Source organism: Apium graveolens, chromosome 11 (assembly GCF_009905375.1).
Source record: "Apium graveolens cultivar Ventura chromosome 11, ASM990537v1, whole genome shotgun sequence".
Classification (NCBI taxonomy): domain Eukaryota; kingdom Viridiplantae; phylum Streptophyta; class Magnoliopsida; order Apiales; family Apiaceae; genus Apium; species Apium graveolens.
Genome location: NC_133657.1, coordinates 1,859,794 through 1,930,163, shown reverse-complemented (window position 1 = coordinate 1,930,163; position 70,370 = coordinate 1,859,794). Strand labels below are relative to the sequence as shown.

General features: G+C 33.5%; 4 protein-coding genes and 1 non-coding gene across 7 annotated transcripts; 4 read left to right on the top strand and 1 right to left on the bottom strand.

The window, feature by feature from the left end:
* The first annotated feature begins 27,476 nt into the window (after window positions 1-27,476).
* LOC141697746 (putative LRR receptor-like serine/threonine-protein kinase At2g16250) lies at window positions 27,477-31,578 on the top strand. The gene is made up of 4 exons (XM_074502270.1): window positions 27,477-29,557; window positions 29,939-30,064; window positions 30,342-30,364; window positions 30,822-31,578. The coding sequence occupies exons 1-4, from the start codon at window positions 27,600-27,602 to the stop codon at window positions 31,406-31,408; spliced, it is 2,694 nt and encodes an 897-aa protein (XP_074358371.1). The 5' UTR covers window positions 27,477-27,599; the 3' UTR covers window positions 31,409-31,578.
* Window positions 31,579-31,880: 302 nt separating this feature from the next.
* TRNAA-UGC (transfer RNA alanine (anticodon UGC)) lies at window positions 31,881-31,953 on the top strand. The gene has a single exon. It is a non-coding gene; the product is annotated as a tRNA-Ala (tRNA).
* A 20-nt stretch (window positions 31,954-31,973) lies between these two features.
* LOC141697369 (S-adenosyl-L-methionine-dependent tRNA 4-demethylwyosine synthase) lies at window positions 31,974-39,779 on the top strand. 2 transcript variants are annotated; one of them, XM_074501697.1, is made up of 9 exons: window positions 31,974-33,060; window positions 34,969-35,084; window positions 36,088-36,263; window positions 36,624-36,814; window positions 36,921-37,007; window positions 37,553-37,710; window positions 38,814-39,024; window positions 39,111-39,265; window positions 39,437-39,779. In XM_074501697.1, the coding sequence occupies exons 1-8, from the start codon at window positions 32,200-32,202 to the stop codon at window positions 39,246-39,248; spliced, it is 1,938 nt and encodes a 645-aa protein (XP_074357798.1). In that variant the 5' UTR covers window positions 31,974-32,199; the 3' UTR covers window positions 39,249-39,265; window positions 39,437-39,779. The 2 variants fall into 2 exon arrangements, with proteins under 2 accessions (XP_074357798.1, XP_074357797.1); XM_074501696.1 differs by having other exon boundaries at window positions 31,975-33,060; window positions 39,111-39,779.
* Window positions 39,780-46,494: 6,715 nt separating this feature from the next.
* Window positions 46,495-57,264, bottom strand: LOC141696858 (glucose-6-phosphate isomerase, cytosolic 1-like). 2 transcript variants are annotated; one of them, XR_012564511.1, is made up of 24 exons: window positions 56,937-57,264; window positions 56,767-56,843; window positions 56,614-56,695; window positions 56,480-56,527; window positions 55,759-55,914; window positions 55,585-55,681; window positions 55,420-55,462; window positions 54,574-54,641; window positions 54,331-54,415; window positions 54,056-54,104; window positions 52,240-52,312; window positions 52,094-52,154; window positions 51,158-51,224; window positions 50,675-50,731; window positions 50,369-50,422; window positions 50,154-50,282; window positions 49,625-49,688; window positions 49,433-49,506; window positions 48,594-48,647; window positions 48,450-48,518; window positions 47,572-47,661; window positions 47,326-47,430; window positions 46,854-47,033; window positions 46,495-46,718 (listed from the first exon to the last, which is right to left on the bottom strand). XR_012564511.1 is itself a non-coding variant. In XM_074500990.1 (23 exons), the coding sequence occupies exons 1-23, from the start codon at window positions 56,985-56,987 to the stop codon at window positions 46,983-46,985; spliced, it is 1,704 nt and encodes a 567-aa protein (XP_074357091.1). In that variant the 5' UTR covers window positions 56,988-57,264; the 3' UTR covers window positions 46,495-46,982. The 2 variants fall into 2 exon arrangements, 1 of the variants encoding a protein (XP_074357091.1); XM_074500990.1 differs by having other exon boundaries at window positions 46,495-47,033.
* On the top strand, window positions 57,182-62,044 carry LOC141697570 (protein FAR1-RELATED SEQUENCE 5-like). Its single transcript, XM_074502005.1, has 7 exons — window positions 57,182-57,235; window positions 59,100-59,364; window positions 59,510-59,769; window positions 59,839-59,924; window positions 60,049-60,325; window positions 60,864-61,424; window positions 61,718-62,044. Exons 1-7 carry the CDS (start codon window positions 57,182-57,184, stop codon window positions 62,042-62,044), a joined length of 1,830 nt encoding a protein of 609 aa, XP_074358106.1.
* The last annotated feature ends 8,326 nt before the right edge of the window (window positions 62,045-70,370 follow it).

Here is a 70,370-nt window from a genome sequence, read left to right as displayed (position 1 = left end):
TGTTTATCATGTCAACATCCAAAGAGTGTGTGGGAGAATTTGGTATTTCAGGTGCTTCTATTATTAGAGATTTTGGTTGTGACTCCACATTTATTGGAGCCACATCAACCTGACTTTGAGAAGGTGCAGTGACTATGTCTTTAGCATCAGTTTGCACAGTGTGTGAACCCTGTGCATCCCTAAGGGTCTTTAATTTCTTCTTTCTAGTGTAAGTTTAGGGTGAGCTTGTGTCCCTTACCATTTTGGCCTGTGCTCTTGGCTGAGAGCTTGTTTTAATGGTAACATCCTTTTGGGATGATGAAACCAGTAATGAGCTAATGTCCTTATTAAGCACTGCAGTTTGTTGGGAAACTGCAGTGTGGCTAGGCTGGGAAACATTTACCTCTCCAACCTTATCCTTAGGGTTCCTTTGATGTTCACCCTGTCCCTCACCTTTCTTACCCACCTTCACACTCCCCTCTTTAGGTTTGGTGGATTTTACAACTGGTATCTTTTGAGAGACACCAGAGGGGGCTTTCTTTGTCTTTGTTTTTGAAATTTTGGATTTCGTAGCTTGGGTAGGTAACTGTTGGGTCAATGACACAGTTGCCATAGCTACACTGGAATGCAAATAAGTTTGTGAGGTTGGAAGAGTAGAGATAGTGAAAATTACCTCACTTACCTGAGGTGCTTCCATTACTGGGAAGTAGAAGAGTGGCACCTCTTTGTGATGGTTTTCCCTATTCAAATCTGCAATGATTCTACTTTCTTGAACCCAACAATCTAATTTGTTGGTTGGGTTCTCAAGCACAATATTCTCAGAGAGGTGGTTAGCAAGCATCATTAAAAATCTAGGATAGTAAATATTGTTACCCCTCTTATTTAGCTCCCCTAACTTAAACCCCAACTCAAATATGACAAGATCACTAAAGTTGAAGAAATTATCAGTTACTAGCATGTAAAGCATGTTGAGCATAGAGATATTAATTGAATCAAAATTGCTAATTTACCAGAAAATACCTTAGTAACTACATCACACAGATAACTCCATTACTTCCTAAGACCCAACCTCCTAATTTCACTTAATTTAGAAGTAGAGAGTGTATAGCCCATGGAATTAAGCATATTAACAATATCGGTGTCTGTGTGTGGTGAAGTTACAGTATTATCAGGAATTTTGAAACATGCTTTAACAATATCACTATTAACATTGAATTCCTTACCTTTAATAGTAAAAGTGATAGTCTTATCAGTTGAGTTGTATGTTACAGTCGTCCACATTTCTTCAACAACCTCACAGTAAATGGTGGGTGATTCCAGCATGGCATAGTTGAGTTTGCAGTTCTTCACAAAATCCATCATTTTGTGGTAGTCACTAGACTGTTGAATCCCCTTATTCACTAAAGCCGTGAAGTTGTTCTTCTCATAGATAAATCCAGTTTGAGACATGATCTTGACGAATGGTGCCATTGTTAGAGAGTAAAAACTTGCAGAGATAGAGAGTAAGTGCTTTTGAGAAAGAAAGAAGTTAGAGCAGATGATTTGAGAATGATAAAAGAAAAGCAATGAAAATGAATTATGCTCTTATACTATCTCAAAAATAACTGTAAAAAATAATAAAGTAAAATAAAGTAACCAATAAGAATTGCCCAAAATAGCGGTTTAAAAATAAATTGTAAAAATTCCATCAATTATATATCGTGTTATGCTTACAAACTGTAACCATACTCGATGGATAATGTTCAGAGAATCAACGGCTAAGAATAAGACAATTTGACGGATGAGGATAAATCAATTATCCGTCGAGACATAAAATATTCCAGAAAAATAATTGATTTTATTAACAAATTGTATACCGACGGATGATCAAACTCGATGGATAATGATCATCCGTCGAGATGTAAATTTTGACTTAGCCAAAATTTCATCCAAGACTGAAAAATCAATTAAATTTCTGGCTGCATTACAACTTGTAAATTATCTGTAAAGATTCAAGAGTAATTAAGCATGCCTGACTCACTTACCAACCTTGAAAAGGTGGATTCATCCAGTGGCTTGGTAAATATATCTGCAAGCTGCTTTTCACTTGGAACAAAATGTAGTTCCACAATATCATTCATTAGATGTTCCCTTATGAAGTAGTACTTGATGTCTATGTGCTTTGTTCTTGAATGTTGTACTCGATTTTCAGTGATGAAATTGCACTTGTGTTATCACATAAAATATGAATTCTTTCCACTTGTAGACCATAGTCTAGCAATTGGTTTTTCATCCACAAAATCTGTGCACAACAACTGCCAGCAGCAATATATTCAGCTTCAGCTGTAGAAGTAGAAACTGAATTTTACTTTTTACTGAACCAGGACACAAGATTGTTTCCTAGAAATTGACAGGTTTTGTTGTACTTTTTCTATCAATTCTGCAACCTGCATAATCTGCATCTGAATAACCAGTTAGATCAAAACCAAAATCTCTAGGGTACCAAATGCCAAGTTTTGGTGTTCCCTTGAGATATCTGAAAATTCTCTTAATAGCTACTAAGTGAGATTCTCTAGGATCAGCCTGAAATCTAGCACAAAGACATGTAGTAAACATTATATCTGGCCTACTAGCTGCTAAGTACAGAAGTGAGCTAACCATGCCCCTATAACTTGGAATATCCACACACTTTTCAGTAGTGTTTAAATCAAGCTTAGTTGCAGTGGTCATGGGAGTTTTTGCAGATGTGCAATCCATTAGATCAAACTTCTTTAAAAGATCATAAATGTATTTAGTTTGACTAATGAATATTCTATCACTAACTTTCTTAACTTGCAAACCAAGAAAGTAAGTTAGTTCTCCCATCATACTCATTTCATACTTACTTTGCATCAATTTGGCAAACTTTTTGCAAACTTTTTCACCTGTAGAGCCAAAAATAATGTCATCTACATAAATTTGAACAAGTATGCTAGAGCCATTAACATTTCTAAAGAATAAAGTTTTGTCTACAGTACATCTAGTGAAGTGATTCTCTAAAAGAAACTTTGACAAAGTGTCATACCATGCTCTAGGTGCTTACTTCAGTCCATAAAGTGCTTTCAAAAGATAGTAGACATATTCTGGAAAATTTAGATCTTCAAAACCAGGAGGCTGACTGATAGAGACTTCCTCCTCCAAATCTCCATTCAGAAAGGCACTTTTGACATCCATTTGATAGACCTTGAAATTGGCATGGGCTGCATACGCTAAGAAGATTCTGATGGCTTCAAGTCTTGCAACTGGAGCAAATGTTTCATCAAAATCTATTCCTTCTTGTTGACAATAGCCCATAGCAACCAATCTAGCTTTGTTCCTGACTACTATGCCATTTTCATCCATCTTGTTTCTGAATACCCATTTGGTGTCTATTGGATTCTTTCCCTTAGGCTTGGATACCAGCTTCCATACTTTGTTCTTTTCAAACTGGTTTAGTTCCTCCTGCATAGCTAAAATCCAATCAGGATCCAACAAAGCTTTTTCTACCTTCTTTGGTTCTTCCTTAGAGAGGAAGCTTCTATATAGACATTCTTCTTGAGTTGCTCTCCTTGTTTGAACTCTAGAAGATACATCACCAATGATGAGCTCAAAGGGGTGATCCTTTGCCCATTTTCTCTGTTGAGGTAGATTAGCTCTGGATGAAGAGGCCTCATTGTTGTCTTGATGTGTGATTGAGTTTTGATTATTAGAAACTCCCCCTGAGTTTATGGATCTTTGATTAGAGAAAGGGGAACTTTCTGTAAGTGATCTATTCAGACTTTCAGCTTCTTTTGATGACCCGACGGATGGTGAATTTTGAGTACCGACGGATGAAGTTGGTTGTCTCCCGACGGATAACGCAGATTGTCTCCCGACGGATGAAACATTTTGTAACTCGACAAATGTTGAATTTTTTGCTTCATTGATAGTAGATTTTTCTACATTATCATTTTATATTGTTTCTTGATCACTTTTATCATCACTAACCATCTCCACATTGTCAAATTTGAGGCTCTCATGGTGATCTCCATCTTGTAGTCCTCCAATCTTTTTATCATCAAACACAACATGTATTGATTCCACAACAATGTTGGTTCTTAGATTGTAGACTCTGTATATTTTACCAACAGCATATCCAACAAAAATTTCTTCATCTGCTTTAGCATCAAACTTCCCATTCTGATCAGTTTGATTTCTCAAGATATAACATTTGCAGCCAAAGACATGAAGAAAATTTAGAGTTGGCTTCTTGTTCTTGAACAATTGGTAGGGAGTCATGCATTTTGCTTGATTAACCAAAGAAATATTCTGAGTATAGTATGCAGTATTTACAGCTTCAGCCCAGAAATATATTGGTAACTTTGATTCTTCGAGCATTGTCCTTGCAGCTTCAATAAGTGATCTGTTCTTTCTTTCTACTACTCCATTTTGTTGTGGAGTTCTTGCTGCTGAAAACTCATGCAAAATCCCATTTTCTTCACAAAATGCTCTTATGACAGAATTCTTGAACTCGGTTCCATTGTCACTCCTGATTTTTCTAACTTTGAAATCAGGATGATTGTTGACTTGCCTTATGTGATTGATGATGATTTCACTAGCCTCATCTTTAGACTTAAGGAAATATGTCCAAGAGAACTTTGAGAAATCATCTACAATTACTAGGCAAAATCTTTTCCTTGAGATGGACAACACGTTGTCTGGTCCAAACAAATCCATGTGTAGTAGTTGCAAATGTTCTTCAATTGTTGAATCAAGCTTCTTTCTGAATGATGCTTTAATTTGCTTTCCCTTTTGGCAAGCATGAAACAGTCCATCCTTAGAAAACTCCACTTGAGGAATGCTTTTAACCAGTTCTTTCTTTACAAGTTCATTCATGGTCTTGAAGTTTAGATGGGATAGCTTCTTGTTCCATAGCCAACTTTCATCTTGACTTGCTCTACTGAGAAGACAAGTAACAGATTCTGCATTTGATGAGTTGAAGTCAGCTTGGTACACATTTCCTTTTCTCACTCCAGTGAGAACCACTTTGTTGGTCCTCTTGTTTGTCACAACACAGGCTTCTGAGTTGAAGGTTACTGAATTGCCTTTATCACAAAGCTGGTTGATACTCAACAAATTGTGTTTGAGACCATCCACTAAGGAAACCTCCTCAATGATGATATTATCTTTTGAATTCAAGTCATATCCCACAGTATAACCCTTGTTATCATCTCCAAAAGTAATACTTGGGCCAGCTCTCTCCTTGAACTCTGTGAGCATGGTAGAATCTCCAGTCATGTGTCATGAACAACCACTACCCAAGTACCATAGATTCTTTCTATTTCCCTGCTCACATTAAAATCAAATAAAGTTGATTTTGGTATCCAAGTTTCCTTGGGTCCTGCCTTGTTAGCTTTCTTCTTCTGTTTCTTAGGTTTGATCTCATTTGACTTGGGGATATCAGATTTATCCTTAGTCATCTGAGTTGGACCTTTGAAACCATTCATTAAAACAGAATTATCATGCACATTTTGATTAACAGGAAATGGCATGCTATTATCAAACATGTTATTCCAGTAGGGCATGCTAAATGGCATTTGAGGCATACTAAATGCATCATAATAAGGATTAGGTGCAAATGGCATATTAGCAAATTGTGCATTCATATTCTATGTAGACATAGCATTCATAGGCATAGAAGGCATGTCATTCATGTTGGGAAAAGGGGAGGGTACAGACATAGGAGTAAGCATGGTAAGTTTGCAATTAACAGATAAATGATTAGCACTACCACACTTAACATAGATTTTTCTAGGAGCATATATATCAGGTGTGTAGTTGTTGTTTTTGTTAATCCCTACTTTCTCATTTCTATTGTTTTTCCTTTTAGCCTCTGTTTTAACCTCAATCTTTTCTAGTCTGTCACTCAATTGCTTGATAGACAGATGACCAACATTCACTTTCTTCTCCTTCTTCACTTGACTAGATTCTCCTGAAATGAAGTTTTTGGAAATTGATCCATATTTTTCATTTAACTTGGCAAGTTTGGCTTTACTTACAGGTTTTCTCACAGCCGACGAATGAGGATTTATGTCACTCGGAGGATAATCCTTTTGGTTATCCGACGGATGACTCTCATCATCCGTCGAGTCTACATCTGTTAGCAATCCTTCAACCACATTGGATTTCAGCTTCTCCTTATTCTTCTTCCAGGTTGCATCATAAAAGGACTCAATTCCTTGAACTTTGGTGATTTGAGCATGAACATCTCTAGATGTTTTCCATGCCTTAATCACCTCTTGTTCTCGTTCAAGCTGCTTCTTCAAATCTCTTCTTTCTTCAAGGACTCAGTTAATTCATCCTTAACAATTTTACACTCAATTTTTCAAATTCAATAAACTGAGACTCTAGCACATTATTCCTCTCACTTAAAAACAAATTGTTTTCTTTGATTTTAGCATTTTCCTTAGTGAGAGAACTAATGTTACACGCAAATGATATAATTTTGTAGACATGTCATTTATTGCATCATTACACTCAGCTTTAGATAAATGTGCAAGGTTAGTGGTGATTACCTGATTACTTGAAGAACTTGTCTTTGTTTCATCAGACTTGGCCATTAGAGCTAGATTGACATAGCTGACATCCTCATCCTCATCCATACCATCTGCTGCCCAATCATTTTCTTGTGTAATGAAAGCCCTTTCCTTTTGTTTGAGCAACTCAAAATATTTTTGTTTATAATCCACAGGCTCAAACTTCTTCTTGATGGAATCTGACTTTCTATACTCACTGGCAAAGTGCCCTGCCAAGCCACATTTGAAACATTTGAATTTTGATTTATCCACCACGTTTCTATTTGGATTAGCTGCTCCAAAGTTCTTCTTGAACTTGAGCTTAGAAATTCTTCTGGAAAGAAATGCTAGATGTTCATCAATGTCATCCATATCATCTTGGCTCAAAGAATCTTCATTTTCTTCCACCAGCCCTTTGCCCTTGTTTTCACAGACCTTTGAAGTAGACTCAACAGCTTCTATCTTCATTTCCTTCTCTTTATCTAACTCAGCAACCAGTGCAATGGAACCTCCTTTCTTCTTTCCTCTCTCCGTCTTCTCATCTTGCTCTATTTCAAGCTCATAAGTTTTCAGGATGCCATACAGTCTCTCCAAGGTAAACTGCTTATAATCTTGAGAGTTTCTCAATGAGACTGTCATTGGTTTCCATTCCTTTGGAAGAGATCTAAGGAACTTAAGATTGGAGTCCTTTGTCTGATATACTCTTCCATGCAACTTCAGAGCATTTAGTAATTTTTGAAATCTACTAAAAATGTCAGTGAGAGATTCACTATCTTCACAATGAAAGTGCTCATATTGCTGAATTAGCAGCTACATCTTGTTTTCTCTAACTTGTTCAGTGCCATCACAAATTATTTGAATGGTGTCTCAAACCTCCTTCGCTGTCTTACAATTAATGATGTTGTCAAACATGTCACCATCAACTCCATTGAACAGAATATTCATGGCCTTCTTGTCTTTCCTGACTTGTTCAATATCATGACCATTCATGCCTTGGCTTGGGAACTGATGGCTCATTTCCAGTTGCAGCTCTCATTGGTACATAAGGACCTCTCTCTATGCAATCCACATAGGTCTCATCTTGAGAAAGTAAATGGAGATGCATCTTTACCTTCCAGTGATGGTAATTATCTTTGTCTAGAAAAGGAATCTTGACTCCAACATCCTTCTTGTTCATCTTGCTATTTATTTCTTTAAACTCTTTGTTCTTCAAGAGCTTGCTCTGATACCAATTGTTAGTCCCTAACAATGCAACAAGAATTATAGAAGGGGGTTGAATGGAATTCTTGTAACTTTTTCTGAATTATAAAATGTTCTAACTCAAAATATATATGTGAGTGTTTTGATTAGCAAAGTGCAGAATGATAAGTTAAGATGAATCAAAACACAAAGTAATGAAGAAACAAGTCTTTAAAACTTTCTAGTGGATTTGAATGTATCCACTATATATATATATATATATATATATATATATATATATATATATATATATATATATATATCGAGAGAACCCTGTGAAGCTTGAATAGCTCACAGCTGCTTACAAATAAGAACCACTAAACTTACAGAGAAATGCTAAAGGATACAGCTTATAATTATTTCACTGAGAAATGTATGCTTAGTCTTCTTGTTATTCTACTTGCTACTCTTGGTTTATATATTACCAAGATTACACAGTAATAAGACAAGATAATAAAACAAAACCTATCAAGTCTAATACTATGCTACTTCATTACTATATTCCAGCATCTTTGAATACCTTCATAATAGCATGGAAATGGCAATGCTTATTTGTTCTCAAAAACCCAGTTGAATAGGCTGTCACATTTCTTTTGCAAACACTCGACGCATGTGACTGTGTTTTCACTGTCAACAGATGTTTGAATTGATCATCCGTCGGGTACATGATTATCATCTGTCGGGTTGCCTTATTGATCATCCGTCGGGTAGCTTTGCTGATCATCCGTCGGGTAGCTATTTGGCACTTGACTTCATTTCATTTATGCAGAATTACAAGACATCATCTATGTACAATTAATCAACCTATTCTGCATATCTAATTAAAGTCAACATTACTTATATGCTACTACAGAATCTATACAAAGTTGTTTGCAGAAATGTGCTACATGACTTATTGTTACATAAGCTACTCACTCGATGGATGTCAAATCATCATCTGTCGGGACTATATTGAGTCATCCGTTGGGACTATATTTGATCATCCGTCGAGTGCTACATTTTTTACTAAATTAAATCTACTAAGGTGTTTTGTTAATGAAATCATCAAGTTCACAACATATTCCCAACAATCAATGGAACACGAGAAGAGCAGTTTGCAGAACTGTGGAAGTATGCTCAACAATTGAAGAAGGTTCTTCCTGAGACCACTATGAAGATATTAACTGAAAATACTGAACATGATCAAATAAGTGGCAGATTCATAAGGTTCTTCTTGTGTTTAGGACCATTAAAAAGGGCATTCAAACAATATTACAGGAATATTGTTGGACTTGATGAATGCCACATGAAAGGGCCCTCTGGTGTCATTCCTCTCTCAGCTGTTGGTGTTGATCCAAATGATGGTATGTATTCAGTGGCATGGGCAATTATGGAGAGTGAAACATCTAATTTATGGACTTGGTTTCTACAGTTTCTATGTCAAGACCTGCAAATTCTAGTTGACAAAGAATGGACTTTTATCTTTGATAGACAAAAGGTAATATTTCCTATATTTAATAGTCATTATTATTTCCCTGTTTTATTACTAGTAAATGTGTTTTATATGCATTTGTTGTAGGGTTTAATAAATGCACTAGAAGCTATTGTGCCTCAAGCAGAGCACAGATTTTGTGTGATGCACTTGTTCCAGAACATGCATAAGGAGTAAAATGTCTGGCTTTGAGTCATTTACAGTGGAAAGCTGCTAGAGCCACCACCATTTGGGAGTCAATTTGCACATGGAGGAAATAAAAGAGGTAGCCATCTATTATATGCAGTAATGTTAGGCATCTATTATATGTGTGCTTAAAATATTATATGTGCAGGTGTCACCAAATTGCTATGATTGGCTAATGCAAAAACCTAGGGAACAGTGGTCTAGGTCTGTATTTAGGACCACCTCCCATAGTGATATATTCGTTAACAATCACTGTAAGGTATTCAACATTAGTTTAAGCAAAATGAGGGACCTACCTATCATTACTCTATTCATAGAATTGCATAAATTTATAATGAAGAGGATCCAGATCAGGAGAGACAAAATGGCAAATGTAAATATTATCATTTGCCTTAGTGTTTCAGAAAAAATTGACAAAGTAAGTTCCAAAACTTGCCCTACTGTCATTTGTCAGAATGTTATTATTCTTTTTAACTTGCCCTATTTGTCATCAATCTTTATAGGTCTATCCATTATGCTGGAAATTATGTGGTCACTTGGTCTGGAGGTTCTTCCTGTAGTGTTACTTACAGTGATGGATGCCATGAGTTGGTGGTGGAATTGCTCAGGAGAATTTGTTCCTGCATAAAGTGGGATCTCACATGCCTTCCTTGCTATCATGCATGTGCATGTATAACACCAAGGAATGAGCCTTGGAAAATTTACATCCATGACTGTTACAAGAAAGAGACCTATCTGCATCTATATGGAAACACTTTGGAACCCGTTATTGGTCCATATTTATGGGAAGATAACCTAGAACCAAAGTCATTGCCATCATCTGTGAAGATACCTACAGGAAGACCCAAAAAGAAAAGGAACAAAAAGAATGATTTTCCTACATACCCTACAAAGCTGAAGAGGACTAATACAAAAGTTCATTGCACATACTGTAAAGCTCCTGGTCATAATCAAAGAAGTTGTACATCAAATGTATGATCTCAACCTATAAATTTAAACCTTATTTGTTACTTTGTCATGTATTGATGATATATGGTATACTTGTAGAAATCTGATGTGGCAACAAAGGCTGCAGCGGGAGGGAGAAAAATTCCAGTTGAAAATCCAAAGTCAAGTGTAAGAATGACAGCAAAGAAGGCCATAATTCAAGGATGTGTAAAGTGAAAAAAACTCCACCAAACCGGTCCAGGCCAGAAATAGATGCAAGTGGAGGTAATACTGCTCCACATGAAGACGCAAATGAAGGTCAAGTTGCTGAACAGGTTCCAACAAATGGGGATGTTGATCATGTCAGTCTTAAAAGCCTCCAACTTACACAAAGGGCAAAGGGGAAGATATTGTCTCAGAACACAGATGGCGGTGCAAATAAGGCATCATAATGACTATTACTTGATGTTATGTCAGTATAAGAACTATTAGTTTGTGTTAAGACCTGCAATTTGGTTTGGGATAACCATCAAGTACTTCATGTAGTGAATGGTTCTTTTATTACTTCTATGCTTGTATTTTGCAGTTCTTTTGGGATAAATCAATTGTATTTTGCTACTTATTGCAGTCTAAGAATGTTTGTTTGGCGCATTTTTGTTCTTTCATTGTCCATTTGTGTCATTTATTTAGGTTTTGTTCACTTATGAGATATAGATGATTGCAAAGCACAAAACATAGCTAAGAATTGTATTTCATTGAAACAAAAAAAAAAACTACAATACATCATCAAAAATAACATACTACCAACATTGTAGACCACATTAAACATTCTAAGTGCTACACATTAACCACATTGTAGATAACATTTACATCACCCAACAACCAAATAATTATCTTTATTTAGCATCCTTGCCAACTGAGCTAAACCATGTATGGAAAACATACAACAACAACGAAATACACAAACACTTCCACTTCCAAATTTCATTTTTCGCATTCTTTAATTTCTCAGTGTACACATTTCAGGCAGCCACGAACTCCAGGATATGATCATCTTATTTCCTTCCTATGCGCCTCTTCAACCCGTTAATCACATCTATGCTCCGCACATCAAACTCCAGTTCAGCCCAACGAAAGAAGTTGTAGCCACCAGTAGCACAGGTGAGGAACTTACGGCCCAGATTATAATCAGTCCACGAGGTCTTCTCCACTGCCCAATTGTTACAAAGACATTGATGATTCATGTTCTTGGATCAATTGAAAAAGATAATTTTTTAGTAATTGAAAGAGAGACAATATGTTTTAGATCATTGAAAAAGGGTATGTGGTTGATATTAGGACTGTCAATGGGTCGGGTTTGGATCGGATCGGCCTAAATTCATATCCATATCCATTTATTTTTTTGGATTCGGATTCAGATCGGATCGGCTCCGGATTTTTTATAGGCCGATCCATATCCGGATCCGTTCGGATCACGAATTTCGGGTCGAATATCCGCTCCATTTATGTATATTTATTTTTTAACTTAACTTATTATAAAATTTATTTATAATTTACAATTTTGAAAAATATTAAAATACAAGTAGAATACAACGAAATTCAAAGATAAATTACAAACTAAAATTCGCTTTTTGAAATAAACATACCGAGTTGTACAATATTTTATTCCAACTATGAAAAAATTGATGTTGCGAAATGGAAGTGTTATATGAATTGAGATTTTGGGTTATGCGCTCTAAAAAGTAAAAGAACTGGGGTCATAGAAATGAGGTTATAGAAATGGGTTGTACGCTTGAGACCGAACCGAACGAAATACAGATAATGGAACTTGACTCGAGGATAATACGTTTAAAATTAGAATTATTAAAAAATATTTTTATTATATATATATATTACCGGATCGGGTTATTAACAGATCGGATCAACCTAAATTCATATCCGCTTCATTTATAATCGGATATTTTTTATCAGATCGGATCCCGGATCGGATTTTTAATAGGTCGATCCATATCCGCTAAAATGACCTCGGATCTGATCTGGTCGGATCGAATTTTTGCTCCATTGGCAGGCCTAGTTGATATAAATATAGGGAAATATAGACATTAGAATATTTAAAGAACAAAAATACCCTAATGGTTGCTAACCCCGTTTGCCTCCTTTAGCCCAGAGTCCTTTAATTGCTTTAAAAAAGTATTTTCAGCCATACATTTGGCAACTTTTTTGTTTGATCCACCAAAGTGCAAAAACATTAAATTTTGGGTATGAATAATGCAATTTTGTCTAGATTTTATTAGTTTAAATAATGGATTTCCCTATTGTGAGACGACATTAGGTAGTAATGCTAGATACGTTAAATATTTTTCCCAAATCTTGACGACATTAACGAGTAATGTCAGGTACATTAAATATTTTTCTCAAATCTTTTCCCAAATGATGTTGTGTCATTGATTAGTTAGTAATTTTATTAATAATAATAATATGAGACACGCATATCTATCTATCTATATATGTATGTATGCATGTCTAGTGTCCCATCATTTACGAAAAATTTAGGAAAAATATTTGGTATCTGTTCGGAGATAAAGTCACTTGACTTTGAAAATGTAGATAATGAAATATATGTTTTTTTTATTATTTTTGCTAATTTGAAATATATAGGTTGATTGTTCCATGGTCTGAAGGTTGCTTTGGAGATAAGCATTATGAATTTGATCGCCGAGAGTGATTCAGAATTGGTTGTAAGCCAAGTGAACGGGAGATTCCAAGCTCGAGGACCCCAAACAGAATTGTACTTGAGGTTTGCGCAACGGTTACTTGGAAAATTCAAGGAGGTAAGGTTGGAATGTGTACCACGAGAGAAGAACAACAACACAGATGCTTTGGTAAAAATGGGATCTCGACAGGAAGTTGTACTGCTAGGCATAATACCCTTGGAAATTCAAGAAGTTCCCAGCATTTTAGAGGTGGAAGTGATGCAAGTAGATGATATTCCTGACGAAACATGGATGATACCTATTCTAGCTTATATTAGTAAGGGAACACTCCCTGAAGAGAAGTTTAAGTCTAGACGACTTCAATACCGAGCTGCAAGTTGTGTGGTGTATGATGGATTATTATACAAAAATGGTTTCAATCAGCCGTTGCTTAGATGTGTTGACGAGAAAGAAGAAAATTACATCTTGAGAGAAGTACATGAAGAAATCTGTGGCAATCACTCGGGGGTAGTTCCTTGGCAATGAAGATATTACGCCAACGTTACTATTGGCCTACCATGAAAGAGGATGTTGCAAACTTTGCTAGAATATGTGATCGATGTCAACGTTTTGTGAATTACTCATCTATGCCCGCAACACTCTTGACATCTATGATGAGCCTGTGGCCGTTCGCTATGTGGGGGATTGATCTCATTGGAGAACTCCTAAAAGCCAAAGGGGATGTCAAGTATGCAGTGGTTACAGTTGACTACTTTACTGAGTGGGCCGAGGTCATGCCATTAGCAACTATCACTGCTAAGAAAATCAAAGACTTTGTCTTTGATTTCATTGTGTGCAGATTCGGGATTCCATACAAGCTTGTTTCTGACAATGGGAAACAGTTTGATAGCAAAGAGTTGTGAAAGGTTTGTGAGGATTTGAAAATCAAGAAGGAGTTCATAGTGGTATATCATTCGCAAAGTAATGGACAAACCGAAGCTGTCAACAAGATCATAAAACATACTCTCAAGACCAAGTTGGAGGAACGCAAAGGAAATTGGCATGAAAAACTCCTGAGGGTCTTATGGTCTTACAATACGACTCCAAGATCCACTATGGGAGAATTTCCCTTTATGCTTACTTATGGATATGAGGCTATGGTTCCCGTGAAAGTTGGTTCGGGATCGCTTCGCAGGGATTATTATGCAGAAGAAGATGCAAAGGTTAATCAGAGGCTTCACTTGGATCTCTCGGAGGAAGCAAGGGAAAACTCTCAGCTGAAGCTTGCGGCGTATTAACAACGTGCAGCAAGGTATTACAACAAGAAGGTAAAAGGGCAACAGTTGAAAGTTGGGGATTTAGTGCTCAGGAAAGTGATGCCAAATACAAAGAATCCTCATCATGGAGTGTTTGGAGCCAATTGGAAAGGAATATACAAGATTAAATCAATGATGTGGAAATGAACTTATCATCTTGAAGACTTGGAAGGAAAGCTTGTTCTACGAGCATGGAATGCGGAACACCTTCAAAAGTATTATCAGTAAGGTGTGTCTACGGCCCATTACCTATTATTATTTATATTTACAGTTGATTTAAATAGGGCTATGTCTGAATAGTAGACTAGAAGCAATAAAATTCCCCTAGCCTAGGGGTGGTAATGCATGTATTGCTCTTCCAGAACTAGTTGAAGGATCATATTTCCAAATAATTTCCCTACAGAACATAGTAGCCATGGGACCGGGGTAATTTCAACACTGGAGCACATTATTTATAATGACTTTAAAAAAATTCACACTTGTTGTTGATTTTTACTTGTTCACATATGTGCATGTGTATATAATTAAGGATTTTAATCAACACGAGAACAGATGTGTCCCGCAAAGGGTTTACATAGTCAAGTGCAGAAGAGTGGAAAAAATATCCAAGTAACTTGTTAAATTTCATATAGGTTTATGACGTGTCCTAAATGGAAGAAGCGCCCTTGTCCTCACAATGAAACAAAGTGAGATTAATTTTAACAAATACTTTGGATTACTTTTTAGTGGTCTATCTTTTGCAAGGATGAAGACGCACGTTAGCTACAGGGTGTGCCCTCATGACATACTACTTGACTTGAGTATTGAAATAATCATGTTGAACATGGAGAAAATATTTAAAAATTGTCACATAAGGGGATAAGGATATTTCCTAGACGCGTCCTACTATGATATAAAATCAGTAATACATGGGAAATAACATAAGTCAATTCAAGTTGATATTTCTATCATAATAGAAGGGCCCGCTAGTGTGAAGGCACACCCAACTCTTTGATATGCACTTATGCAAGAATACAATAAAAATAGCTAAAGATATGGAAAATGAAACCATCATACACAAAATAATCTAAGGCACAAGGCCTTAAAGAAGTTATCATCCAAAACATTCATAATAGTTTACAACTTTGCAAGGCTTGAAGGGACATGCACCCATAATTGTTCATAATATAAAAGCTAGAGATGAAGACGCGTCCTAAGATGGGGGCGCATCCTGATCTTTTCCTTGGATGCCATCCTTATTGCTATCTTTGGGTGGATACTGAGGGGGTTGAGTTTGAAGTGGTGAAGGAGGTGGAGACGCATCATCTTCCTCCAAACCTAGAGCAATCCTCTTGTCTTTAATGAAGTCTGCAGCTCTCACCCTAACGTCACCCACCCATTTCGGGTCTCTTCATCAAACTTTAGGAATGTATACTCTAGATCATTGGCAATGAAACCAGACCACCATTCCTCAAACCCAGCTGTAAATCCATCTTGATGAACCAAATTCTTCGATGCCTTTCATCAAGGGTTTCGAGCACATAAACGCAACGGAAACGGTAATTAAAAACATGAAAAATCAGAATTTTCGAAACCCACCGCAGGAGCCATGCGAAAAATAGATATTTAATTCGTAGATCGGATTGTTTACCTTAAGAAGCTTTACAAATTGGTTGACTAATGGAGATCCAAAGCTTGTTCAATCACCACGCATCCCGCTCTCGCGATCTACGCTCTATCGGTATCCACGTGAATGCTTGAACGCAAGGATTGGATGTGTACTAGCACAAACTCGTTTCTTCTTGCTCTCTCCATCTTCTCCCTTGGTGGCTAGGGTTTTAGTAAAAGTCTTTTGCACACCAAAAATCAGCCACACAAAAGATATTATATAGAGAGTAGAAAAACGAATTATAACTCTTAACTAATTAGGAGTTATTATAAATTCGAAATTCCTATTTGTATTATAATTAAGTGTCACTTAATTATTTAACAAATAAATTTCATAATTAATATTAGTAAATTCGAATATCATTATTTGTCTAATTAATTAAGTCAAACATAATTAATATTATAAATAATTCAAATTACTTTAATTTAATTTAAATACAATTTAAATTAAATAATCCTTCAAGCATTCTTTGTGTGTGACCCTATAGGTTATTATTACATTGGCAACGAATTTTAAATCTAATTTAAAATCGTAAACAATGAGCGGCATCTAGTAATACATCATTGCCACCCAAGTAATAATAATTAAATCGGTGATCGATTAAACCTTTCGTGAATAATGTACAATGTAATATAATCCCTTTAACCAAATATTATAGATTAAACTAGAGGCATTTAATGTGTCATCCTCGTCATAGTTTAATCCAGGTCTCCTTGATCAATTAGTAGACTATTATATCAAATCAACATTTGAGCGTGACCACGCATTTCATAGTCTAGCTCACACAAGAGGCCAATAAAATCACTCCTAAAATAGGAGGGTTAAATCACATCTAGATCATTCATATTTCTCATACGATTCATAATATACACAATGTCCACTTTTATCATTACCCGGTCAAGGATAACTTTTAATGGAATCAATGTATATTAATTCTCGTATAAAAATATAATGACTTCGGGTCTAAGGATCATTACATCATTATCACTGTGAAAATTACTTATGACACAACAGACATGTAGAATCTCACATCGGGTCTGTCCAGCATCATGTACATATACATATGCCCGTGTCTTTGACTTTAGTATCACTATACCTATGATCAATGAGATGTGGTCATCAGTCAACAAACACACTAGTCTTAATGCATTATTATTGTCCCTTAATAATAATACTCGACTAGGAACCTTTAGGAATATGATAATATTCTCATAATCTCATTAAGTCACGTACTTAGAGATATAGAATTGCATATCATATTCCAAGGACATTGATTAATCTAACATTTATATCGCAGTAAATTGAGAATTAATAAATTATTACAGGGAATAATCTATAGAACATAAACATTAATAATCCAAATGTCTTAAACTAAAACATCATAGTGTTGTCTCTAGGGCACAAACACTAACATTTCAGCCATGCACTGTATCATCATTAAGGACATCCAAATCCATCTACATGGTGGAGTTCAAGGAAATAACTTGATCCACGGACTTTTCCATGGTAGCCACTTGGCCCTCTAGACGCGCCTTCTTAGAGTTCAAGCTGAGGATCTCGGTATCTTTCTCCTTAGTGAGGAGTGTGATATGTTTCTCCAAAGACTTGATCTTCTCTTCAGCATTACTCTTGTCATTCTCAGTAATGGCAAGACGCACCCTCATCCTGGCAGCCATGTTTGCATTCTGATTTGTATGGAAGTGGTGCTCAGCTGCAACCCTCATCATGGCTTTCTCTGTTTTCTCTTCAGTCTTAAACTTCCACTCGTTCACCTCCTCTTCAGTGAAGAAACCAGATGAAAACGCGCCCAAATACCTGTAAACAAGAGAATGTTCATCATGTATGGTCTTTTGGCGCTTTGTGGTCGCGCCCTCATCATCGGGGATATCCAATATATTTATGTCGATGATGACTATAGGAGGAGGAATTGGAGTTTCTGTAGCCATAGCTTCTTTGATTTGAGCATCCTTTTTGGTAAGTGCAAAATTGCTTCTTCCAGCCTTCTGCTTTCTAGCAGCACCAATGGCAAATCCCTTTGGAAGAGAAGTCATTTTTAAAAAAGAAACATTAGGAAAGTTAGAATTAGACACGTCTTGCATGAAAGACGCATTCACCATACAGAAAGAAAATTCATGTTGAAAAGAACAAACATAAGTAAAATGATAATTTATGACGCACCATCAACATATGACGCATCCAAAATATACATAGCAGAATATTAACATGTGAAGTACAAATTAAACAATAAAATAACAGGTGCAGATATTGATACAAGACGCGCTCTAAAAGGAAGACGCGTCCAACAATATATGACTAACACAGAAATGGGGACAATATTTACCAAGAAAGATAACAACTAGTATATCTGTAACTAAAAGACAATGTTGGACGCGCCCGAATCGAAGACGCGTCTAATAGTTATCATAGTTACCTTGTTCAAGATCAACCTTTCTGTTGATATCAATTTGCACTAACTCTTCAATATTGAATCCCTTAGCATTTTCAGAAGCGGTTGGTACAGGTTTCCTACTTATAAGTTCCCCGTATTGACAAAGGGAGCCTACTCTTTTGGAAAGAGCACCAACTCTCTTCAAGTTGGCCTCTGTAATCATCTCTTTGAGATTGAAGTTTTTCTCGGCAAACTTTAGTTTTTTTTCAGCTCTTTTCTTCTTCTTGCCTGTCAATTCCTTCTGAGTTCTTTTGTCTAAGAGAGAAGGTAAAAAAGTCAGCAAAAAGGGAAAAAAAGAGGTTTAAAGAACTAATAAGGCAAGGAGGGCGCATCCACAATGTAAGATGCGTCATAGCTTACTTAGATCCAAGTTAAAGCGAACGTGAGTCCTCTCCAGGTCATAAAGATAAGAGAATGGTTCTTTTCACTCTCGTCCATGACTGATCTTGCCTTCATTGAAACCTTTGTTATTGAGCCATTTGTTAACCACGAGGAAGTGGTATCCCATAATGGACTTCCTAATTAAAAAAGAAACTAAATTCTTTAATGGAGGGTGCGCCCAACTCACAATCATGGTACATGATGTAAAAAGACCATGCTAGCTTGTAGGAGTTTGGAGAGAGTTGGACTGGAGCTACATCATACCACCTTAAAATCCTTTTGATGTATGGATGCAAGAGCGCACCCATGCCATGAGAAAAATTTTTTGGAGTAAGAATTATCCTAAGGACCCTTAGGTTCTCCATGTTGAATATGTGTATCCTCATCTTACAAAGAGGGCAAGCCCAGATGCCCTTCATATCTTAACACTTCATGTTCCACCCAATCTCCAAATCCGTAACTGTAGAGTTGAGGCCAACACAAGCAAGTTTGTTTTCTTTGTTTCTCCACACATTCTTCTCCATCTCAGGAATATTCTCAAGATCTTTCCAATCAAAATCTAGCTCCACATCTTCTGGCTCTCAATACTCAAGTGGAGAATCGGATTTCTGGGGAGAAATGAGATATTTCCTAGGTTCAAGAGCCTTCTTTTCAAATTCACTCTCACTATGAGGAGAAGAAGCGTCCTGGGCGGCTGTACGCGTCCTCATGTATTATCGCGTCTTCATTATCTTGAACTGGAAAACTAGATGGTTCTGGGTCAGATTCAACAACTCGAGGTTGTGATTTCTGAGAAGTAGAAGGGATGACCTCCTCATCTGTCTAATCTTCTATGGATGATACTCTTATGTCTTGGATGGATCTTTTACGTTTAAGCTTATTTCTCTCCATCCTTGAAGTCAGAGGTACATCATAAATGGAATCATGACTGGAAGCAGACATGTTAAAACCTTGTGATTTAATTTCCTCAAAAACTCGAGCCTCGACCTCAATAAAAGAATCGGTTATATGGAATTATGGTAAATTGGGGATGAATTATATTGAATACAGGGAATCAAAACCCAATCTCCTATTAATAACTTCAAATAGATGGAATGGAGAAGATGAAGACGCGCCCTCGTCTTCTAGCTGAAAATAAGAAAATAAAATGCTAAAGGCACACATAAGATTTAAAGAAAAAAATAGGGTTTAAAGAGAGAGAGGACGCGTCCACAAGAAAAGACACGCCCTGACTTATAAATAAAAGATGTAAAATATTCAAAAGAATACGCGTCTTACTTATCTACTATAAGTGATCCAAAGTTAAAGTGAAGCATGATTAAAAGCTCTATACAGATAGCAGAAAAATCAATTAAAAAGTAAAGCAAGCACATGATAGGACGGGTCCTTGGTGGTAGACGTAGGGCTGAGCAAAACCGAATTGAAACCGAAAAACCGGACTGGACTAAAAAATTCGGTTAGGTTCGATTTGAGTTTTTTATTACTTTCGGTTATTTTGGTTTTTCTATTTGAACTGAAATAAAAATGATTCGGTTTGATTTTTAAAATATTGGTTTGGTTTTAACCGAATTATACACACACACACACACACACACACATATATATATATATTGAGGGGGCTACTCCAATAAAAACCAATTTAGAATAGAAACTAGAAACCAGATAATTTTTTTTAAAATTACTTCAAAATATAACAGATATGGCATGCAAATCGATCGTTGAGAGATGTAGAAAAATACAGTAAAATCGGATTTTAAAAAAAACTTATGGTTTGACGGGAAAGATCAAATTAAAAACGGAGGGGAAAACTGAAATTGGTTGTGGGAGGGTGTAAAGTAGTTGGGGGTGGGGTGATTTAAGGGGGGGGGGGACCATTAGATTAGGTTGATCTAAATGCTTAGATTAGTTCATAGTTTCTATTTTAATTTTAGCTTGTATTTGATCATTCCCCTTATTTTTGAATTACATATAATATAATTTAGTAGTGTATGTGTTATACAAAAGACCAGTAGGCTAGAATAGCTTTTTATCATATAGATAAGTATCTAAAATTATGTATATAATGATGTCCTGAACTTAAGCGATGAGATATCAAGCAATTGCAAATTACATACATGTAATATGCCCATCTTTTCTCAGTTAAATCATCATAAATCGATGTTCGTCAATGCTTACAAGTTTTTATGATGGTTATCAATTTCTTTGCTGTTTTGATGGTATTTTCTCCTTCTCATCTCTGAGTACATTTCATCTATCATTGGTTTTCATAGTCAAAGTCAAGCGTTTATAAACCAATCGGACACCTGGCTGATTAGATGATCTAAATCGAGTCATAAACACAGACCTGTGGTATCCGATTCAATTTCTAACACCATTCTTCATTTATGGTTCATAAAAGTATAATGTTCAAATATTTTGATTTTCTTAAACCGAACCGAATTAACCGAAATAAATCGGTTCAGTTTTTTATTCGATTTATAAGTAAGTTCGGTTCGGTTACAAAAATATCAGCAATTCAGTTTTCTATTAATTCAGTTTGGTTCGGTTTTTGATCGAACCGACCGAATGCTCAGCCCTATGATAGACATAGACGCGTCCATGTTGTCTTCATTGTTACAAGGGAATGTTGACCGACTACCATCAGTTTTAGGGGAAATATTCTAAACCCTAAGAACATATAATCAAGAATCACAACAAGCAAAATACGATAGTTTACCACATATATGCGCATATACTTACAGAAATAATGAAGAACAATCATGGACAAAAGAAACAACTGAATAGTTTTATGCACACTACAGGCGATTCAAAGCAGGAAACTAAGAAATGAAGTGAAAAAATATGTACCTTTTAAGTTGAAGAATCGATTGAATGTAAGAAATCAGGAAATGAACGGTGAAATCACCGGATTTTTGAACTTCAAGCTTTTTACAACGGCGGTTTAGTTGAGAGAGAAAGGGTGAAAGTTAGGGTTTTAACTTATGAGAAGTATTTCTAGGTAAAAATAAAAAGGGGGAAAGGATGACGTGTGCAACAGATGTCAATCACGTTTAAAATTTCGACAGACATTTTCATAGATGGACGTACCATCATGACAGTAAAGGAGAGATACAATTTTTTTTCTAAGAATCAAGGATTAAATTCCAACTTTGTTTTCAACTTCATATGTAATTTTGGGGGTAGTTGTTATAGCCAAAATTTGGTATTAGGTAATTTCGGGTCAATAACGGGTTAATTGGAGCCAAATTGGGGAAAAAGATGAAGGAGTAGGTTTCAGGTCGCAAGGCATGAGGGGTGGACGCGCCCTAGATGGAAGTTGCACCCTCATTGGATGAAATACATGACACGAGCCATTGGAAGTAAGATTGCTATGAAAGAGGAAGTGAGTGCACCCCTTAGTGAGAGGACACGTTCTGGGGTAGGACACGCTCTCATAAGATGAAATATATGATATGAATGATTTACATGTTTGGGTCACGATGCAAGGGAGAATTTGTGCATCCCTTAAAGTGAGGATGCATCATGATCTTGGAAGATGCATGGTTTTGAATTTATTTAGATAATTGGGTTTGTCCTCATTTAAGACAAGACAAACATGAACAAATTCAACATAAGACAAGCATGGAAGGAGCAATGGAGGGCTATTTTCAATAACATATTTGTTGTAGGTACTCTACGAAAAATTCCCTCCTTGAGTCGGTTAAGGAGTGGGATGTCCGTGAAAAGCTTGAAGGCCTCCAGGGGTATGCCTGATGATTGAATGCCTCATTCTGTATTCAACGAGTGTCCTTGTTGGGGATGCGAGGTTGATATTGGTGTGTGTTTTGGGAGCTTTGTTCTTGTATTCAACGGGTATCCTCATTGGAGAACTTTGGATTTATCATGTACTGTGGCTATACCTGCGTTCGTAAATCAAGGGAGATAGTTGTAGCAGAGTGTTATCCTTGCGAAGGGATACGCACTATCCGTGAAATTCTACGATTACGAACGAGCCCTGGGTCTTCGCGGTTGGGCCTCATAATTGAATATTCCTAAAACTGGTGGAAGATGGATTCTGGAAGTACTTCTACCGAGCCTTGGAATAAGAAGTTTAAACCCATTAGATTTCTTATTCCCCAAGAACTACATCATGCTTGATCCCTATACAAAGTGTACATAAGTACGTTGAAAGAGGTTCGAAGTTGAGAGTTGAATAGGGCCAACAGTAACCCTAATCAATCTCAGCCACTAATTAACACAAAAACACCACACGCCGCTTGATTTTTCGGTGAGGAACCATCATCGTATATCTTGTTTTAGACATGAAACCTCAAATTTTATTATTATCAGATTCCTCCGTTAACACGTACTAAACGATGTTATAGCATCTCCAACCATCACCACCTGGTTAGCTAAAATGTTTAGCTGGCACAGTTATATACATATTAGCTAAAAAATATACTACTCCAACAATGATACATATTAGCAAAAAATTTAGATATCCTTTATCTCATCTTCTATATCTGTTGATCCTGTAGTCAATAGCTAAAACACCCACGTCAGATTACTGTCAACTTTCTGCTATATTTTAACCTAAGTTTGCATATCAATACACACTTATATTCATATTATATTTATATTATATATATATATGTGTTAAAAAATTTATTTTATATTTCATATTTTAATTTTATGTTATATTAAGTGTCAAAATATAAATTTTTTATTAACCAACAATTTTATTAATTATCTTAATAAACATTACATATTTATAAAAATACTAATACATCTAATCTAATATAATAAAATATAATATAAATATAAATATAAAATTTTATCGTACATATAAGTATATGTTTTTAACATATTTAGGTATCTTATTATAATTATAAAATTATATATTCAATATTTTTTCATTAAATAAATATTTTGTTTTCACTTGTATTTAATTAAATATTTAAATTTATTTTAACATGTGAAATTATATATATATATAATAATTTGAAAATACATAAAGCATACTATTTTTGAATATAGCTAATCAATATATTTAATACCACGGAAGGAAATTAGCATACAGATTTAATAAAATTTTAGATAATGATAATTTAGCTAACCATTTTAACTATTATGATTGGAGATGTTCTTAGAATAATATGTGATACCAAAGTTTATGTGGAATATGCTCGCTGCCTGCTACGCGTAACATGAGAAACACATAAACAGTTTTTCATTCTCACATGGAAAACGATTCTATGGACTACGAAGTAAGGACTTTTTGCATCGTAGATGAATTTGTTTTCAGAATAATTGTGCCCAAACCATTTAAGTTCATTTATGTGTCTCCTAATCTAATTCGGAGGGGAAAGTGACGAAAGAGCTCAAGTTATTAAGTACTTATCTTTTCTTGTATAAAGTTTTTAATTCGATTTTCGCTTACCCTAAAATTTGTTATAATATATACTCGAAGACATATAATCCTAAATAGTCAAAATAAATATAATTCATAGCGGTATAGACAACTTAATTATATTCTTATATCATAATTTTTGGTACAATTTAGATTTCTACAATTATCCAGATTATAAATTTTGTTTTTTTAACGGGTAAATTCGAGAAATAAAGCTTGCAAGTTACATGCAATTCGGAGCGGAACACAATAAGATATCTCAACTTATTAAGTGCCTATTTCTCGTGCAAGGTTCTGATTTCGATTTTCGCTCCTCCAAAATTTGTTAGAATAAATATTCAGTTGAAAGACATGTAAAACTAATTAGTGAAAATAAATATTATTCAGAGCGGTACAGTCATATAGACAACTTAATTATATTTGTATACCATAATTATCGGTACAACTTAGAATTCTACTATCATCCGGATTATAATTTATTTTTTTTGACGGGTTAGCCTTTTAAAAGTAAATCTTGCAAGGGTACACACGAAAAAAATGTCATTTGCAAAAATCGTATTCTTTTTTTTTTTGGATATTTAGTCGAACTCATAATCTCCCGCAGAGGGGACACGAGCTCAACCCCTCCACCAAAAATCTGATTCCTAGACCTTAATGTTGAACTGCTTATTATGCATATCACATCCATAACTAAAATTTAAGATCATTTGTATAGAAAATTTCTTATGTAATATAAATTTTAAACTTGTTAAATCTAAAATTCAAAGAACAGCTACATGCATGATTGTCAATTGACATGACTTCATGTTTTTCTTTGTTCCTACCCCTCCCTTGTTCTCTGGTCACTCTATTCTTCCCCCCATACAAAACACATTAAAACAACTAAAATTGTCTAACCAATGACAACACAAATGATCCACATTCCTTTGAATTAACACGACAATCCCAAACGTGAACAACACTAACCATGATCAATTTATTAGTTTACTTGTTACATTTCTGACTTATGTACAGATACCATGACATAACACTCCTCAGTCCTCACAAATTCTTGGTTATGACGGATTTAAACTAAACCTGGATCTTATATTTGGTAACTGGAACAACATCAACCATACTTAAATCGAACATCGTAAAATTTTTAAAGATATTTAAAGATGGATAGAAAGATACATCATATAATAGAAAAACACCGACAAAATATATATTAAAACACCATCTGTTTGACGTAAAAAATCTCAAAATATGCCAAGACTTCATCTATTCAATGTAAAATTTATCAAAAAATACATTGATAAAGCATTCAAAAATATATCATGTCTTCATTTGTTCAACGTAAAATGTACAACATTAGGAGTTTACACGTGCACACCCTAAATTTATTGGCGCAGACTCTTTGTTGATATTAAGACTATAAGCATTCAGAAAATATATCAAGTCTCCATTTGTTCAACGTAAAATGTACAACATTAGAGCATCTCCAACCATGACCTCCTGTTAACTAAAAATCCTAGGTGACACTCAAATATATATATTAGGTAAAAAAAACAGCACTCCAACCACATCACCTGTTAGCAAAAAATTTAGATATCATTCATCTGATCTTCTATATTTGTTGAATCTGTAGACGTTAGCTATATCTTCCACGTCATATTTAGTTCATGTTGAAACCTAAATCTACACATTAATACATACACATACACATTAATACATACATATATTTATATAATATTTAATACATAAATATTAAAATTATTATTTTATATATAATATTTTTAATTTATAAAATATAAAGCGTGAAAATATTGTTATCTTATTAACAAAATTTATTAATTATTTTTAACAAACAATATATATATATATATATAATACAATATATATATTAGTAACTTTTTATTAAATATATATTTGTTATATTTATATGTTATTATATTTTCAGTTGTAATAATTATTAAATTACAATTATATATTTTTTCATGTATTGAATTAAGTATTAACTAAATTTATTTTATTATTTAAAGTCTATATATATACATATATATAAATGAAAAATAGGAATAAAATAATATTTTTGAATATAGCTAATGATTATAGCTAATACCACTGGAGTGCATAGCTTTACAAGTTCAATAAAATTTTAGATAATCATGATTTGGCTAACCATTTTAGCTATCATGGTTCAACTTAAAATGTACAACATTAGGAGTTTTCACGTGCACACCCTAAATTTAGTGGCGCAAACTCTTTGTTGATATTAAGGCTATAAGCATTCAGAAATATATCAAGTCTCCATTTGTTCAACGTAAAATGTACAACATTAGGAGATTACAGGTACACACCCTAAATTGATTGGTGCAAAAATATATCATGTCTCCATTTTAAGGTGCCGACTTTTTGTTGATATTAAGACTATCAGCATTCAGAAATATATCAAAAAATATATCAAATCTCCATTTGTTCAATATAAAACGTACTGCATTAGAAGATTACACATGCGCACACCCCAAATTTATTAATGCACCATAATACTCTTATATATATTTTTAACTCAAGCCTACTTCCATATTAAACGAGAATAAATTGATGCTAATTTTATTAAATGAGCGTGTACACCAGTACGTTAGGGTGTGCACGTATCAGATTCCAATATCTATGAACATATGACGTGATGGGGGGTAAATGCAGGAGATGCCCATACATGGCAGGTAGGAACTATGAATGGTCCATGTAAACATCACACTCTCACTCTGCTTAAATCCACATTTATGCAAAACTCAGAGGAGGGGGCTATCAACTCGAGCATTTACTGAGTCGACCCAGCGAGCCTCAGTGGCAGTTGAAGTTTCAGTTCAACTCATTAATTCTTTTCCAAAACTCGACAGCATTCATAACATTGTATAAAAACACACACAACACAGCCTCTTCATTTCATAGTCAATGCTCGTGACACTTGTAATGACCTCTAAACCATACATTTATACACACATCATTTATTATTCATGGCAGTAACAAATCAACTTTACAATTTACTCCTCCATCTATTACGATTTTTTTCAATACTCGACGCGTATTTTAAGGCGATGAATGTAAAATATATTTTCATAATTTATTTATATATTGTTTTATATTAAAATTTAAATATCAAATTTATATTCAGAAAAAAAATTAAAATTATTTACGAAATTATACTTTATATTTTAAAAAAACATTAAAATATATACCGAGTCCCGGTCCGAACGTAAACAATCGACGGGACAGGGAGTTCTACTTTACATATTATACTTGTTGCATGAAAGTGATTTTGCAGTAATGGAATGCACGAGCATCATCTTAATATTTCACCAAATTAAAAAAATATCATCATTTTAACATGAAGAAAGAAAGCACAGCTCCGTTTCACTCTCTTTTAGTTATGGAACTGAGTGTAGTTGTTTTGTTTTTCTTCTTTAACTCGGTGATGACTCAGTCACTGAGTTCACACTCAGAACACTCTGCATTGTTCCAGCTCAGGTCATCGTTAGGTATTAAAGCTAAATTTTGGCCTAGAAAAACTGACCCATGTTCCAGTTGGGTTGGAATTCACTGCCAAAATGGCCGAGTCACTGGAATCAACTTGTCCGAGTTGGAGCGAACTCGGGCGAGTCAACTCAGTCCTCAATTTGCTGTTGATTCTTTGTCAAGTTTTAGCTTTCTGAAGTCTTTTAATTCTACTGGGTTTAAGTTACCTGGGTCAATACCTGAATGGTTTGGGTTTAATCTTAGTGCACTTGAAGTGCTTGATCTTAGGTCTAGCTCAATAGTTGGTAGTATTCCACTGTCATTTGGTAGTTTATATAGGCTTAGTTATCTTTATTTATCGGGAAATTGTTTAACGGGAATTATACCTGCTTCGTTAGGCCAATTATCCGCATTGTCAGTGATCGATTTTTCGGATAATTTGTTGACAGGAACAATTCCTTTTGGTTTACCTTCTTTTGATAAGATTAGTAAAATGGACCTTTCTTTGAATTTCTTATCCGGGCCTATTCCGCCTGGTTTGGGTTCTTTGTTCGGTCTCGAGATCTTGAATTTGGGTAATAATAGTCTTACTGGCTCTATTCCTGCCCAGTTGGGTAATTTGTCGAAGTTGGTTGAACTTGACCTTGGGTTTAATTTTTTGTCTGGATCGTTACCGGGGAGTTTTGGAGGGTTAGTAAGTTTGCGGAAATTGGTTATTGGGAATAATGAACTAGATGGTTGGTTGCCTGGTAATTTGTTTGTCAATCTTACTCAGTTGCAGTATGTGGTTCTGAGTGAGAACCATTTTGATGGTGTTCTTCCCAGATTTTCCATGTCAAGTCGCCAATTGCGACATTTTGATGTGTCTGGCAATAATTTCACCGGTCATTTGATGAACCTCACATCAATCTTCGATGTCCCTGATGTTTTGTTCAACTTCTCTAGCAATCATTTATATGGAAATCTTACTTCTTCATTTGGGAAGTTTGGATTACTAGACCTTTCCAATAACTATCTTCAAGGTGCAGCTCCAAATGACTCTGGAAGCAACATTATGATTTCCGGGAATTGCTTCCTAAGTTTGCCAGGCCAGAGAAGTTCAGAGGATTGTAAAATGTTTTATTCACACAGGGGTCTGTATTTTAATAATTATATTGGCTTGCATCCAGTTGGATCCTCATTGCGCAGAACTCCAAAGAGGAAACACCGGTTGACATATGTACTGGTAGGAGTTTTTGGCGGACTTGGTTTCATCATGCTTTTGGTGTTGGTGCTGGTTGTGCTCTTAAAAAAATGCGGCAAAAGAGATATTGAACAGAGAGGGACTGCTAATGTAAGTCCAGCTCCTGAAGGTGGCACCATTGAACCTCCTAAGGTTTCATTTACTTTTTGTCCAGGGGAATTATTTACATACAAACAGATACTCCAAGCCACAAATGACTTCAATGATACAAATTTTATTAAGCATGGCCACTCAGGAGACCTCTTCCGAGGAACATTAGAAGGTGGTTTTCCTGTAGTAATAAAGAGAATTGATGTGCGTTCCTTTCCTAAAGACTCTTATACATTGGAATTGGAGTTTTTTAACAAATTCGCTCACACAAGATTGATCCCTCTCTTAGGCTACTGCCTGGAGCAAGAGGATGAAAAGTTCTTTGTTTACAAATATATGCCTAATGGAGATTTGTCCAAGTGCCTGCATAGACCAATTGGTTTGAAAGATGCAAGTATCCAGTCTTTAGATTGGATCACAAGATTGAAAATTGCGATAGGTGCTGCTGAGGGTTTATCTTACCTACATCACGAGTGTAACCCTCCTCTAGTCCACAGGTACTTAACATTCATATTTTAGTTATTCAGATGGTGACATTACTGCTTTGCTGATCATCATAAGTAATTTTTAGGCTACATTCCTATTATGCATATGATCTATGCACCGATCACTGCAGCTCGAGTAACATTTTTGGGCTTATTAGAAGCAAAAGAATATTTAAAGCCATGAATGATAATCTAGAACATAATCAAATCATCAAAAGAAACATGTCATTCATGCACATTCAAGGCGCTCATAGTATTTGACAATTTGTTGTATTCCTTAGTCTTGAAGGATGCAATATCTAGGTTTTGCCTTGAAAAAGTTCTTGTAAGCCTTCAACTATAAATGTTTATCAATTAAGTGTATATTGTAATATCGTGTTTTTGTTATTGTAGGAATGTAAAAGCAAGCAGTATCCTTCTGGATGACAAATATGAAGTGCGACTTGGTAGCTTGAGTGAAGTGCGTGCTCAAGGAGGGGAGAATCATCAAAACATGATTACACGATTGCTGCGGATACAGTAAGTATTTATCATAGTTAAGTTTTACATATTAATCCTTGCATTTTGACAACCGTGATCACAATATATACTATCTGAGTACGTAGTTAATCTAGCAATGAAAATAATAAAAGGCTTAGTTTTAAATTACCAAGGAAGTTAGAATGTGTATCATACGTCTTCAGATTTTAAAATATAATGGTATTAATTAAGATACTTTATTTCTTGCTTATTTTGTACTTCTATTTTGGTTATGTTTCTGTGTGTTCATAATTTTTATCCTCCTATTGGCTTGCAGGAGCGGTGAACAAGGAGCTTCTGGTATGAATAATGCTCTAAATTAATATCATTTATCACTGTAATTTTTAGTTTAACATTTTTTATAGTAGTTTCGTACAGATATCGAGGTTGACATTTTATAATAACATAGAACGTTAGCGAACTGCATTTGTGAAGCTCTATGTAGATGATACGGACTTACTGCTTGAATCAGCAATCAAATGTTTAACTCAGGAGAGAGTACTAGTTTTCTAACTCAATTTGTTACTCTAGTCCTTTTTAACAAGCTTTCAGAACTCCTTGTTTTCTGGAAGAAGTTTAGAAAGCAGTCATCTATTAAAAGAAGACTTAAAACTTAGCTTCCCAGAGATCAATTGAGAGTCTTAGATAGCTGAAAGATGAAGAATTATATAGATATATGTTTTAATTAACTCTATTATTCACTTAAATTATTTTCCAAGTGTTTCTGTAGTTAATAATTTAATGTGAATATGTGTAGGGACCTGTACTACCAGTGCTTGTGATGTATACTGTTTTGGAAAGGTCTTGCTTGAGCTGGTAACAGGTAAACATGGCATCAGCGAGACAGATGATGCGTCAACAAAGGAGTGGTTAGAGCACAATCTGCCGTATATCAGCATATACGAAAAGGACCAGGTGGCTAAGATCATTGATTACTCACTGATCATAGATGATGATCTACTTGAAGAAGTATGGGCTGTGGCAATAGTAGCCAAGTCATGCCTCAATCCCAAAGCTTCCAGACGTCCACTGATGCGACATATCCTCAGAGCACTAGAAAACCCTTTTAAAGTGGTACGTGAAGAACATTTCAGCTCTGCAAGAACAACTTCATCTAGGAGATCCTGGAGTGCAACTTTCTTTGGCAGTTGGCGTCACAGCTCATCAGGAAGTGGGCAAGCAAACAGAGATGTAATAACTGCACTAAAACAGTCGGGAAGGGTAAGCTCCCAAAGCAGCGGCATGCACGAGTCATCATCTTCTCGGAAAAGATTCTCTAGTGAAATTTTTCCTGAGCCCATAGATTTGCAAGATGTGGAGAGGCAAGACAATAATCAGCGATAGGTTTAGCGACTTTTGTGAAACTTGTTAGATACTTAAATGGTTTGTTTAATTAGGCTGAGAATGTTTGTTAAATTTGTGTATAGCATTTGTTATTTCTCAGTAGCTCTGGGCCTTCTGCCAAGAAGTTTACATCATGTTTCTTTGTTAAATAGTACTAATATGTTATGCAAGTATGCAAAACCTTCTCTTTATGCTACTAGAGTTCTTCTTATCTGAATTCAAGAATTCAAGCCAAAAGTCTTTAAACAAATAAACATCAAAGCGTTTTCTACTCAGATCTTTTCTAAAAAATTTAAATAATATTTCTTCTGTAACAACCACCACAAATCAGAGTGGCGCAGCGGAAGCGTGGTGGGCCCATAACCCACAGGTCCCAGGATCGAAACCTGGCTCTGATAAAAAAATTTATTTTTTCTTAGAATTTTACTTTACTTCGATATATTTTAGTTAAAAACAGAAGTTACCCATCAACGGGGATGTAGCTCAAATGGTAGAGCGCTCGCTTTGCATGCGAGAGGCACGGGGTTCGATCCCCCGCATCTCCATTTTTGTTTTTGTCCAAAACCTTCGTAATTCGTAACCTTAAAACCCTTTCTTCCTTCACTTGCTTCTCGATCTAAACTCCAGGTTGCTAATCTCTCTCTCAAAATCTCTCCAAATCTCTCTCCCTGTCCCTCCCCCTATCTCTCCAAATCTCTCTCCCTCCCTCTCAAAATCTCTCTCGCTCTCTCTCTCTCTCTCTCTCTCTCTCTCTCTCTCTCTCTCCACAAAAGGAAAAGAAAATCCCAACCATGTCCTCTTCTTCATCTCCATCAACACTCACAATCACAACACATCTCACTCTAATCACACTCCTCACAGCCGCCACATCATACTTCTTCTACAAATCACGCCGCCTCAAACTGCAATCCTTAATTCCTAATTCCACTCCCTCTCGTAAACCTAAACTCATCTACATCTCTCAGACAGGCACTTCTAAAACCCTAGCTCACCGTCTCCACACTCTATTAGCTTCTAATAATCTATTTTTCGATATTCTCGATGCGAATAATTATGAACCCGAGGAGTTACATAAGGAAACGGTTGTTTTGATTGTTGTGTCTACTTGGGAGGATGGGAAGCCTCCTAGTAGTGGTAGGTTTTTCGGTAATTGGCTTTTGGAGAGTGTGAGTGATTTTCGGGTGGGGAATTTGTTGCTTAGTGGTGTTAAGTTTGCGGTGTTTGGCGTTGGGAGTAGAGTGTATGAGGAGACGTATAATGTGGTTGGTAGGGAGTTTTCGAAGGGGATGAGAGCGTTGGGTGGGACGGAGATTTTGGGGTTTTGTGAAGGGGATGTGGATGGCGGGGAATTGGATGAGGTGTTTGATGAGTGGAGTAGAAATGTCGTTGAGGTATTGAAAGGGGGAGTCGAGGGGAATGGGGGGTATGTTTGTGATGCGAGTGATGAGGAGGTAGTTGATGAGGATGAGGATGATTATGATGATGAGGAGGAGGACGGGGAGGGGGGCGAGGAGGGAATTGTTGATTTGGAAGATATTGCGGGAAGAGGACCTTCGCGGAACTTTGTTGTTGAGGTTAAGAAAGTTAACGGGAAAGTGAATGGGGCAAAAGAGATGGTAACACCCGTGATTAGAGCAAGCTTGGTGAAGCAGGTAGTTTGCAAAATTAATGTCAATTTGGTATATTCGTCGTGTCGCATTCTTTAGAGAAGTCAAGTTTTTGTGTTGTTATTAAGCAAATACTTGAGAATTGTCGTATTTGGCTAGTCAGAAGCGCATACGTAATACGTTGCTTAGTGTGACATGCTAAATCTTATTGAGTTTTATACGGTATTTTTTAGTAGATTTTGTGTTAAATAAGTTTTATACTGTCAGTTTAGAATTGGTGTACTGTGCTGTGATACCTTTCTGTAAATTGGTCTTTTTTATCTGGATAGTGAGTAGTTTTTATAATAATAAGTCAAGTCAAGAATAAGAAGCGAACGGGAGGAGCTTGCCAGGATGGCTTGGTAAGCAAGCAAGCAGTTATGTAGGCCTTTCTGTGAATTGGACCTTGTACTAAATGTCGTGGATTCGAATCTTCACTCCCCATCCCCTATGAAAAAATCTAGATGATCGTCAAAATAAGAAATAAAGGAAGTATTTGCACATAGAGCAATATAGAACCGTTTATCAATATTTTATATACACTTTCTATATACATTTACTTTTACGTTGCTAGCAAGTTTAAGTCTAGTTAGGGGTTTATGTTCTTCCTTTTCTTTAGCGCAGTTCTAAATAATTTGTTGAGATTAAATCCTTAGTGATTCTAATGTCTCTAAAATCTGCAATAGAAAAGAGAGCCACTAGCTGATGTGACAGTCAAAGATGAGTATATTATTTTGCATCAGTTTCAATTGTCAGCTTTTCCTCGAAATGTTCATTCCTCTTTCTCTTCGTCTCAATTTCAACAATGCCAAATGTGTCTCATAGGAATATTGGAAGACTGAGAAACAATGGGGTGAGGTGATGGGAAGACTAGCTTAGAAAATTAGGTATGTAAAATAATTGGATCATGAAGTGCGTTACATGATGAGACTATCCCATGGAATGATAACTCAATTGTAGCAAGTCCAATAAAGGGAACAGGGATGTGCCCACTATATCCCACTCGAAGACAGGGTGTTGTGAGGGTAGGTAGTATGCAGCCTTGCTCTCTCGAGTGAATAGAGGTAAATTTTGTTGTCAATATTATTTTTATATATTATCATAAAAAAAATGATGCTAATATTTTTATTCTAAATATGTATCTGAACTTTACTACCTTTTAGATATTATTTTAGGTTCTTGTTTTCAAAATTCTTTTATTTTTTAAGCCCACTGTACAATAATATACTGTATAGAATTTTACTTTAAAAGACCACATGTCTTAACTTTCAATTTTGACTTGAGTGTTATTTCTATGTATTGGTGATTCTATTTTTAAATCCCATCTTTCCATTAGACCCAGTTAATTTTTTTACTTGATTTATTTTCACATCTTACACATGATCTTAAAATATATATACTATATATTTTAACTCAATCAATACTTAGAAAATAATCATTTTAACTAGCCTCATAGGGCCCAGACAGGGTACCGACAGCCGACCTAATAAAGATCTCCAATTTGGTGTTAATACTTAATAATATAATAAAGATGCCGAAAAGCTACTCTTACATCTAACATAAAGCTCATGTACCACATATAGGTATGCATCGGACTTGCTCTTACCTTGTGTAAACGTGGTTCGTTATTTTAGACATGCAGAGTATAAATTGGTTCTGTTTAAGTAGTAGGTACTTGCACTTGTTTTTTAATTTATTTAAAATTATAAATGATTCTCTCTGTTGACATACCTACTATTTAGTCGGAGTCTGAGTATTGCATACAGTTTGTCAGGGGCTTATGTAGCACTTGTAACTTCATTGTTAGACGTTTAATACTTCAATTCAATAAATCATGAACACTCTGAAAATTTACATCTGACGAACTTACCTATTTGTTATTCTCTGACTTTTCCTCTTTACTATATTTTCCAGGGATATAAAATCATCGGTTCCCATAGTGGTGTTAAACTTTGTAGATGGACTAAATCACAGCTGAGAGGACGTGGAGGTTGCTACAAGCATTCATTTTATGGCATCGAGAGTCACAGGTGATTATCCATCATAGTCTTTTTGTTGATTGCATCAACCGACCGTGGCTTAAATCACTATTTTCACCCTGCGTGTTTTGCTAGTGTCATTTGATGGTGGTTTGGTGACAGCTATTTTCTTCCAAGTTTAGATATCTTTCATTGTGATCTTTTTCCGTTTAAGTTTTTTTAAGTTTATTGAACAGATTTTCATAAGTTACTAATGATGTCAAGAGTTGGCTTTCGGTTTAGGTATGATAATTTTATTGAGAGACTAAATAAACAATATATGTATTTGTGTGGGGGGGGGCAGCTCATTTCTTTTGTGTTACATGAAATCAATTTGTAGCTCTAAACGTGTAGGGGCCTAGTTCACTGCACCTATGAATGGGGCTTAGTTACGTATGTGGGTTGATTAAATTAGGATTGTGCTCAGAGCCTCAGACCTTTGGCAACACCACTTTCGTTTGTAAATGATAAGTCGCTTTTCCTTTCTTTAACATGACATTCTTGTAAAAAAAACATATCAGGTTTGGGTCATTCGTTATATTTTTTTAATTTTTTCAAGGCATCTCGTGTACTCATCTAATATTTTTCCTTGAATGGGGATGGGGAATAAAATTAAAAAGGAAAATTTATATTTATATTTATTATTTTCTACTTTAGAGATATTTAGTGCAGAGAACTTAGTTTATATGTGGGGTCTAGCAACTTAAGTATTTATCATAATGTTTTTAGATTATAAATGTTAGGCTACTTTTTTCTAGGCTCTGTTCCGTTAGGTTTAACTTTATTTATACTTAATGTGAGATTAATATTTTTAAACCCTTCTAGTAAATTTTGGTTCTACATCAAAATTGATTAAGCTTCTTCCTTCATAGTCCTTATCTCGGAGAAAAGAATCTTGTTTTTTTGTTTTAATCCACTTGAGTCTATCTTTTTACTGTTTTTATCCTTTAATGGTTTCTTTCTTTATTTTTACTGCATAAATTAATAATAAAAAATTACTTATGAAATTATACAGATGCATGGAGGCAACCCCGAGTTTGGCTTGCGCCAACAAATGTGTCTTCTGTTGGAGGCACCATACCAATCCTGTAGGAAAGAGTTGGCAGTGGAAGATGGATGATCCATTAGATATTGTGAATACTGCCATTGATCTGCATACAAAAATGATAAAGCAAATGAAAGGAGTGCCAGGTAGGCTTATGTAATTGTTGTTGTATGGTATTTTGATGATTTTCAATTAGATTGTGTTGCCAATGGCACTATTCACACAAATGGCCTGATAGTAACTAAAACAAATAGTCATTCTAATGAGCCTCGTGTATTGCCCTCCTGTGGTCTTTCTTTGATCTATTAGGTTTTTGGAATGGTCTTATTAATTTGATCTTTTAAATAATTTCCAAGCAATGAATTCTTCTTGCACCTTTTACTGCACCGAGACAATAAGCAGTAAAATCTTTTAAAGCATCAATTATTGAATAATAAAAAAATTATAATTGAAGTGTTTGATTGCGAATTTTAAGATTTCAGCTCAAATTAAATAAATTGTTGCAGGTGTCAAGGCTGAGCGCTTACAAGAAGGTCTTTCCCCTAGGCACTGTGCGTTATCACTAGTTGGGGAACCTATAATGTATCCTGAGATCAATTTGCTTGTAGATGAGCTGCATCAACGGCGAATATCTACTTTTCTTGTAACAAATGCACAGTTCCCTGAAAAAATTAAAGCACTGAGGCCGATTACTCAGGTGATTGCTTTATTCATATTTTATAGTGAATAATTATTTAAATTTAGTCCGGTGAATTTGGACCTTTATATTGGAATTCACCAGTTTGTCTCCTTGAATGATGCAGTTATATGTAAGTGTAGATGCTGCAACAAAGGCGAGCCTGAAAGCAGTTGATAGGCCACTTTTTGGAGACTTTTGGGAGCGCTTTCTTGTATGCATCTTTTTCTTAGCATACTAATCTTGAAAGTTCTTTTTTCCTACTGTTATTGTTGCAAAGTAACTACTACTGCATGCATTTAATAATCTTCTAGTCCAGTACTTCATGTGCACATCACAGAATATTATAAAATATAATAATAATTTAGTAAGATAATTGGAATGTTTCCTCTAAAAGATGGATTAAAAAGAATTGAACTGGAAAGTTGATTCTGGATGGTATCGCAGCAGCAAGCAAATCTTTTAATATTAGGCACTTACCCATCTGAACAGGATTCAAACATTCACTTCTGACACAGGAAAGAGGGATACCTCTGGGTTCCCTACTTACTACTACGCACTCAGTCACGGAAGCAACCTATATGCAACTAAACCAAAAAAATGCTCTTTGAATCTGTCAGAATGTGCTTTCACAAAAAAAAATCCATATCTGATGTAGAATTTTGATTAAACACTTGCCTTCTGTCCATTTTTATTAAGATACTTGTCCTTTGTAGTTATTACAATTATTTTGAAGTCCGTTTCTTTCATTTATGCCAGGAATCCCTGAAATCTTTGAGGGAAAAGAAACAGCGAACTGTTTACCGCTTAACACTAGTTAAAGGATGGAATACTGAGGAGATAGATGCATATTACAACCTCTTCGATGTTGGCGATCCAGACTTCATTGAGATCAAAGGCGTCACCTATTGTGGATCGTAAGTTTTCGTTGTAGATTTATTGTTTTCTTGTTAAATTTTATTTTGATTATAAGAGTTAATTGCAGTTTGCAACCCTTATCTTTCATTTAAATTCAAAACAGTATACCTACTTTGTAAAACAGGTTGCAAACTGTGTTTTACAAAGTAGGTGAGCACGGTTGGATAGCTCAGGTGGTAAAGGGTTTATCCTCTGTCGTCCCAGATCCTGGGTTCGATCCTGGCTCACCCCGAGAATTGTTGAGAACAGATACTCATTTGTAAGGCTATAAGCCAAAATTAGTCAAAAAAAAAATACAACATGCATCCCCTTCATAATTTTCGGTTATAAAATTGGAATTGAGTTGTTTAATATTATTTTTATAATTTAAAACATTATAATATTAATGTCATTTATTTTATATTTTACTTAATATAATATTAATGTCAATTATTTTATATTTTACTCAATATAATTTTTAAATAGTTAAAATATAGATATATTTAAAAATTTTATGATTATATCTATAAACATATATTTTGCTTGATAAATATATTTTAAGTATTTTAGCATTATTATTAATTTAGAGTATTACTAATAGAAACTAACTATATTTTTTTTTCATGTAAAAAATGCATTAAAATAAATATTTTTATTGATTTGAAATTTTAATTATTAATATTAAACAACTCAATTCCAATTTATTACTTAAAATTGTGAAGGGGATGCATGTTGTATTTGATTTTGAAAGTTAGGGAATGCAAATTATATTTTACAAAGTAGGTATAATGTTTTGAATTTAGATTAAAAATAGGGATCGCAAACTGCAATTAACTCTTCCCTTTATGTTGCTTCCTCGGTTGATGCAAAGCTTCCCAACTTCGGAGAAAAAATGCAATGCAGAACTATTAATATTGCTCTGTTTTGCTGCTATATAATATTAAATACCTCAATTCCAATTTTATAACTGAAAATTATGTAGGGGATGCATGTTGTATTTGATTTTGAAAGTTAGGGGTTACAAACTGTGTTTTACAAAGTAGGTATACTGCTTTGAATTTAAATGAAAGATAAGGGTTGCAAACTGCAATTAACTCTAAATCTAATATGAATTCGGTACCAGGTCTGCTACATCGAAGTTGACAATGGAGAATGTTCCATGGCACGCTGATGTAAAATCATTCTCAGAGGCCTTGGCTGAAAAAAGCAAAGGAGTATATGAGGTTGCTTGTGAGCATGTACACTCATGTTGTGTTCTTCTGGCCAAAGTAGATAAGTTTAAGATCAATGGCCAATGGTTTACATGGATAGACTATGAGAAGTTCCACGACCTGGTAGGTTATTTATAGCAGCTTTGGTATCAAAAAATAATTTGGAGCTTTTTTGATATCAAACATTTTTTCTGTGACCAAACATTTAGGTGGCTGCGGGAAAACCTTTTGATAGCAAGGATTATATGGCCCCCACGCCTTCTTGGGCTGCATATGGAGCTGAGGAAGGAGGATTTGATCCGAAGCAAATCAGATACAAGAAGGAACGACATCACAAAGCAAAATGAGATACATGGATAGTTTTGTAAGAAATTTCTTCAAATGGTTATACGATTCCCTACCAGTATTCGTTGCTAGAAAGTTTCTATATTTTTTGTATCAGAATTCAGAATTAGGCTTTGTATCTTTTAAATGTATCCCGGTTACTCCTGTAAAGAAACAATTTTGCGTGATTTAAGCCCCGATGATTTTGCAGATATAGTCTATGCCAGCCCTCAGAACTGTATTTCAGTTCTCTCGTGACCTTTACTAATGTGGATAAAGTATACGACTCCCTTAAAGTTTTTCAGGAGTTATGGAATGACGGCGTTTCGTGGTATGATCAAGGTTTCATCTTCTTTTATGTACCCCTATCTCTGTATTACTGGCTCTTAATTACAGTTTTTTTTTGCTAATTCTGTTGTATATGCTTGTTTAGTTATTAGTGGTCACGGTTGCACTATCTAATATCTACCAGATTTACATCAGATGAACTCTTTAACTACATTTTGAGAACGATGACTCGTGAAGTGAAATATAAGCGCACATATTTAAGAGTATAGATGTACAATACAACTGTCCATTACGACAGTCAACAGGATAGCGTTTGGCGCAATCGGTATATGGGATGGGACATGTTACCCACAAACCACGGGTCAAATTTTACGGTTTAAAGAAAAAACTTAAAAAGTGTTATATTATTCATAAGAATAAGTTCACTTAGTGATTTTATTTTGGTCAAGGAAAATATGTGTTGCATGCAGAAGAAAGTCTTGGGTGAAGGACAAATTTAGTCTATTTTTACACAAAAATAATAAAAATAACCAGTTTCTGAAAAGTTGGTCAACTTTAGCCGATGGAATACCCAACTGTCAGTGGAGTATCCATTTTATACAAGATACCCAACTAACAGTGGAGTATCCCATATATGAAATATCCAACTAACAGTGGAGTATTATATACAAATTGGGATATCCAACTGACAGTGAAGTATTCAATCGGCCAAAATTGGCCACTTTTTTCATAACGGCTATTTTTGTTAAATTTTTTCAAAAATCGGCTATTTTTATCATTTTTTCGTCTTTCTTTCCCTAAAAATAACAGTGCTTTTTAGTACATGTACCGGAAATAAACTCCTCCTAGAGTAAAAACATGACCTAATCTGTGTTGTGGAGTGGGGGTTGGTCAAAGTAGGGCAGTAAATAAACCGAGCCGAGACGAGTTTAACTTTTTTTTTTAATGAGCCGAGTTTTTTATAGAACAAAAATTATGTTTGAGCTTGTTAGCAAACCAAGTCATACTAGAGCTTTTATCGAATAAAAATGAACCAGTATTTATATAGAGTATGTTGTTTTGGTTCTTAACGAACAGTTTGCAAACTTTAATGTTTAATTTTAAAAAAATGGTTGAAACCCACTCGAACCAACTTATTATCGCCTCTGAAACAACCGAAACTTAACTTTTAATTTATTACTCCCTCTGTTTTATTTTATCTGTCGTTTGACTTTTCTGCACGCATCTAAAAATTATCATTTTTAAAATTTTCTTTTTATAAGTAAAAATTTAAGTTATATATTTTTATTCAAAAAAAGAAAATTTTAAAAATTATTATTTTAACTATTCAGTCAGAACACTTAGAAATTAGTGCAAAAAAATCAAAAGACTATTAAAAGGAAATAGAGGGAGTATCCTTAAATAATCCAAATAAATTGTGAATTAAATATTTAAGTATAATTTTAAACTTAAAATTTTAAGAATACTAAAATCAGAATATATATATATATATTTTTCAAGTTTTATCGAGCCGAGCTCGAGCCAAAACAATTTGAACTGAGCTCGAGCCAAAACAAGCTACACATTCTAAAACTGGATTCGAACTCGTTAAGTTTAACACACATTTTTTTCGAGTTTGTTAAGCACAAAGTGCTTACGAACAACTCAGTTCTTTGACGACGGTCAAAATCCACAATGAAAATAATGGAAGAAAATAATTGAAGGGGAGTTATAACGAGAAATACAACCCCCATATCTGGAAACTGTAAGAGGATAACAGACCCCCCCATTTATGGCTTTTAATCATCCTCACAATATACCATTTGCCAGGTCAATTTATAAATTCTTGAAACTTTATCCGGATGATTTTGACATAACACATACTTTAAAAACACTAAAAAAATGGGTACCCCTGTATATATGTTAAAAAATAAAGCTGAGGATTGAACAAGTAAAATAAATGCAAACAAAAGTAATAAGTTGAAGATTAGTAGTAATTCAGGTTAAGTTTGTGGATGATTACAATTTACCTAAAAATATAATCATCTTACATGCAATCAACTACCAATCTACACTGAAGCAAATAAAATCTTGAGCAAGCATGAGCAAGAGGGTTAGATTTGATTAAACCTAACAATCAGCAACAATCAGCTGCTGCTTTTTCTTGGTTTACTTTTTCTCCTAGCTCTACTACTTCTTGGCTGCTCTTGCTGCTGCTGCTTCTGTTCTTTAATCTTCTTCTGATTGTGTTGCTCTTGTTCTTCATCCTCATCTTCTTGGTCACTAGCTTTACTACTTTTCTTAAGTTCAGATTCATCTTCTTGTTCAGCTACTGACACTGCTGCTGCTGCTGATGTTTCTTGCTCAGTTTCATTGATGATTTTGCGAGGTCTCCCTCTTTTTCTTGGAGTAATAACCATCTGCTGCTGCTGCTGCTGCTGCTGCTGCTGTTGCTGCTGCTGCTGCTGTGTATGTTCTTCATCAGCCATAGATGATCCTCCTATAGCTACTGATAGCTCCTTTGTAGTCACCTTCTTCTTCCCCATCTCAACTTCCAAATCCAACTATTATTTAGAATTAGTACTAACAACTATTGATTCAACTGAAATCTACAAGAACATGCTACAAAGCTAAAAATATATAATCATTTATCAAGATAAATAGTTGAATACCTAACAAATTTGTATTATACTAGCCCCCCTTTTCTCTCATCCTTGCACTTGCTCTTTTCTCTCTAGACACTAGATTTATGTTATTATTATCCAACTAAGCAAGACATGTATACTAGAATAAACCAAAAGGAAAGCAAATGAGTAGACCCTTAACTAATCTTTGACTACACACTAGCATTTATATGATTTTTATAACAGGAGAAAATGAGAAATATATGTTTAGATTAAACTATACCTAATACTAGTATTAAATAATGAGAGGAGTGGAGTATAGAGTGGTTGTGTAGCACAAAGGAGAGGAGAATGATAGATTTATATAGTTCCTCATTGCTATACCAAATTGTCATCTAGTCTTTTCAAAAAAATTACATATTTCAGTAATATCAGCTAGAAATGTTTTTTTTTTAAAAATTTACTCAACGAGCAAGAGATGCGCCAGAGTGAAAGATCTAATCAACGATGATAATTTTGACGAAGGAAATCTTGATTAGTTCTATATAGTGGAATTTTAATTATTATTATATATGTCATATTTATTATAATTAATGAATTATTTTACTCTTCAAAAAAATGCATTAGCTCTAATTTATATAGACAATATATAGCAAAAATGTAAAAATACTTGGCAGCAGATGATTTTTATATTGTACTTGATATTAATAAGAAAAGTATTTATAATGTAATGTATGAGATTAAATAAGCAAATCGGAGAAGTGGGTAATTGTTAAAAAATTCTTACTTTAAGGTGCACTTATATTATTATAAGGCAGTTAAATTTTCATAAATGAATATGGTCGGAATTAGGAAATTTTACTCATTTAACGAGATTATTCATTTATTAATATTAAAAATATATTGTATTTATTATATTAAGACCATAAAATTATTCATTTAATAAAACTATTTATTTAGGGAAATATTATTTTCAGAGCAAATTTTTAATTTCCAGAGCAGATGAGTAACAAAAAGACGAAATTACCCTTATACTCCTCTTTTTCTTTTATTGTTTCCTTTTGTTGTTATTATAAATATATGGGGGCGGTTTTGTCATTTCATACTTTAAATGCTATGAAAATAAAAAAATCGGCTCTGAAAATAGCATTTTCCTTTCTTTATCGAATATTTATTTATCGAGTTTATACTTAAGTGAATGAATAGGGGTAAGGTTGTATGGAAGGGGGGCAGTGCTAAGCTGTAGGACACAAATTGCAGTGTCTCAGTCTGTGTATTTTCGTCATCATCGGTGTTTGTTCCTCCCTACTTTCCATTTCAACCGTTGGATTTTTGTCCTTTGACTCATCTGACGGCCATGGATGTTCATATCTGTCCTCTAGATTTCCCTTCCCCTCACGTGTTTGCTTCCACTTTCATAATTAATCTTGTTCTTATTACTTGAATTTTAAAGACAAAAGTATAGAAAAACAAATATACTCGGTTGTTATATTAATAATTCGACCAACTAATTGTATATTTTGACTTCGTGTAAATGAAAATATCTTTTGCTAAACTTGAGCAAGTCATTTACTTGCTTCAAAGTTTAAATTCATTGGTTTTTGCGAGAGGGATGAAATGTAATCCGTAAAGACGTAATTAGTGAAAAATTAATTGTGTCCAAAATTGATGAAAAAGTTTATAATTAAAATTCGTAAAAATCACGACTCAAGTGGGTCGAGGCGACTAAGACCCAAATTAGTCGTCTCGGCCCAACTTAAGTCCTGATAATCCTAATAGGTTATGATGATCACGAGTCAAGATGAACCGTGACGTTCATGATCTAAAATCAGCCACGTGATAGATTTACAGAGATAATGTTAAAATAAAATTTAAAATGACACAAAAGCGTCCAACATAAAAACGGACTACTACATGAAATGATCTAAAATCCCGTTTAAAAGGGTGCTATTTTTTTATTTTTATTTTTGCTAAATAAAAGGGTGCTATTTACCATAATAAAATTACAATCCTAATTTATATTTCACAACAAACGATAATAATAAGGTTTTTTATATATAATTAACGAACATAATAGATAGAACCTGTGTGGGATTTATTTCCCACGTATAATGCAAGTAAAAATTATGTTTAGATATTACTCTCTCTATCCCTTTAAGTTGTTAACATTTGAAATGAAATATTCAATACATATTGTAATACTCTTATTTAGTATAGTTGTATAACTTATTCTAAAAAATTTCCTTTTTTTGAATAAAAATTTAATATTTATTCATAAGAAAAAAATTTAAAGATAATTTATATAACTGAACTAGAAAGGAGCTTTAAAATACGTGTGTCGAACACTTTATTTCAAATCTTAACTACTCCAAAGAATATAAATTTATTACTTTTAACATATTACACCACAATAGTGCAATTTTTAAAGTATATACTATATTCACTACAGGAAATCTATTCCAGGATCCACTTTTTATGTCTCGAGTAGGCCTATCAATGGAGCGAAAATCCGATCCGACCTGAAACCATTTTAGCGAATATGAATCGATTTACTAAAAATCTGATCCGATAAAAAAAAATCGAATATAAATGGAGCGGATATGGATTTAAGTCGATCTGATCTGTTAATAACCTGATCCTATTTATATTTATATATATGAGTTGGGTTTTATGGAGACCCAATTTTATTGGAGACCATAAATACCCCGTCTATTACCGTTTATTTTATAAAACATCTTACGGCTGAATTTTTTACAGTATTATGTCATTTTCTAAATTTTAAAAAGTAAGGAAAAACAAAATACATGCCCTTTTCTCTTTTTTTTGTTGACATATATGGCTTATAGCTTTAAAAATGAGTATATATTCTCATAAATTATCAGGGGTGTGCAAGGATCGAACCCAGGACCTGACCGACCGAAAATAAACTTTTAACAACTTGAGCTATTCAACCCTGATCACGTGGCCTTTTCTAAGAGTCCTGCCACTGTCATTGTCAAATCAAATATCCAGCACCCAAAAGAGTAAAGAGTGCATTTACTTAAAAATTATCTATTACAACTTTTACAGTCCAGGCAGATCTAGACATTCACAAGTCTGAGAAATCTACATATTCTGCGTAGACAGTGATCACTAAATTCGAGTCATGAAAATAATAAATTCTGCATAAATTGGTTACATTTAACCAAAAATCTGCATTAAATTGATGCAAAATCCTGCACAAAATTAAAATAAAGAAAACTGCAGTATGCATTTTACAATAAGCAACACAAGTTTTTGAAAAAAATACTGCAGTCTAGATTCTGCATTTTGCAAATGAATTAATGCAAATAATCTGCTGCATAAGTAGGCAATTTATAAAAATAAATTCAAAAAATAATTATTGTAGTTGCTAATTTGCAGCCTTAGCATTGTCCACAGAAAAATAAATGAATGCAATAATGCATGTTTTTTTATTGTTAATTTGCAATGCAGCATGTTAAACTGTTGATAAAGTAGGGTATGAACAACAGAGAGAATACATAGTGATAAAACACGTGACTAAGCCCTAAAGTTCTGTAATTTATGTAACAGTTGATACCTACCTATTTTTCTAATTAGAAATAATATGTCACTACAATGAATAAAAATAAGATACAGTTAGATTATATTAAGATGAACGGTGTAGATCATGATCTCCAAGTCTCCAAATATTACAGAATCTCTCCGTAGAACTTGGTTTATATATATATAAATTACTATTTCTATACTCATTCAATCCGGTCTCTAAATTGCAGTCCATTTATATATTACAATCTCATGCTTTTAACTTTTCAGAGCCGTATATTATATCCAATAAATTTACATAACTCCACTTCGATACATCAATTTTTTTCATTCTTATAATCAAATACTCTACAATTCAATGTTATGTTTCATTTTTGGTATATCCTAATAGCTAATAGTTTTTTGTAATAAGTTACTTTATAAAATAAATATATATAAATGGAGCGAATATCCGATCCAAATATCCAATCCGAAATCCGTAATCCGGACGGATTCGAATATGAATCGGCCTATAAAAAATACGGGACAGATCCGATCCGAAATCTGAAAAAATAAATGGATATGAATATGAATTTAGGTCGATCCGATCCATTGACAGGCCTAGTCCCGAGCAAACATTTATTAAAAGACAAAACTGCCTCTGCATACAAAATAACAGGGAAAAAAAGTGCAAGGATAATTTCGTCTTTTCATAATTTTTCTGATCCGAAAATAAAATATCTGCTCAAGAAATAACATTTTCCTTCCCTGAATCTTGATATAATATCACGAGGAATTTGATAAATATGGGAGAGAGCAGAACTACAGAAGAACTTAATAGGCAAACACTGGATATACAAACCGGAAACTGCAGTGGTCTTTATTATTAATTTAAAAGACATCATGTTTAAAAAAACAAAAAACAAAAAGCAAAATTTGCTATTCTATAATCTTAACAAGAAAAAGGCAAGAACAAATAGTCGTCAAGCAAGAAAGGGCGAGTGGGCTACAAACAAGTCTGTATTATGATGTAACACCAATCTTCATATCATTTTCATCACATTCTCTACTTTTAAGCTGCCAACGAAATAAAATACTTAATCACTCCCTAATTCAAAAGTTAAATTTATACATGTACGCAGTAAGGAAAACTGGAAAAACTGCTTATTGTTGTCAAAGAGTAATGACAGTTACCAAGGAGAAAGAACTCACTACTCAGTTTGTAGAATTCTTAGTTATGTATTGATTGTACAGGACTACAAGTGTTGGTGAGTAGCGGATGACGTGACTTTGCCTCTAGCCATCCAACTTTATTGCTGACAGTTAGGACCCCAAGTGTGGTTAAATATTTGGTAGATGAGTAGAAGGATCTGCAGGAACATCTTCACTTGCCTGCAAATATCGCAAGGTCGGTGCATTTTTCGCTCAAGTAGTTAACAAAAACAAACATATACCTCATAGTTGATAAACCTAAGATACTTAAATACAAGAATATTCTGTTATTTTTTGCAATCATATTTTCACATATTTCTGTCAAGTGTCGACTATGGTGCATTGCATAACTGTAAGTTCCCCTCCTACAAGCATAGTTCAAGTTTCTTGTCTAAATTGCATATACATATACATATACATATATATATGTCAGATGGTACAAACAGTTGTAAGAGAACATGTCTTTCCTTACCTCTAGATACTTCGTCAACATTGTTGTGGTACTGAAATTGAAGCCTTCAATTGGCTCTTTCTTACGTGATGCGTGAAGTTGCTTTCTAACTTGAGAAGCCAGTGACTGCAATTTTCATATTCTCTACTCAATAGTAATTTGACAAAGGTAATGCATGGCAAGTAGAAGATTTCGGATTTGAAGAATTAGCTAGTACAATCCAAAATCGATTTTAACTTTTGGGGGATCCTGTTAAGAAATGTGTACCTTCCCCAACTCGACTCCCCACTGGTCAAAAGAATTAATTCCCCAAATGAAGCCTTCTACAACAACTCGGTGTTCATATATTGCCAACAACTGGAACCAAAGGAACAAAAATTAAAAGGTGAACCATGTCGATAAACAAGTTCAACATGCCGACTGCAATACTGATAAGAATATTGATATATATGCAGAAAACCACTTCATTTTGATCTAGTCAACATGAGGATCAAATAATACCAAAAAAGAAATGAGTAAAGAAAACAGGACAGTATTATGCAGTACTGTCTGAATGACCAATGACCTAATCAAGTGGAAGTCAATTAAATTTACAACTCTTTAAAATCTGTGTGCTAGGCTCTTGTAAATATATTGAGTGTAAATCGTCTATCAACAAGTATATATAAAAGTAAACATACACACTTATCCACAATTACATTATTGAAATAGCACTCCTACCTACCTAACAAGTGGACCACAAGTTGAGTACAGATATACAGTGATACACTAGATAAATTTATTTTATTCCATCATCTCAAGTTCCTTGCTTTACTTATTATTTCATAAAGTTGTCTTGTATTTTGTAGGTGCTGAACTTTAAGCATATACCAAGAAGTGTCAACAATTTGCTAGCATAATAAATTGTTATCTGCAAAAATATGTACACGTTGTGAAGTTTATGATGTAGCAAGTATAATATATTGAAGCCTTATACTAAAACAAGGCTTCAGGGTCAAAACAACTCTTTAAGGGTTTAGTGCAATCAAAAACTAACCAGCTAGCCTAATCTTGATACAACACAAGTAACTCCTACATGTGGTAAAACATGTACAGACATCTTCAATTTATAACTAAAGAAAACTAAGGTTTATAAAAGAGCAAACCTGGCCGATATTATATGCACTTAAAGATGGAAGAAGAAGACTGAGAGAAGGGCGATTCCCAGAGAACGTCTGTTAGATATAAGGTAATTGTCAGCCCTACATATGATTGTATTTGGAAGCAGAGGAAGTCAAAGTGATACATACCTTATGACTGATAAGGTGCTGCGCAACATTTTCATTAAGCAATTGCTCTGCAGTCTGAATAAAGGAATATTTTGATCAAGCCTTAGAAGAAGAAAACGTATGGTGATTCAGCAGGTATGTAAACCAAATCCTACAAGCAGGTGCAAGGTGCGCAACTGCGGGCCCCCTACTTCAGAGAAGGGGGAAGACCGTTTCTTCGTCAGACAAGTCTTCATCAATAAAATTTAAGACTCACACAACCTTATGTTTCAACCCTCAGCCTACTGAAAAGGGGAGGTCAGACCACTGGGCCATAGGCCAATACTGCTTAAATATAAATATTATAAATGTGTCTGTAATTATTACTTAAGGGTGAAAGATTATTAGATAAACGTTATTAATGTTGTACTTAAGGACCTAGTATTAAGAGTAGCATAGAACCCTGAAATCCTTGAGAGAGTCTTGCGTACTCGAGGATAATGTTATGCAGACAATAGGTACCGCTTCAATAAAAGCATCTAGTACTGACAGTTGGATCTTAGGTTTGGGTAGCAAATATTCAAACATCTGTATAATTATGCCTCATGCTGCAATATAGTACAGTGCATAATGATTGCATCTAAAAATTAAAACTAATAACAATTTTAGTACCTAAAATTAAATCAGTTTATGTTGACTTCTGACTTTTTATACATTACAACTCGACTTCATAGAGTCAAAATGAGATATTAAGCTGTTCATCCTTCTTTGAGCTGCTTTTTCATTGTATCTTAATTTTAAATTCACTGTTTAACTTCCCTATACAACTAATTTACATCAAAATAAAAGATATTGAACTTCAACAGTGGAGATAAATGTACCTTCCCATAAGCAAGGGCATCTGGTTGTGCAAAAAAGTTAGACATGAGCTCATCATGATTGTTAACCACTTCTCCTGCAATTTAGACAACAAAGTGTGAAAAAAACACTCTCGCCACCGAGGAAAGTTGTGAAAAGGAAAAACAGGTAAAATTGAGAAAGGGGGTTATAAAAAGGTGTAAAACAACAAGTACCTTTAAGGTAGACAGGTTGCTGACTCTTCACCACTCCAATAAAGTCGCATGGTATGATACGTCCCTAGAAAATTCAAGAACGTTAGACCGATGCATGTTTCAAAATATATTTAAGAAAAATGTAGAGCAGAGTAAATCTAATGGAACAATCACCAGAACCCAAAACATAACCTTACATTTCTAATTAAAACATTTTGTATGAGATTCTTTAACACTATTACAGCAAGTAATGATACACTTCTAGGTTTCATCTCTTCTAGAAAGGTCTAGTGCCGAGCCTCAAAGAGATCCAGATTGCGGAAAATCAATCATATAATAATGGTATAGAGGACACAAAAATTGAGCCACCAGTATTTACAAGTAAAACGGTCAAGTATCTACAGAGCTTATTTGTCTGCACAATCTCATTTAATAACAGTAGAGAGGAAGCAGACAATGAGTCGGTGGTATTTACAGGTAACACAATCAAGTAACCCAACTATATACCATATAGCTTATAAGGTCAAAGAAATTACTATACACATATTACCTGGTGAATTAATTGGTAAAAGCTGTGCTGCCCGTTTGTTCCAGGTTCGCCGAAATCAATTTCACCAGCCTCAAAAGGAAGGGGAACACCTTCAATAGAAACCCCTTTACCATTGCTCTCCATGCTGACCTAAATTGGTAATAAAATGGATAGGGTATAAGAACATCATAGCGCCTTCGCAAACAGTTTACCAAAGAAAGGCGTTATAGCCTCACCTGCTGAATATGCGGAGCAAATTTTTCCAGGGCTTGAGAGTAAGGTAAAATGGCCTAAAAAAATTAAGGAACCAAAATTAGTGACAAACAATCTTCAAATTCTTTTTGTAGTAAAAAATATAACTGACTTTTAGAAGAGACTCCAATCGTGAATCTGTCCACACAAACAATGACACTCAAGTGCCACCATTTTCTTTTACAAATATATAACTACGAAGTGAGATTATATATAGAGCAAAATTAGGAAGAAAAAACAGAAAGTGTCGACTCAGACAGATAAATCAGATAACTCATAACTGCACTTACTCTTGCAGGATACCCCAGGAATGAAACATTCCATACACTCAACAGGCCCAAAAGCACCTGAAACAATCATAAAATGCCATTCATTAGTAATTAAAAAGAAAAAAAGGAACAATCTTAAAAACTGAAGATGTACTCCATTCCAAAATCAAAATAAATTGTGATTTGTTACAACTGATTAGCAAGCATTTAAAAATTAGGTTTTGGTTCTTAAGAATGTGTATTAATGTTAATGTCAAATATAAAACTAAGAGGAAACCGACAAGGAGAGAAGTTCTCTCCTTCCAAATTAAATTGAAGTGGTTTTGTATTTTTGAGGTGAGAAGGTATAGTGAGGATCAATTATGAAGCTATGTTGTAAATCTGTGTATCCTTCAATACAAAGTTTACCTTGTAAGATGCATTGGAGAAAGGATTATCTATACGTAATTTATAGCATTTAAGTTTTGTGTATAAATTGAATGTCAAGTCAATGAGAGCACGTACAGGTATGTTTCTTTCAAAAGGCGTTGAACGGAAGTGTTGATCAATGCTTGAAGCTCCCTTTAGGAACCTGGAAAAAATATCAACAGGCATCAGCCAGAAGCTCACTAATATAACAATAATAAATAAAATAAAAACTGGAACATCATCCACGAAGTCCGGTCAGAATCACTACTTTAACAAATATAAAAAGCTTCAGACACTTCAAAATAGATTAACAGATAAGAATGAGAGCACTAATTTGCATTTTAAAACTTAGATACCTACTTCTACAGATTAGATCTATTTTGGATACCCAAATCTGGTCATATTTCCATATAGCGAAGTCATGTTTTTGCCGTTAACTCTTAGTATTCTCTTCTTTTTTTTAATCGCACAAAATGACAATTCTTATTACATGTACTTGTCTAAATGAATCACAATATGGTAATCATGAAATGTATTGGACAAAATTTATGAAATGTAACAAATTGTAAATTAGCTGTCCTACATTATCAAACAAATATTAATATAAAGAAATCTAAATAAAAAGAAAATATTATTCAATGAGACATACAAGGTACAATACATAAAGAAGGCAGAGATAGTTTGAGAAAAATGTAAATTTTCTAGTCATGCATCGCGGTCTATCTATATCCACTGAAATGCATCAAAGCAGAGGATTTTGTACAAAATGAAAAAAAATGTAGAAATCCCACAGAACAGGCTACTCAGTAAAATGGAAAGATAAGAGTTTCCACAGATGATGTGCATATGAAATAGCAGGAAGTCAGGTTTGTCGACATTCTTCTTAGAAACAGAAGATATGCAAATTTTTATTTAAAGAACAATAACTACGAAATAATACTCCTATATTGGTTGTTAAAACTTCTACATAGAAACCCACAATAAAATAAATAATTACTATCCTCAATGATGAAAGTTCCCGGGTTACCATACTTTTCAACCACAGGAAAACCATATTGAAGCGATAATGGCAGTACACCAACAGCACTGCAAACTGAAAATAGCATTTCAAAAGAACTGAACAAACAGCGGAGTAACAATTTTCTGTTTGAGCAAACTGGACAACTGGTTATACTTACCACTGTATCGACCACCGACCCAGTCCCAGAATGCAAAAGCATTTTCTGGATCAATGCCAAACTTTTTCACGAGCTGAATTAAGGCATTAAATATGTCACCATGAATTCCAAATTAACAAATTAAAGCCTCGGACATAATATGCACTGATGCACGTGTAGTATTTTTATTTTTCCCATATACCAAATCCCTTAGGAAGTATATTGATAAAAAAACATAAGTAAAGGTGAAACTGTCTATAATATATAGGACCAGAAAATCAAGTTATCAAAACAATGTAAGGATAATATAAAGAAGCATTTAAACCAAAGCGATTGTTTAGTGATGGGTTATATATTTAAAACTGCAATGTAGTATTGTCATCTTTCAGTGAAGTGCTAATCTGAAAGGTATCGACTACTAAAAGTCCCATGCAAAATTCTTCCCCTTTTGGATCACTTGATTTAATATAAAATAATGGTTTTGTTATTTGTAGTTTATGAGATTTTAAATTGATTTTTGATTATTTAATTATATAATTAATAACAGAATATATTTAATAGTTAACAAAATTTATTTTTAAAATAAAACTTAAAATAATGAGAAAACATAATTTCATTAAAATTTAAAAAATAAAAAATAAAGAGACACATATTGCACTTGAAGATGCATTAATTGAGTATTTGTGGGAAAAATATATTAATTCGGAAAATTAGTGTGTAACAATGATATTTTGTATGTTAATTATAGCAATAAATGTGTTTTTCGTGAATTAAGTGCACAATTTTAATATTTTTGTGTATTAATTTATTTTGATTTAATTAATTTATGAAATGTTATATAAATTGTTAATAATGATTAAATGATAAATTTAAGATAAAATTGCTTAATATGATATTTATATATTATTATATGTAAAAAGTAATTTGGATCAAATATTTAGATCACAGAGTTGATCAGAAATTTGGATCAGTATTTGGATAAGTTGGTGATCCAAATTTGGACTTTTGGATCACAACTGTTGGAGATGGCCTAAGCCAGTAATGGTTATAAGTAATTGCGTGCACAAGATACTGAATATATGGATACAAGCAGAGTTCAACTGAAATAATTTTTGCAGCTGCAGCATTCACAGAAACATGAGATTAAATGTGAAATAGATAAGCATGCCGGAAAGACTAATGTGATCATAACAAGTACTTCATAGTCTGCGTCTGTGTTACCTCATGAAGAGAGATGAAAGGTAAAGAACAATATAAATGATGGGTAATCATCCTCAAAGATGACAGCGTTCTGCTAAGACTTAATATTAACAGTCTACTTAATTTAAATAACTAAGCATGCTACACTTAATAACACACTCGTCCAAGTCATATTAATACAGATTTTAGCTTAAATAGTGTCAGAACTAAATGAAATTTTACATTTGCTAGCTAGGGTGTCTAGATCAGCTATACACACTGGACTTGGCATTTCTATTTAAAAGGCATCCTCTTCTTTGCAACATATACTATTTACCGTAATCCGTATACATCAGCACTACATCCATTACAATATAATAAGGCAACCAGCACGCTGTGCACTTTGTCAGCGACGGGACGCAATGTCGTCGCCTTAAATATGTCATGGCGACACCATAAAAACAATGTGTCTAAGCATGCAACTTAGTTATTGTTTCGTACTTCCTTTAGGAGTTCTCTCAAAAGAAGTAAAAATGCTTAAATAAAGGCATAAAACCAAATATATACTCTAGAAAATCTGCATGCAGAACATAAGAATAGTCTCTTAATGCATGATATACAATCAACTTTTGGAATAAAGATAAGAAAGTGATCATACTGTGAGATTAGTACTGACAGCAACCATATGCTTTGCAACAGCCTCAGGCCTGGTAAGAATATAGTCAATTGTCAGGAGAGAGAAAGATCTTAAATTATGAGAACGCAATTGCTGCTCAGATATTTATATACATATATAAAGCATATGTTTTTAAGACTTTATAGAAATATCACAAGACTATTTGCAAGTATTGAGCACACACAAATAGTTATGGAAATCAGTCTCTGCCTACTTCCAAAATAAAAAAGATAAGATCAGCACTTCATTTAACTAACCCCAAAGAAGAAGAGATCCATTCTCTCAGTATCCGAGCATTCAACATGGTTTCAGCAGTTGTAAAAGTCTTTGAGACCACAACAACTGCAGTTGAAACAAGTGTAAGACAAATTACTAAATATATATAACCAAGTGACCGCAAATGGAATAACTTGCTTATCCAGATATTTAGATAATACATGACACCATTATGATAGTATGATTAGAAAGACATTTACATGTATAAGAAGAATAAATGTTACCTAAGGTGGTTTCAGGGATCAAGCCTGTGATATTTCTAGCAACATCTATAGGATCAACATTCGCTAGACTGAAATCGGAAAAACATAAGTTACTCTTACACCATTGGCATCAAATTTATATGATGAAGAGCTAATATGAAGTGCAATAGTATATCCAACCGCAAGACCAGAATTATTGTGGTAAAACTGCCATTCCTCATCTTATCACAAAAACATATTCCACCAAGGAAAAACATAAAGATTTAGTAAGTTAACACAACTCCTGTTCTTTCATGTATAAAATTCTAGATTTGGGTAATGCAGAGTCTAGAGAAATATATTTAAGGTTGACATAATATTAATATATTTACTTAAAATTAAAAAAAAAATACAAAATACAAAACCTTCATATTTCACACCAAAATCAAACTAACTCGAGGTATTCAGAGTAAGACTTGCCTTTTTTTACTATAGGCTCTTCTCATAAATACTTATTTTGAAATCATTTTTTTAAAAATAATGATTTTCAAAATTAAATCTTTTAGAACGAGCAGTTTAATGCCTAATCGCAAAAATACACTTTTTCAGCTCAAAAACAAGAAGGAAACTGCAAGCTACGGCTACCACAAGTTGATACAGGTTTCAAATTATGTAGGTAATAGTCACACATAGGTGGCAGATATTTCTCCAAACATTTTTGGGAAGGTAGGAAAGAAAATTGCAAAATAAGTTTATGGCATGTGAAGAATTAAGAAGCCATATTGACATACTTTAAACTAAATCAGAAATATTGACAGCGCATTTCAGTTAAAATTATACAAAATAGTTTCAATGTTGAAATACATATACACACACATACACACTTACAAACGTAGTTTTCTCCCTGTTGCAGATTTAATACCTTCGGGATCTGCAAATGGTCAAATATCAATGTTAAGTACTACATCATGGATTGCGCTATGTAGGTTATGAGCTAGTAGTGAAAATTATTCATTAACATCAAATAAATGTATATTGAGCCCTAAAACCCACCTGTTTGAAGAGCAGTATGCACAAAAAGAGGACCTAGAAAGCTTCCGCCAATACCAACTGCAATGACATCCGTCAGTGTTTTTCCTGTTGCTCCAACCTACCAAAATTTTCCTATTAGGAACCAATAATTTGTGAATATAACTAAATAAGATCGTGTACAATTTAGATACCTACCCAAGCACCAGTACGGATCCTCTCAGAAAAATCCCGAATTTTGTCCAAAACTTGCCACACCTCAGGGACTACATTAGTGCCATCATTTTGAATAACTGCATCCCTTGGAGCGCGAAGAGCAGCATGAAGAACAGGTCTATTCTCTGTGCTATTAATCTGCGAAATATTACCAAATTAAATTTCTATGAAACAGAGGTTCCATGATGTATTAGGACTGCAAACAATCACTAATATGTCCAAGCTTTATTGGCCAATTGATAGGTGAATTGCACATATACATACACTAAAAAGGCATCTTTCACGAAATTAGTATTCTTACCTAGATTAAATGCAATGCACCAGACCTAGGCAATTACTCCCTCTATTTTTTTTTATTTGTCGCTTTGACTTTTGCACACATTTCAATGTTTTTTGACTGGCTAGTTAAAATTATCATTTATAAAAAATTTCTTTTTGTAAATAAAAGTAGACAACTTATATTTTAATTCACAAAAAGAAAATTTTTAAAATCATATTTCTAACTAACCGGTCAAACCACATTGAAATACGTGCAAAAGTCAAAGTGACAAATAAAAAAAACAGAGGGAGTATAATAATCTAAAATACTATATGCCATTCCAAGGCCCGATGACTTATCACCGTCTCACTAATCAAGCTGAACCTAATTAAGCATACTAATCAAGTTTTAAAATGAATTGAAAAAACGTAAAAGGAAGCGTACTCGCTCTCCATTAAACATACTGGTGATCTTTTCCTTGAGGCGAGCGGCCTGCATTTCGACACAACAACACCATTACAATATACACAATCGCAACATCCTAATTGCTCCGAAACAAAATTTACATAAACACACACCTCTGCCAACTTGAGGAGTTTGTCTATAGTGTCAGCAGTGGCACACTGCCTCGAGTAATCCACAAACAGATTATCGAATTCGCTACAATTTCGACATTATTCAATTAACATCATCAAATCGTACAAAAATTAAATTAATAAAAAAAAACATACAGCATCATTGACTTGCAGCGTTCAGTATCGGACATCAAATTACGTAAATGTGTATTTTTAATATCATCCAGATGAGCCTGTGAATCAAAAATAAACACGTTTCAGATTTAATATTCAATCAAATAAAATCATTATATACATACAATACATGTATAGTTTAGTGATTTTACCTTTAAATCTTTCCAAGGCTGTGTTTCGCATATTAAAGTTGACGAGGCCATTTGCAATTGTTTTACAAATCGAACAGAGAGAGAGAGAGAGAGAGAGAGAGAGGGAGAGAGAGGGAGAGAGAGGGACGGTGGCTCTGGATTGAGAAACTGTGATGGTGAAGTGATGCGAGAAGAGGTAGACAAAATAATTAGAATATTAAAGCATCGACTAATACGGGTAATTAAAAATTGAAAGGTGTGAAACGATGTCGTTTGCGGATAGGTGTTTTGACGAAAGTTGGCGAGGTGGCGGTGGAAAGGTGGGGCTTTAAAACCACGGGCCGAACACAGATTGTATATGACTGACCCAACTACTTCTTTAAAAAGGTTCTGATGTGAGGTGAATTGACTTTAATTTAGGAATATGCGAATTTTATAAACGTATAAATTACCCATTTAAATAAATAAATGAGTTGAACAGTTATATTTTATCATTTATTGATTTACGTTTCGCAACAACTTTCTAAAATAATATTTTGTATATATATATATATTATATATTTATACTATTATATTAAAGATGAAACATTGAAAATTTGTTTGTTATCATCTATCTATTATTATTTTAAATACGAAATATTAAAAATTTGATTGTTGGTCCTCTGATCACTCAATTCAGAGCTATCAGATCAAATTGATGAGCATCGTCTGGTATAGGTTCGAATCCTAACAGTAACATATTAAAAAGGGTTAAATGGATATTTACTAAAGTGAAGGGCAACTTTCAAGTAGGTACTTAAACTCAAAAAACTTGCATTTGGGTAACTAAACCTCTTTTTAATATTAATTGAGTACTTGAAATATAAAATAACTTTCACAGTCCTTAAGTTGCTTTGACTTTTAACGGAATCCAATAAACTTAACGGATTAGTTGCCATAACAGATAGAATAAGTACCTACTTGCAAGTTGAGCTCCTCTTTAGTGGCCAAAATAGCTATTTCACAATCTTTTTCAATGAATACTCAAACACTTCATCTCTATTCATTAAACAACTTCATCCATTCAACGAATCCATCCATCAAACGACGATACTATCCCAAACAATTTGCAACCAAACAAGAAACGAACAAAGAAGAATCGGTCAGATAAACTGTAGGGTTAATATACCCAAACCCTACATTCGCATTTAACTCCTGCTTGAATACATCATTATAGATATGACCTATATGATTATGAATTTGACGAACTCATACTCTTAGTTTCTCTCTCTTTTCTCTCTCTCTCTCTCTCTCTCTCTCTATATATATATATATATATATATATATGTAATCAAAGGTGGAATGAGAATCAAACATATAGACAAATGCTCAAATACAAACTAAAATTAAAATAAAAACTGCAAACCTAATATGCACCATTGATCTGTTAAGAGCCCTCTTTAACCACAGCCGTTTATTTCAATCAAAATAAAAATAATAAAAAAGACATTGATCTCAGCATTAACTCTGACATAACCGTATTTTTCTTCTCTCTCTTCTGCAATTTTCTCTCAGTTTATACTCTGTATCTATCGATTTCTGTAACTCTCGATACCTCTCTCTCTCGTTTGTAAGCTTCTGTAGCTAAGTATGTGTTTTTGAAGATGATTATATCAGATTTGACCAAAATCAGTGATAATCAAGGTATTATCGTTTTATGTTAGTCTCTTTATTGAATTGTTAAATTTGTGATCTAATCATGTTGTTTTTTAGATTTTTTCCATTATTTTTTCATTACATATCGATTAACGAAGTTCTTTGTAATTTTTATAGTTATATTAGTAATTGATGTTAGCTAATCAACTGCGCATACATTGATTTTTTGCTTTTTAGTTTATAATTTGTAATTATATTGTAATTATACTGTAAATCCTAATAAGGTGTTGAATTTATAAAATCTAAGTTGAGCTAGGTGTATATGTTAATTTTATTGATTATGCTCGTTAACTGATTTTTGCTATTGTTATATTAATTCATGAGATTAATCTGTTGAACAAAAACTAATTACTCATATTTTGATCTAAATGTATATGTCAATTCAGTTTTAAAAAGTAATTTTATTAGTCATGATAGGTTTGTACTAATCATGATAATATTTTAATTTTTAGGTTCAAGTTGTGGTGATGGTTCTCGGATTAATTGTAGAGTGTTGTTAGTAGTGTAGGAGGATCAGTAGATAGTGAATGTTCAATTACAGACTACATAGTGTCTCCTGGTGGTAGGAAGTATTATAAACCAAGTTGTGTTGGTGATATCAACGTTCCATTCGAAAATCAAGTTTTTGTTAGTTTAGATAAAGGATACATATTTTACAAAGAATATGTTTATCTTGGTGGTTTCGGTGTTCGCAAGGGAACAGAACAGAAAGATAAAGATGATGTTAAGACTATTCTTCTTAAATATTATGTTTGTAGTTGTGAATGATTTAATAATTTTTATGACGAGAGAAAATCTGTTAAGAGACGACAGACTGTTTCTCAAAGGTGTGGTTGCAAAGTCAAAATTGTCCTGAAGTTTATGGGTGAATAAATATTTTATTCAAACTTTTGTTGAAGTGCATAACCATCCTTTGGCTACTGAATCTGGTCGACAATTTTTTAGGTCTAATAGAGAGATGAATATTAGTTTGAGAAATATTGTTTTTGATGTTGCGAAAGTGAATATTGGTCCTAGCAAAAGTTTTGGCTTCGCGAAGGAACAAGCAGGTGGTTATGCCAATGTAGGTGCTTCCCTACGTGATTTTAGAAATTTTAATCACGATTTGAAATCATTTGTTGGTGAAAGGGATGGAAAAATAATTATTGATAAGTTTAAGGTCATTCAAGAAACATCATAATCTTTTTATTTTGATTACGACGTTGATTCTGGTTGGCATTTGACAAAGCTTTTCTGGGTCGATGCAATCGGTCGACGGAATTTCGAACTATATGGTGATGCAATATTGTTTGATGCGACTTTTGATACAAACAAGTATGAAAATTGTACTTTTAATTTAGTTTCAAAAGAAAATTAAACAACTCATATATATTTAGTGATTTCTATTAGTAATGTTTAATGATTATGTTTGTAACATTTACTAATTTTTATTTCTCAGGTACAATATGATCTTTGCCCCTTTCACTGGTGTGGATAAACACGACAAGTGTGTTACTTTTGTCGCTTGCCTTCTATCACATGAAAGTATTGGTGATTACACTTGGGCTTTTAGTAATCTTAAAAAAGTTATGGGAAGAAATGCAGTTGTCATTGTGACTGATCAGTGTCCTGCTATGAAGGTCGCTATTCGTAATGCATTTTCTGCCGAAAATGGTTTGTTTGCTATTAAGCATCGCCTTTGCATGTGGCACATTATGCAAAAATTTCCTATTAAGGTATAGTATATGAAAATTTAGTTTTTTCTAGTTGCCGATTATAATAATCAATGGTTGATTATACTCTTCTTATATCACAATTTACAAATATTTTACATGTGACTGTCCTGTTAACAAAATTCTAAATAAAGATAGTATTACAATATATTTAATTTCAGACATTATTGCAGAAGATCTCATCTACAATGAACTATGATTTACTTTCAAGTACAGGATAGTACTATAATATATTAATTTCGTTTGTTGACTTGAACTATGATTCAGAAGCATAGGTATAAGTACATTGTTCTTGTTTATATAGTTAAGATTACAAGTACTACCAAAGGCTTAATTTTACATGTATATGGACAAATGAAATTATTTATAATTAGGCAGTAGCTTAAATATGTTGATGTTTGTTAAAAATATTATTATATTTGTTAAAATATGTCTCTGCATTCCTTTTGAAAATAAAATTTGTTTGTCATACTCTATTTGAACTCGTGCTAAATAATAATAGTTATAATCTTATATTCAGTTTTTTGTCTAAATTTTACAGCTAGGTAATCGTTTGTGCAAAGAGACCGATTTTATGGAGAAAATGAAGGCTTATATATGGTCTTCAGTTTTAGAGATTGATGAGTTTGAGATTGGGTGGAAAGAAGTCATAAAGGAGTTTAAATTGGAAGATAATAAGTGGCTTTCGGAGATGTATTGCATCAGATCTTCTTGGATTCCAACGTTTTTTAGAGTCGAGCCTGTGTTTGGTCTAATGAGAACAACTTCAAGATCAGAGAGTGATTTTTTTTTTGGGCAGTTCCATAGGCAAGGAGATACATTGTGTGAATTTAGGTTGCGTTTTCAAAGTGCAATGGAAAGGCAAAGGAACGAAACTGCAAGGCTCGATCATGAGTCAAAAACAAGTATTCCGGAGACTTTATCTAGATGGTTTATTGAAGATGATGCGACAACTTTATTCACTCGTGCAATATTTTATAAAGTTCAAGAAGAAATAATTTGTTCTTGTTTGGACATGCAAATAAAGCGAATGAGTGAGGAAATTGAAGGGGTTACGCATATGGAAATCAGGGATGTCAAAGTTAAAGATAAACTATTCAAGGTGATATTTTTAATGCATATTATTGATTATTTAAGTTAATGTATGCGATTGCTTTTATAAATTTATAGTATTTTTTAATTGGGAAATTAAAATTAGTTCTTAATATTTGGATCAGGAAACCAAGGATAACTAATTTACTTGTAATAATTATTTCATTATTCTAGTATAAGCGTACAAGCATATTACAGCTCCTTAGAAGTTTTATTACTGATTCCTTTAATTAATTTTTTTATTGCAGTTTTCAAATATTCTAGTATCTTAGTTAATTTATTTTTATATGTATTTTAGTGCAGGTGTCTGTTAGTAGAGATCATGTTGTGTGTTCTTGCAAAAAATTTGTAATGTGTGGAATAGTTTGTAGACATGTATTTTGTGGTTTGAAGCAAATTGGAGTCACAAAATATCCCTTGAGGCTTGCTCTTAATTGTTGGATGAAAGTTGATATTTCTGGGACTCTGTCTAATTCTGTTTTAGTAGAAAATGATTATACCAAGATGGAACAGGCGTCTTTGAAATTGACTCATATTTGGTATGATTTTCGTCAAGCTGTTGATAAGGCTGGAATGGTTTTTGAAAAGCTCGATTATGTGCACCAGACTATAAAGCAGTTGAATAGTTAGTTGGATGATCAAGGCGGTTGCGATGTTGAATTTACTAAGAGAGATCACATGGTTGCTATGGTTGGAGAACAATCTACGGAAGAAATTAGTGTTCTCATACCAAATGTCTGCAAGAACAAAGGCAACTATTTTAAGAGACTAATTAGCTCAAAAGAGAAAATTGTGATGAAAGCCAAAAAAACGAAGTCGGAAATGTACTTTATGTAAGGCAAATACTCATGATGCAAGGAGATGTCCTAAGAGGAAGAACAGAGTTGCAGAATAAATTGATTCAAATGTTTTGGAATGAATTTGTCCTTTTTATGGAAAAAAAATTTAAGGCTTTCAACTTTTATATTTTTTACATGTATAGTACATTTTGGAATGTTACTTGATTTATGATTACTGAATCCCGGATAAACGATTATTGACATATCTCGGTGTACTTTAGCTGTTATAGAATTGACAACCAGCGCGCGCACATGAAAAACTATGTGAGATGTTCAAATCATACTCTACTGATTATTGATTTCTTTTTGATGTTTTACTGTTTTTGTAACACATATTAGTGATTACTTGGCTACAATTTTTGATTTATCCATCATATAATATGAATTTCTTTAAAAGAAGCACAATACTATGTATATTTGGCTATAATTTCTGATTTATCCCTCATATAATATTAATTTCTTTATAACAAACACAATACTATGTATATAAAATATGAATATATTTGTTCTTCTCATATTTTATCTTTGTTACTAGTTTAGTGTCCAGTCATTATAATTAATACACTGTTTTTATTTTTCCAATTGAGATTATGTGATAAAGTTGTATAGTGGTAAATTACCATTACTTTAAAAATGATTCTACAAGGAAGTACACAATGTCTACATTAATTAGTAGCTATTAAAATGAAAAACAAAACATTAATTCATTTTCATATATAGAATGGATCTGCACATTCATTTGCATCAAATTAAATATATATTACAGTTGCAATTTCAATCCAAACTAAAAAGTGAATCAGGTAGTAACATATTTTGCAATATGACAGAAATTGCATAAGTTTTCAAATATATCTAACAATTACTAGTCATCAAACTGAAATGTCAATTTGCCTCATCAAATTTGTGTGTGAGATTTGATGCAAATGTAACTGTCTTTTTGTTTGTACTAGCTTTGGCAACTTTACTATTAGCGACCTTCTTGATTGTCTGTTCAGCATCAACTTTGAACAATCTCTCTGCCTCTTCTACTATTGCAACCCTTTTTTCATTAATATGGGATGTCATTATAGCAGTGTTGTATTTGGTTCGAAGCTTTATCATCTGTGTGTACTGAGCAAACTGAAATAAAAGCAATATATTAATTATAATTTTACTCTTAAAAATTCTATAAATCAGTGACATATATAGAGCTTTATTTTAATTACCCCTTCAGGCTTCAAACTTGTTTCCCAATTGTGGTTATTTCCTTTGTATGTTTCCATATGTCTCATAAGAAAAACTGCGCAATCATTTGAGTTTGATTCTGTTTGCCAGGGCATCCTCATGTAAGATAGCTTTAGCTTGCGAACAGTTTGAGCCCGAGCGTTAAGACCTTTTCCTTGCAAATACTTTGCAAAATGAGAGTGCTGCAATGTAGAGCAACTCGTTAATATATCAATAATATTTACATAGTTTTAGTTAATGATTATCAGTGATGAAAAAATAATGTAATCAATAAATTATATGTACTTATTAGTTCTTTTATTTTGCAGCAAACTCGAATTCCAACTATGTGACTGGCTATAATCATCCACCAAATCCAATACACTAATACAAACATAAATCATTATTTGTTACAAGTCATATTATAATAGTTAATATGTTTGTTTGTCTTTAAGTCAAACACTAATACAAACATAAACTTAAGATACGAAGTCCAACAAGTTAAAATGACAAACAATTAACCCCAACGCCTAAAAATAAGAATTAAAAGGCAAAACAAGTCAAAATTAGAACTACCTAAAAGCTCAAACGAGTTAAAGTTGCAACTACCTAAATGGTCTGGACCACGTAAACAATCAAAAATACAAAAAAATATGAGACAACGTCCACAACCGAAAAAGCATAAACATAACAGTTTTTGCAATTGAAATATAAATTCAAATTAACATCAACAAATCAATAAGCTTTTAATGATTAAATAATTCAACCCCGCTGTCAAATTATAATGATTGACCAGTGACAATCATTTTTACTAAAAAATTAATTTATATAGAATAGTTTAAGAATTAACAGATAGTGTAAGAATTATATTACCAGGATGATAGGTATTTTCTCATAATATATCTTAACATCTTCATCCCTTTTTATGTTGTCAATGAGACAATAAGTCGGGTTCTTCAAATTATAGCATATCAAGTAGTAATATTCATAGGCAGATATTGGAAAAAACACCTGTAAAGATTTAAATTTCAAAAATCTATAAATTTACCATGTATAAATCAGTAAAAATAATGTAACTAATTACAAGATACATTTAGTTTATTTACCATGTCAATATCCTGAATCTTTCTTGTTGGGTATTTTTCAAGAATACTATCCATATTACTCAGGAAGATTTGATATGTGGCAGCAATTTTTTTGCTTACATCGAAGCTCCAATTCTGCAATACAAATAGTGTCAATAATTGTAAACAAAAAATGTTTAAAATATTTATTTAATTAATGCAAAAGTTAGTAAATTACCAAACCACCAATTGAACAGAACAGACGAACTGGTGATTCATCTGACTCGTAGTTTTCACTATCATTCAGTATTGCAGACCATGTGTCAATTACTAAATAGAACACTGTTTCGTTATTCTTCAAGGTGCACAAATGTTCCCTTATACATTTTAACCCATTCCAAACAAAGAGTTATTCCCTGTGACACAATATAATATTAATCTTTTTGCAATTAAATATGTGTATCATAACAAAAATAAAATGAATAGATTACTTACAATCCATCTCTGTCTGGCATTGCCATGTATTTCCACATTGAAATATCTTTACTTGTAAATTTTTCATGGATATCAATAATTCTATTGATATGTGGAGACTTGGCATATGGACCCAACTTTATAATTCTTGTGCTTTTCTCTCTAATATTTTGCTTTGGAATGCCATAGTCTTCATTTTCCAGAATTTGCTCATGATCTTTGTTAATCTCCTGACATACCTGTTGTACAATATCTGTCTCCACCCCAAGTGAAAAGGATGGAATGAAAGCAAGATCTCTCTTCTCCTTATCAGATAAAGTAACATTTGGTGGCTTAATTCCCTGTTCCAAACACAAGAAATCGATGATGTCTAGTTTATGTATAGAAGCTCGATCCAAATCAACTTCAGCATTTGGATTGCAGACCTCTTGTTTATCAGGCGTCACTCCTGCATTTTTTATTTCTTCTTCAGTAAAATCTTTTGAAGCTCTGTCCAAATCAATTTCAGCATTTGGATTGCAGAGCTCTTGGTTTACCTCAGTAAAATTTTTAGTTGACTTTTTTTCAGCACAATCAGTGTTTTTCGGATTGAAAATTTCAGTGAATACCTCTTTGATAATCATAATTTTTTCATTAGCATAATATCTTTCAATAGCTCTGCTAAGATCTCTTTCAAATTGAGTTTTCAAATCAATAATATTTTATGCCCTGTCACGCAAAAACTCAACACAATCCTAACAATAAACATAGTATTAAAGACTAGATAATAATTCTTAATATGCGCATTATAAATCAGTAATATTTAGGTGTAATATTACCTTTTCTTCTATTTTAGTAATATCCTCCTCAAATTTATCATCTTCCAAAGTATCATTTTCTGCATTTGTCCATGCACCCCATCCATCATCATTGTCATCATCTTGATGCATCTCATCAGTGTCGACATTCTATTGAAAATCAATATTTTAGAGTAAGTAATAGCTTGCACTGATGTCGGTTAAATTGATAACCATTTTATTAGAAGCCTTATTAAAAGCATATGCATGGGAAATTATGCGTGCTTAGAGTAGTAGAAGACAGAGACCAAGACTTTGAGAATTAAAAATAATCATTAAAGAAATTTGAATGAGTCTGTGAGAGTAGTCTTAAGAAACCAAGTAAATGAATATTGATTACTAGGCAATAACAATTATTTTCCTAAACAGTCATTCTAACTTAAGAGCAGTAATTGAATATTACTTATAGAAAATTAACATAATTTTTATACCTTATTCTGCATCCAGTCATAACAATCATTTTCAATCATTTCTTCCCTAGGCAACTGATGATTATCATCCCCATTATACTTATCCCAATTGCTTTGCGAAAAATATAATGACAATCATTAGACCATTAGTTTAAAAATGTTATATCTGTGCAAGTTATTAAACTGAATAACGATTAAGCGTGAACTATCTTACTTCCTTTGCTATTTCAGTTTCGACATTGTTCTTCTTTACATTAGGCCATGCACCCCATGAGCCATCATTATGATTTTGTTCTTCAAGTTGTGCCCAACCTCCATCAAAAGCGCACAATTCATTCTTTTTCAGATTCTGTTTGATAGATAAAAACAATACCAAGTGTAAATACCAAGAAACACTATATAAATTGAAATAAACAATTAAAAATATCCAGAATATATTATTTTTTACCTTATCCAGAGAAGGACTTTTTTGTTATTGCGAATCTTGAGAGAAGTAATCCTTTAGTGTAGGTAGAATTTTGCCCTTTCCAAACTCTCCAGTGTAAACCTCCATTGCTTTGCTTTCTTTAAGTTTTTCCTCTGTCCATCCCTTAAAAGAGGGGAATTTCCTTTCAACAAGCTCTACAGCCTTATGCACCACCCGGTCAACATAAAACAACTACAAAATCACAATTAAAACTATTACTAATGAATTAAATGTTCGAAACAAGTAATTATTGAATATGATAAAAATTAGTGATCTTACAGTAAGAAAAATTTGTGATTCTCTGAAGAATGTTGATGTCGTGTTATTCCAACTTTCTTTTCCAGTTACCAGATACTAAATCAGGAAAGCAGCCCAGTTGTATGAAACACATCAAACTTTACTAATTGTCTATCAACGTAAGAATGAGTATGTGTTCCTATGAGGACGTTTGATAGAATAACTAAAAAATTAATTTTGAAAATCTCTGTCACCCTTTTTTCTTCTAGAATTTTCTCAACAACTCTAGCTGTTGTAATTTTTTCATTTGGAAACTGACGTTGCCATTCTTCCATTCTTCTGAGAGTTTCTTCATTTGTCACTAGTTCGACTGATTTACCTCAATTTGGTAATCCAGGCACATAAAACACATCCTCTTAAGTTATGTCGATTATTCCCTTCTCAATTCCTATCGACACACTTGTATGATCAAATGCTTTTACAATTTTTTATCCCAGTTTCGACGGTATCATTTCCAATTTAAAATTTAGTAAAGCACCGAATCCAGCCTTTTCCACCCATTTTTTCTGATCATCAGATAGATGATACACTACCTCGCTGAAAAGTCTGGGAGAATTTCTAATTACTGCTTTCTTTTGATTGTCATCTTGCTATAAGAATTCAAAAAAAAAATTATTGTCAGCTAAAAAGTGATTTCTAGTCCCATGAATTTGATTATCATACAATGTCCTTTTTATTGATATTTTTTATTAGTTAATGATTTGCGACAAATAAAATAATGGAAAACAATTGAATACCTGATCATCCATATTTGCTTTTCTTTTGTACATTTTTCTCTTTTTTTGGTTCTTCATCTTTTTTTGTTATGAATCTCTGGAAAACAAGAAAATATATAAATAATAGTCATTTACCGATTACTACAATAATATTAACAGTACTAACAGGTTGATCTAACTAGCCATATAAGAAAAAGAAAATGCATATGTTTATAGTAAATGAAGTACTTAAACAACTACTAAATATTTGGCATTCAAAAACAAGAAAATGTTCCAACACAATCAGTAATTACCAACAACCATAGGTTATAAATTATTGTTGATATGTATTAATCACAGATAATACACAGATAGATAACACATTTCTGTTTGCATTAACAAAAAGTTTTAGTTTGAAACACGTTCGTGAAAAATTATGGTAGATAAATAGTTATGACATTCGATCATCAAGAATCACCTCGAAAGTATATTTCGAAGTTGAGATAAAATCGATAATACTGACACAAAATAGAACAACATAAATGTAATTCAAAACAAATGTCTGGAAGGCAAACATTAGTCTAGCCAAAAATTCTTTTTCTTCAAATTCACACTTTTGTACGGCCATGACAAGTAATAGTAGCTACTTGACTACAACTGATCCAGTAGGATTAATAATTCATGAAATGATGAAATGCTTAGATCATTAGTGTGTAGTGTGATAGGAAGAGGCCTATTGGAAACAATTCATAGAAACCAAAAATACGATCACTAAAAATTTCCCAAATACATCAACCTTTCTTGACATAAATTAATTATATAAGCTAATGAAGTAACGATAACAGATAAACAGTGAAAAAAATTCATGTCATGCCTTTTTGTCAGTGATCAGAAAATTAAAACTTAGATAATAATATAGAAGCAACAATGTACACGGGTGTAACCAGTCAAAGAGCAACGACTCAACGAGTACTTGAAGGAATTTCGTAATTAGTAATTAGTAATTGTTGATTATTATACCTTTCGACATAACTTGTTTTTTTTTTATTTTCTCCAGAGCTCCTTCCTCATCAACTATTGTTGTTTCAGTAATTTCTTTATCTCTACTATCATCAGCTCCTTCCTCATCAACTATTGTTCTTTCAGTAATTTCTTTATCTCTACTACCATCAACACATTTGTCTTGAGTTTCCTGTTAAAATTAAACAAATAGAAACATAATTTATTTTTATGACAATTTGTTTTTGTTAAAACGTGCAGATAAATATCTCATGATTAGGACTTTAGTTCAGGTCTTTTAGCTCTACTTTTCTTCCATTTAACAGGGGTCCTGGTAACATTTTCTTTCATAGAATCATCCTTGTCTCTCACTGCATTGTTATGTTGATCCTCTACAAATATTAAATTAACAATTCAGTCCTAAATCAGTAATTACAAAAGACTAAATTCTAGTTACTAATTTAAAAATATATATACCTTCGGATAATTGTTGAATATTCATTATTTCTTCTTCAGACATTTCAGAGTCTGTATAGGCAACCAATTCAGTAGGTATTTTTTTCAGAAATCGTGGACTTCTCCGTGGTTCCATTCTGTTCCTTGCATATATTAAATTTGAATAATATAGTGTACAATTAAAATGTAGCAATGCAAGGATATGTAGCATACAATACAACATACTATTAAAGAGATAAAATATCAACAAATAAACATAAAGAACTATGTAAATCCGCTAATAACTTGTATATTATTGATTTAGAACATTACCTAGCAGAAATAAATATAGACAAACTCTTTTTCTCTCTCTCTTTCTCTCACTATATTTCACTATCAGTATCTCTCTCTTTCTCCCTGTCTCTCTGTCTCTTTCTCACTCTTTCTATTTAACTCTTTCTCTTTGTCTCTTTGTCTCTCTCTCTCACTCTCTATTTCAATCTCACACTCACTGTTGTACAACAAGTTATTATAATCAGTTAAATTATTTAAGCATATATCATCAATCCCTTCTCTCTGTCTCTTCTTCAATCCCTGTATTTCACTCTTAGTCTCTCTCTCTCTCTCTCTCACACACACAAACAAACTATTTATATTTCACACTTTCTCTCAGTCTCTCTCCCACTCTCTACTTCAACCTCACACTCATTCGCTATTTAATAAGTTATGGTATTCAGTAAAATTATTTAACATATATCATCAAAACAAACCTAATCATTTAACATATTTTGTGATTATAACTTCAGGGAAGGATTGAATACATATATCAACATCAAGCGAATCAGTAAAATTATATAAAAACATTAAGAACATTAAAATTAAAAACATAAAAATATAATTATGTGTACCTACTCTAATCAATACATATTATTGTATAATTAGTGATTTAATATTTATATATTTCTACTTCAAAAACAGCATAAGAGTATTTGTACTTTTATCAACAAAAATAGTTATAAAACCTAAAATCACAAAAATACTAACATGCATCAATGAAATAAGTTTTTACTTGGCAAAAAAAGATATTACAACTACTAATCTACGATATAAACTAGTAATTGATAACCTTCAGATCTATAACTTCAAACAATATATATTTACTGATTTATAATGAAACATACCTTCAGATCTATAATATCAACGATAATCTTCAGTTTGAATAGTTTGGTACAATGCCG

Bases quoted from the DNA above. Each gene is read 5' to 3' on its own strand.
- LOC141697746 (XM_074502270.1), top strand. From the start codon at position 27,600: ATGAAGAAAGAAAGCACAGCTCCGTTTCACTCTCTTTTAGTTATGGAA. The intron at 29,558-29,938 runs GTACTTAACATT...TTGTTATTGTAG, and splicing joins AACCCTCCTCTAGTCCACAG to GAATGTAAAAGCAAGCAGTA. The intron at 30,365-30,821 runs GTATGAATAATG...GAATATGTGTAG, and splicing joins CGGTGAACAAGGAGCTTCTG to GGACCTGTACTACCAGTGCT.
- LOC141697369 (XM_074501697.1), top strand. From the start codon at position 32,200: ATGTCCTCTTCTTCATCTCCATCAACACTCACAATCACAACACATCTC. The intron at 36,264-36,623 runs GTAGGCTTATGT...AAATTGTTGCAG, and splicing joins GCAAATGAAAGGAGTGCCAG to GTGTCAAGGCTGAGCGCTTA. The intron at 39,025-39,110 runs GTAGGTTATTTA...CCAAACATTTAG, and splicing joins ATGAGAAGTTCCACGACCTG to GTGGCTGCGGGAAAACCTTT.
- LOC141696858 (XM_074500990.1), bottom strand. From the start codon at position 56,987: ATGGCCTCGTCAACTTTAATATGCGAAACACAGCCTTGGAAAGATTTA. The intron at 56,696-56,766 runs GTATGTTTTTTT...TCGAAATTGTAG, and splicing joins CGCTGCAAGTCAATGATGCT to CGAATTCGATAATCTGTTTG. The intron at 48,519-48,593 runs GTATGTATCACT...TATATCTAACAG, and splicing joins AGCACCTTATCAGTCATAAG to ACGTTCTCTGGGAATCGCCC.
- LOC141697570 (XM_074502005.1), top strand. From the start codon at position 57,182: ATGTCGTTTGCGGATAGGTGTTTTGACGAAAGTTGGCGAGGTGGCGGT. The intron at 57,236-59,099 runs GTGGGGCTTTAA...GATTAATTGTAG, and splicing joins GGCGAGGTGGCGGTGGAAAG to AGTGTTGTTAGTAGTGTAGG. The intron at 60,326-60,863 runs GTATAGTATATG...TAAATTTTACAG, and splicing joins TGCAAAAATTTCCTATTAAG to CTAGGTAATCGTTTGTGCAA.